At 42.0% G+C, this 72,089-nt stretch overlaps 1 protein-coding gene across 1 annotated transcript; it reads left to right on the top strand.

Moving 5' to 3' along the window:
- Positions 1-16,017: 16,017 nt before the first annotated feature.
- Positions 16,018-46,098, top strand: PDGFB (platelet derived growth factor subunit B). Its single transcript, XM_073592543.1, has 7 exons — positions 16,018-16,333; positions 23,616-23,712; positions 31,921-32,013; positions 32,768-32,961; positions 34,871-35,018; positions 39,561-39,736; positions 45,648-46,098. The coding sequence occupies exons 1-6, from the start codon at positions 16,277-16,279 to the stop codon at positions 39,695-39,697; spliced, it is 726 nt and encodes a 241-aa protein (XP_073448644.1). The 5' UTR covers positions 16,018-16,276; the 3' UTR covers positions 39,698-39,736; positions 45,648-46,098.
- Positions 46,099-72,089: the final 25,991 nt, after the last annotated feature.

The raw sequence follows: 72,089 nt of genomic DNA, 5'->3' as shown, positions 1-72,089 counted from the left end.
GGGGATGGAGGAACACGACTTCACATATTTTGGTCGTGCCCTAAATTGATCCACTTCTGGGAGACAGATAAACCACGCAAAAATTTACGGAATACAAGGTTCCTGGTGATCCAGCTTTTTCCTGCTACATGTCTCCTCCATCTGAGCCAAACTCTATAAAAACTCCATTCCAAATGAGATGGAAGATCTAGTACTCACTGCACAACACCAACAGGAAAAATACTCTAACACTTGGGGACTATGGAACCAGTTTGTCGTTTCCGCAGAGGGTACTGCCCTTCTTGGGACTTAATGTCACAGATAAGTTCTGGAGCCCGTTCACCATAGTTATCCTGAACCAACGCCATTTCACCCCCCCAGCCTTACCTTCCCCCCCTTCTCTCCTCTTACCTTTTCCATCCTTTTTTCCTTACCTTCTTTGATTATTGAAAATGAGAAAATAGTTTTGGGCGACAGCGGGTCTTGCTCCACAGCCCATTTTCCATCTTTAATAAAAACTGATAGACCAGGAGGTAAGCAGCCTTTTGAGCAGTGTGCCGAAAAATGTTTTCAAAGAAATTGAGCATGCCGATTTTATAACAAAAAAGTCAACTTCACAATCTCAATCACGAAAAGGATTTTTTATAAAGTAAATGCTGTAAACTACTTTAGTAGTGAGAAATTAACATCCTGCACTCTCACGCCTCAGATCAACCCCAATTCATACACCTTCACACCTCAGATCACTGTATCACCTGCAAATCTGCCCCACCACTGTACCCCCCTGCTCAACTGCCCCACCACTGTAACCCCCTGCAAATCTGCCCCACCACCGTACCCCATGCTCTTCTGTCTCACTGCTGAACCATCTTCTCATCTGTCCTAACACTGAACTTATCTGCTCATCTGCCCCACCACTGTAACCCCCTTTCTCATCTGTCCCACCTCTCTAACCCCCTTTCTCATCTGCCCCACCACTGTAAACCCCTTTCTCATCTGCCCCACCACTGTACCTCCTGCACATCTGTCCCACCTCTGTTCCCCCTGCTCATCTTCCCCACCTCTGTAACCCCCTTTCTCATCTGCCCCACCACTGTACCTCCCGCACATCTGTCCCACCTCTGTTCCCCCTGCTCATCTTCCCCACCTCTGTAACCCCCTTTCTCATCTGCCCCACCACTGTAACCCCCTTTCTCATCTGCCCCACCTCTGTAACCCCCTTTCTCATCTGCCCCACCACTGAAACCCCCTTTCTCATCTGCCCCACCTCTGTAACCCCCTTTCTCATCTGCCCCACCACTGTAACCCCCTTTCTCTTCTGCCCCATCACTGTACCTCCTGCACATCTGTCTCACCTCTGTTCCTCCTGCTCTTCTGCCCCACCGCTGTAACCCCCTGCTCATCTGTACCACTAATGTACCTCCTTTCTCCTCTGCCCCGTCACTGTACCCCCCTGTACATCTGCCCCACCTCTGTTCTCCCTGCTCTTCTGCCCAACCACTGTAACCCCCTGCTCATCTGTCCACCAATGCACCTCCTTTCACATCTGCCCCACCGCTGTACCCCCCTGCTCTTCTGTCCTACCGCTAAACCCCCTTCTCATCTGCCTCAACACTGAACCCCTCCTGCTCATTTTCCCACCACTGTAACCCCCTTCTCATCTGGCCCAACACTAAACCCCTCCCCCACTCATCTGCCCCATCACTGTACCCCCCTGCTTTTCTGTCCCACTGCTGAACCCCCTTCGCATCCCTCCCACCACTGCACCTTCTGCACATCTGCACCACCACTGTACCCCCTTGCTCTTCTATCCCACCACTGTAACCCCCCTGCTCATCTACCCCATCAATGTACCATTTTTCTCATCTGCCCCACCACTGTACCTCTCTGCACATTTGCTCCACCGCCATATTCCCATGCTCTTCTGTCTACTACTGAATCACCTTCTCATCTGCCCTACCACTGTAACCCACTTTTTCATCTGCCTTACTAATGTACCTCCTGCACATCTGTTTCACCTCTGTACCCCCTGCTCTTCTGCTCCACCTATGTTCCCCCTGTTCTCCTGCCCCACCACTGTAACCTCCTGCTCATCTGTCCCACCAATACACCTCCTTTCACATTTGCCCCACTGTTCTACCCCCCCTGCTTTTCTGTCCCACCACTGAACCTCCTTCTCATCTGCACCAAAACTGAACCCCCCCTGCATATCTGCCCCATGGCTGTACCCTCCTGTTCTTCTGTCCCACATCTAAACCCCTCCTGCTCATTTTTCCCACCACTGTACCCTCTTCTCATCTATGATATGTGTGATATGCAGAGTGGTAAAAGGAAGCAGAGATGAGACACATCTACTTGTCCTGGCACACTCATCCTACTGATTCACCTCTCGCATCCAGCCCACGTTCATGTATGTGATGTATGTGATGTATGGGATGTATGTGATGTCACATACGAGCATCTGTAATGGATGTGCAATGATGAGCTCAGGTCAGGGGTATTTTCTGAAAGCAGTGGGCTTGTGTGCAGGATCATAAGTTGGGCCCCCGCAGCTGAGGAAAAGTTTTTGCGCCGCAGCAAAAGTTGGGTGTGATTTTCATTGCGCTGAATATAAGGGGGGGCCAGCCCGTCCATATGTACCACCTAATATCTCTATTTTGATGTGGAATATCTCTGAAATGATGTGAGATCTAAAGTTAAAACCACTTGATCTTACCGGATCTAACGAATATCTATTAGCCTGAATGATTTTTGGGCCGAAAATTTGATAAGGGGGGGCCAGCCCCCCCCACATTAATCACTTAATCAGTCTCCAATTATGTGAGATCTAACGTTAAAAACACTTGATCATACTGGATCCAACAAATTGCTTCCAAAATAGCTAACTGTTTGGTCAATTTTTTGATAAGGGGGGGCTGATGACGAGTTAGCCCCCCCAGCAAATAACTGTTAATATCGCTTCTTCTGTGTGAGATCTAACGCAAACAACGGTTGATCTAACCTGATCTAACAAAGATCTAACAAACTGCATAAGATTTTTTCAAAACTTTTGATATGGGGGGCTAACCCGGCAGAGGTGCCTTTTTCAGGGTACAATATGAAGTGCAGTGCCAGTACAGTGGGAGGAGCTTTACATTAAGGAAACCCAAGCTGAGTTTAGGTTCTGTATGTAAGCTTTAATAACAAGGTGTAAAGTCAATGTGGTTTGACAACATATAACGCACAATATCTCCGCAACCAAAGCGGCACAAACGTTTATTTTTGCGACACAAACCAGCATAAACCCAGCACAAACAAATGGCGCGTTTGTTTTTAAAATTCAGGAACATGGGGTGCAATGTGGGCGGGGTTGCAGCAACTATAACGCACAATATCTCCGCAACCAAAGCGGCACAAACGTTTATTTTTGCGGCACAAACCAGCACAAACGCGGCACAAACGAATGGCACGTTTGTTTTTAAAATTCAGGGACATGGGGTGCAAAGTGGGTGGGGTTGCAGCAACTATAACGCACAATATCTCCGCAACTAAAGCGGCACAAAGTTTTATTTTTGCGGCACAAACCAGCACAAATGCGGCACAAACGAATGCCACGTTTGTTTTTAAAATTCAGGAACATGGGATGTAAAATGGGCGGGGTTACAGCAACTATAACGCACAATATCTCCGCAACCAAAGCGGCACAAACGTTTATTTTTGCGGCACAAACCAGCACAAACGCGGCACAAACGAATGGCGTGTTTGTTTTTAAAATTCAGGAACATGGGGTGCAAAATGGGCGGGGTTACAGCAACTATAACGCACAATATCTCCGCAACCAAAGCGGCACAAACTTTTATTTTTGCGGCACAAACCAGCACAAACGCGGCACAAACGAATGCCACGTTTGTTTTTAAAATTCAGGAACATGGGGTGCAAAATGGGCGGGGTTACAGCAACTATAACGCACAATATCTCCGCAACCAAAGCGGCACAAACGTTTATTTTTGCGGCACAAACCAGCACAAACGCGGCACAAACGAATGGCGCGTTTGTTTTTAAAATTCAGGGACATGGGGTGCAAAATGGGCGGGGTTACAGCAACTATAACGCACAATATCTCCGCAACCAAAGCGGCACAAACGTTTATTTTTGCGGCACAAACCAGCACAAACGCGGCACAAACGAATGGCACGTTTGTTTTTAAAATTCAGGAACATGGGGTGCAAAATGGGCGGGGTTACAGCAACTATAACGCACAATATCTCCGCAACCAAAGCGGCACAAACTTTTAGTTTTGCGGCACAAACCAGCACAAACGCGGCACAAACGAATGCCACGTTTGTTTTTAAAATTCAGGAACATGGGGTGCAAAATGGGCGGGGTTACAGCAACTATAACGCACAATATCTCCGCAACCAAAGCGGCACAAACGTTTATTTTTGCGGCACAAACCAGCACAAACGCGGCACAAACGAATGGCATGTTTGTTTTTAAAATTCAGGAACATGGGGTGCAAAATGGGTGGGGTTACAGCAACTATAACGCACAATATCTCCGCAACCAAAGCGGCACAAACTTTTATTTTTGCGGCACAAACCAGCACAAACGCGGCACAAACGAATGGCACGTTTGTTTTTAAAATTCAGGAACATGGGGTGCAAAATGGGCGGGGTTACAGCAACTATAACGCACAATATCTCCGCAAACAAAGCGGCACAAACGTTTATTTTTGCGGCACAAACCAGCACAAACGCGGCACAAACGAACGGCGCGTTTGTTTTTAAAATTCAGGAACATGGGGTGCAAAATGGGCGGGGTTACAGCAACTATAACGCACAATATCTCTGCAACCAAAGCGGCACAAACGTTTATTTTTGCGGCACAAACCAGCACAAACGCGGCACAAACGAATGGCGCGTTTGTTTTTAAAATTCAGGAACATGGGGTGCAAAATGGGCGGGGTTACAGCAACTATAACGCACAATATCTCCGCAACCAAAGCGGCACAAACGTTTATTTTTGCAGCACAAACCAGCACAAACGCGGCACAAACGAATGGCGCGTTTGTTTTTAAAATTCAGGGACATGGGGTGCAAAGTGGGCGGGGCTTGCATTATATTGAATGTTTAATATCTCAGAAACCGAACCGGCACAAACGCTCATTTTTGCGGCACAAATCAGCACAAACGCGGCACAAACGAATGGTATATTTTTATTCAGGTTTTACAAACATGGGGTGCCAACTTCACACAGCTCCAAACACTGGGAGGCTTACCGGAGCGTTTGAACCTACAAGAGCATATGCTCTGTGGGTCAAACGGGCTGGTGTTGTTTAACCCTTTCATGACTAAGCCTATTTTTGAAATTTGGTGTTTAAAAGTTAAAATCCGTATTTTTTGCTAGAAAATTACTTAGAACCCCCAAACATTATATATATTTTTTAGCAGAGAATCTAGAGAATAAAATGGAGATTGTTGCAATATTTTATATCACACGGTATTTGTGCAGTGGTGTTTTAAACGCAAATTTTTGGGAAAAGGGACACTTTCATGAATTTTAAAAAATCCAAACAGTAAAGTTACCCCAATTTTTTTATATAATGTGAAAGATGATGTTACGCTGAGTAAATAGATAAAAAACGTGTCACGCTTTATAATTTCACGCACTCGTGGAATGGCGAAAAAATACTGTACCTAAGAATTTCCATAGGCGACGCTTTAAATTTTTTTTACGGTTACCAGGTTAGAGTTACAGAGGAGGTCTAGCGCTAGAATTATTGCTCTCGCTCTGACGATCACGGCGATACCTCACATGTGTGATTTGAACACCGTTTACATATGCGATGGAACGGGAGGCCCGGTAAGAGCGGCAGGAGGCGGCGGCGGAAGGGGGGACGTCCCCTCCCGCTCCGCCGGTATAACAGCCGAGCGGCTTTTAGCCCAATCGGTTGTTATACTCGGATAGCCGATCGCCCGCTGTAAACAACGGTACCAGGATGATGCTTGCAGCTGCAGGCATCATCCCGGTATAACCCCGGAAAGCCGAGTACGCACATCTGCGTATGCTTGGCGGGAAGGGGATAAACTGTGAAGGCTGGATGCCAGAAACCTGGGATGACTCCAACAGGAACATACGGCTCTCCTCAAGATGGTGAAATGGCTTTGTAGATATGTCTCGTAGGGAGTAGTAACCAGATGTACGTGGATACAGTGGATGGATTAAAATGAGGAGAGCAGAAATGGCAACATAGCGTAATTCGGTTTGGATACACAATAAAATTTAATGTATTATGAAAACTTTTAACATTTAGCAGGTTAAAACAGCGCTTTTTCTAAAAACAAATGGCACCAGTGGAGTCCTTCCCTTGAAATACGTTTGCAATTCAAACCATCTATTCTTGATTTTGACTTCAAGATCAGGGAAGTTAATCTTATCAGTACTTGCAACATAAGACAAGGATATGCCTCTATCATTGTTATTCAAGTGTGCAAAAAAAAGATTTCAATGATTCAGCACTGCCATTCCATAGGAGGGGGATGTCGTCGATGTAACGTGCCCACAAGATCAAGGAGGGAGTCTCGTGGGCATAGACGACATCCTCCTCCCATTTGGCCATGAATAAAGTAGCGAGTCTACGGGCGAACTTAGCCCCCATAGTCACTCCGCGTAGTTGGAGATAGTACTGCTGGTTGAACCAGAAGTAGCTATGTTTAGTAGCAAACTCCAACAACTCAATAATGAAAGTACACTGGAAAGGAGCAAGGTATGGTTCTTTATCAAGAAAGTGTTGGTGTGCAGAGGTAGGCAGAGAAGGAATTACAGTTTGGGGTGCACAGGTGAGCAAGGAGGGGAGGTAAGGAAGGTGGGTGCAAAGATGAGCAGAGGAGGCAGGTAGAGTTAAAGCGGAGGGGGATTGAAGTGGAGGGGGGGGCTTAGGGTGTAGAAGTTAGCATGGGTTTTAGGATGCAAAGGTGTACTGACAGGGTGGATAAAGATGTAGATCATGTATCGGGCAGCCCATTCATTTCAATGGGCTGCTCTGTGCGCTACAAATGCGGAAGAAAGTCCCAAACCTTTTTTCAAAGTCACACGGTGCCAAGGCACATGTCAGCAGATGTGGGAGGGTGTCATTAACAATTAATGGCACTGCTGTGTATCTGCTAAAGGGCAGCACGTTTCTGTGGTGTCAGAAAAACGATTTTGCATGCGTTCCCAACACACACAAATGTGAACACAGGCTAAATGTCTCTGTTACATTGGTGGTCAGTGTAAACTTCTCATTACATTGGTGCTTGGTGTAGAATCCTTTCATTTACAGTAGCGGTCAGTGTAAATGTCCCCCTTACATTGGTGGTCAGTGTAAATCCCTCCTGACATTGGTGGTTACTGTGAATGCTTCTACTACATTCGTGGTCAGTGTAAACCCCTATTACATTGGTGGCCAGTGTTGAAACTCCTCTTTATATTGGTAGTCGGTAAAAAAAAATCAGCATTGCCATTATTCACACCCTCCCCCTAGCACTGCCACTAATCCCGGGAGTCCTAGGATCCATAGGAGTTTTCTATCTATTAATGGGTCCCCTCACCTCCCCAGTCCATGGTGTGCAGGCAGTAAGGAGATAATGGGGGTTATTTACTAAAGGAAAATCTACTTTGCACTGCAAGTGCACTTGAAAGTGCACTTAAAGTGCACTTGGAGGTAAAGTCGCTGTAGATCCGAGGGGGAAATGCAAGTAAAGTAAAAAACAGCATTTTAGCTTGCACATGATTGGATGATAAAATCAGCAGAGCCTCCACTCATTTCGGATCTGCCCCTTAGATTTAGAGCGACTGCACTTCCAAGTGCAAAGTGGATTTTGCCTTTCGTAAATAACCCCCAATGTGCTGTAACCTCTAGCAACCAATCAGTAAGCAGTAATTATGTGCAGTAACCTCTAGCAACCAATCAGTGAGCAGCATTGATGTACAGTAATCTCTAGCAACCAATCAACAAGCAGAAATCATGTGCTGTAACCTCTAGTAACCAATCAGTGAGTGGTAACGATACACTTTAACCTCTGGCAACCAATCGCATTTGCTGCCTGATCTGATTCAGTAAATGGATTTTGAGCCTAGCTGCTATTTATTGTAGACTTAGCAAGTGGAGTGCGAAACTGCATGTAGGGGGGGGGGAGTTTTGCCCAGGGTCCAATCAATATTAAAGACGGCCCTGCCTACTAGAATACCCTCTGTGGCTCTATTCTGCAGCTTGGATCGCTTTTCACTTGGAATATAGGCATATGCTTTACATCCAAACACTCTGATGTGCCCTATGCTAGGATTTGAGCATGCCACATTTTGAATGGAGTACTTTTAATGGCTTTTGGGGGTAGTCTGTTCTGTAGGTAGGTTGCAGTTATGACTGCTTCTCCCCAGTACTTGTGAGGTAGGTTGGTATCCAACAAAATGCACCTGGCCATTTTTATAAGAGTGCAATTTTTTCCTTTCTGCTATACTGTTTTGTTCAGGAGTGTATGGTGTGGTCGTCTGGTGTACTATTCCTTGTCTCTTCAGGTATGAGGCCACTTCTTTGCTTATGTATTCTCCCCATTGTCGGTGGTTTTCTTTGGAATTTGTTGCTAGACATGACAAGAAACTCTTGAAGTTTCTCTGATGTTCTTGTGTTTTCTTGTGTTTCTTTAGATAAGTTGTTGTGTTCCTGGAATAATCATCAATGAAGGTCAGTAGATATCTGTTCCCGCCTGATGTGGAAGTTTTCATTGGACCGCATACATCACATTGTATGAGCTGCGGGGGGAGGTAGTTTTTCTTTGAGATGTTTGAGTGGCTTTTGCTTCAATACAGAATTTGCATTTCATGAGCACTTTGCAAGGCGCTATTGTCAAATCTTCTGACAAACCTCTCTTTATAATGTCCTGTATAGCTTCTGGACTTCTGTGCCCCAGCCACCTGTGCCATAAGTGAATACATTTTTTGTGTATATCATTAGATACTATATTGGCTTGCTGGTCTGTGGTAATGAGCCTGCATAGGTGATCATCCAGTTTTCCTTTGCTTATTATTCAAAGATTAAAGATAACCATATTGTTGCCCTGCTCCTCTGTCTCTGGAAGTCTGCAGAGGAGCAGGGCAGCAATATGGTTATCTTTGATGTCCTCTCCAATGGCGCGTAGCTGCTCTATGATCGCTAGCATAGCATTCATGTGGTCACACATATGTTGACCTTCTTCTAGTCTCATCTTATACAATTCTCTTAGCAGAAATAGCTTGCTGTTTAGACTTGAAAGCTCATGCAGTTTCTGTAATGAAGTCCACATACCTGTGGCTGTTTTCTCTGTTTTTACGTGGATAAGCTGGTCATCTTCCAATAGCAAGCTTATAGTTGCTTTTGCCTGTCTATCTTTCCTATCCCATTCCTGTGTCTCTCCATTTGTGGGTCTGTCTGTATTCAGCAATTGCCACAAGTCGTCCTTGCTAAGAAGCATTTGTAGTTTGAACTTTCACAGCTGGTAATTGGCATTGTTTAGCTTTGCAATTGCAAAATTCACATCTGAACCACTTGCCATCTTTCAGCAGCTTGTACACAGTGCTCACTGCTCACTGATTTGCAGTATCCTCTCCAGTGCCTGGATGCCCGGGTGCCTGCGGGGCGCATAACCTGTTGTGCAGAGTATTGAAATCATGCGCTGGAAGCTTCTTGCTTGCACCAATAGCTTTGCTTTTATGGAGGATTAGCACAACATATCTTACAGCATGTCTTTATCATGGAACGGTAAACAGGAACATGTAAAAACACAGTGAGGAAAGCAAACACTTCATCTCATTACATTACCATAGATAACACACTATAACACTGCAGCGCCACCTGCTGCATAGATAGGTATAATGCATACAGTATTGTCAGTTTATAAGCAACTATGCTGTTAGTGCGGCGTATATGGCGGTGGGCAGTATGTGCAGGAGAGGAGTGCAAAGTGTACAGTGGTGGGTAGTTTGTGCAGGAGAGGAGTGCGGAGTGTATGGCAGTGGGTAGTATGTGCAGGGACAGGAGTGTATGGCAGTGGGTAGTATGTGCAGGGACAGGAGTGCGGAGTGTATGGCAGTGGGTAGTATGTGCAGAAGAGGAGTATGGAGTGTATGGCGGCAGATAGTACGTCCAGGAGAGGAGTGTGGAGTGTACGGCAGTGGGTAGTATGTGCAGGATGGTGTCAGTAGGGCAGTGGATGATGTCAGTAGTTCTTTATTTTTATTATTTCTTTTTTTTTTTACAATTTAATTTTTTATTATTTTTTAAAAATGCTTTTTGGGGGCCAGTGGATGGTGTCAGCAGAGCAGTGGACAGTGTCAGTAGAGCAATGCACAGTGGCAGAATTCTTTTATTTTTCTTATAATATTTTTTATTTTTTACAATTGTAATTTTTTTTTAATTATTTTTTTCACAATGCTTTTGGGGGGGGGGGGGCATGGAGTGGACAGTTGGATGGTGTCAGTAGGGCAGTGAATGGTGTTAGTAGTTATTTGTTTTTATGTTTTTTTTTTTGTTTTTTTTTTAATTAATCTTTATTTTATTTAGTTATATATTTTACTTTTTTTTTTACAGTACAGTCAGAATTGTTTTTTCTGCGTGGTGCTTGAGCAACTTGCATAGTGTATACCGACCACAAGGGGTCATTCACTCAGCCCCTCTGCCATTCAAAGAATGTCTTTTATTCTTTTTAATGAATACAAGGTGTTCTATGATCGTACAGAGAGTTGGGGTGAATGATATCACAATCTCCTCCTCGTCTAATTAGTGAACACCTTGTATTCGTTTAAAAAAAAAACACACTACATTCTTTGAATGGTTACAGCTTCCTGTGGGTTTGAGCAAACTGGGTTTGTACCGGGTTCGGATCCAAACCCAACTCATCTCTAGATGTAACCAAGCTGGATCAATGTAAGTTTAAAAAAAAGATAATTCCTGGAGTTCAGCCTTAAGTGGCAGTTCACCCTACGTTTACCTAATGAACATTGTTTGCGCTTTGGTTGTCCAGAAATCAGCATTGGAAAACTGCCGGCTAACCCCAGCATGGTGTCACTCAGCCCCCTCCTGTTACCAGTGGTGGCTGGTGTTTTTTTTTTGAGGGGGCAGCAAACAACCACCCCTCCCCCCCAGTCGACCGGCGGGATCCCGCCCGCTCTAGGTCGGTCGGACGGCACTTACCCCATAGGTTGCGGGCGGGAGGCGGCTCCTGTGTCCTCTTCTCCATCATGGCAGCTTCCGCCGTGCGTCTCCTCCCTCCTCTTAGGCGTCCAATAGGATTGCCTGTCCTTTCAGCCAATCAGGTCTTAAGACCAGCTTCCTGATTGGAGGAGGATCAGTGTGGCAATATCGAATATTCATTCTCTTTTGTCACACAACTGGGTGGGCTTGGAGCCGAGCCTATTAGAGCCTCTGGCTCTAATCATGTGCTTCAAAACCCCCTCCCATTGGAATAGATGGTACGGCGCCCTGTATGTAGATCAGAGGGCTGGACGCATAGATAGGGGCAGCTGCGCCCGTGCACTCCTAATGGACGGGCCGCCGCTGCCTTCTATCTGCATCTTTGCCAGAATCAGGGCACAGAGGATGTCTGTTCTAACAGTTTCCAGTCAGGTATGCAATCACAGGACATTGATAGCATGAGAGGGGCTGAGGAACACTAAGGGGCTGATTTAATAAAGGCAAATAGGCTGTTCACTTTGCAAGAGAATTAGCCCCAGCTATTGATGAATGAGGTAAAGCTCTTCTGACTTCCATCATCCAATCATGTGCAAGCAAAAATACTGTTTTTTTTTTTTTTCCTTGCACGTGACTGGGCAATCTTTGCAAAGTCAAACTTCACCACATTCATTAAAGTGGTTGTAAGGCCTGTTTTTTTTTTTTTTTTTTAAACCTTCTGTGCTGCAGCTGCCCCCCATAGCCCCCTCTTTACTTACCTGAACCCGATCTTTCCAGCAATGAGCACGAGCCCTAGACATGTGCTGTTAGTTTCGTTCCAAATTAAAATTCGGATGAATTTTCGTTATTCAGAAATTTGGATGTATCCGAATTTCCAAACTAGAATAGTACCGAATTTAAATGAATCCGAAATAACGAAAAAAAAATTAGGACGAAATTCGAATTCGAAACGTTTTCAAATAGTTTTCGAATAGTTTTAGAATTTGAATAGCTTTCCAATTTCCAAATAGAATAGAAAATAAAGGAATAGAATAGAAAAAAACATTTTTTTTTCTATTCTGTTCTTTATTTTCTATTCTATTTTATTCTTTATGAAAATTGGAAAACTATTCAAATTCGAAAACTATTCGAAAACTTTCTGAATCAATACGAAAACGAATAAACTAAATGAATTCCAAAAACAAATGAAAGAAACAAATTTAACAAAACAAATTTATGTAAATAACGCATTGAAACAAAACAAATGTTTTCGTTCTGCACATGTCTAACGAGCACAGCAGCTCCAGTCGCGGTCTCGGGTCCTCATTTGATAGATTCATAGCAACAAGAGCCATTGGCTCCCTCTGCTGTCAATCAAATCCAGTGACACGGGAGCTGGGGGCGGGGCCGAGTCCTGCTGTCTGTGTTAATGGTTGCAGCAGCAGGACTCAGGAGCGTGCCCGCACGGGTGACCCCCCAGAGGACCCCAGAGAAGAAGGATCGGGGCCGCTCTGTGCAAAGCACGTTTATTTGATTTTTTTTAAACAAACCTTTACAATCACTTTAAGGTAAAAAAAAATTCCCCACTCACTGTTCTCCCCCCCCCCCATCCCTAAACACTTACCAGTCCATTCATGATCCAGTGCCAGTGCTGATCCTGGCTGCAGCACAGCTCTCCTCTCTTCCTGGTCTCATAAGAGACAATGAGGGCAGTGGGAGCCATAGACTCTTGCTGCTGTCAAACACCTATGAGGATGGAGCGGGGCTTACTGGCACTGTGTGTGTCTATGGATACTTGGGAGTGCACCCGTATGGGTGCCCACATAGCACATGACTTGCTAAGGAGGCACCGGTATAGGGAGAAGCAGACAGTGCTCCTGAAGAGCAGACCTTTTTTATTTTATTTTAAAAAATTTCCTTTAATCCTTTAATACCACTTTCATTAAGCTCTGGTGCAAATTTTCTTGCAAAGTGCAATTTCCCTTTAAAGTGAACAGCTTATTTGCCTTTAGTAAATCAACCCCTATGAGTTATATGTAGGGATAAGCTTGAATTTGTTCAGGAATGTCTTTAAGGCAGGGCAAAAGGGGCAGCTGCCCTGGGCCTCATGGTTGTTGTGGGGCCCAAAGCAGCTGCCTTATACTTGCCAACTATACTAGTTTAAATTCCCTTGTCCCTTAAAGTTTTAGTCCTGTGCTGTTTCCCGATATCTCAGTGTCAAGTTCTGTTACTAATGCTGCCCAGCTCTGCCCTATTGCCATATACAGATGACTCCCCTGCAGACCCTGTGTTTACAAGTAAATAACAGGCATTGATATGTAAATAGCGGAAAAAAAGAAAATCATTTCTGCTGAATGCTGCCCACTGGGGAGGTAAAGGGGCAAGCTTGAAAGTCCTGTCTACATCTGTGCCCATTAAACCTACCATCAGCCTGTTCTGCAAAGGTAAAAAAATTGGAGGTGGAACCCTTTTTCAAAATATCATGGTACCACAGCACTGTGAATTTTGTTGCAGGTGAATATGCGCATCTCAGCCGATGCGTGAGGGTGTTATTATCAATGAATGGCACTGCTGTGTATCTGCTAAAGGGCAGCATGTTACTGTGGTGTCAGGAAAGCGATTTTGAATGCATTCCTGACACACAAAAATGTGAACGCAGGCTAAATGTCTCAGTTATATTGGTGGTCAGAGTAAATCTTCTCATTACATTGGGGCTTGGTGTACTATCCTTTTATTTAGACTAGTGGCCAGTGACAAGGTCCCCCTGACATTAGTGGTCAGTGTAAATCCCTCTTTACAGTAGTGGTCAGTGTAAATCCCTCCTTACATTAGTGGTCAGTGTGAAGGTTCCTGTTACATTAGTGGTTAGTGTAAATCCCCAATACATTAGTGGGCAGTGTAAATCCTCATTACATTAGTGGTCAGTGTAAATCTTCATTACATAAGTGGTCAGTGTAAATCCTCATTACATAAGTGGTCAGTGTAAATCCTCATTACATTGGTGGTCAGTGTAAATCCCCATTACATTAGTGGTCAGTGTAAATCCCCATTACATTAGTGGTCAGTGTAAATCTCCAATACATTAGTGGACAGTGTAAATCCTCATTACATTAGTGGTCAGTGTAAATCCTCATTACATAAGTGGTCAGTGTAAATCCTCATTACATAAGTGGTCAGTGTAAATCCTCATTACATAAGTGGTCAGTGTAAATCCTCATTACATAAGTGGTCAGTGTAAATCCTTATTACATTAGTGGTCAGTGTAAATCCTCATTACATTAGCGGTCAGTGTAAATCCTCATTACATTAGTGGTCAGTGTAAATCCCCATTACAATGGTGGCCAGTGTAGCAACTCCTCTTTATATTAGTAAAAAATCCAAACTTGTCAGTTTCAAATGCTTCCTTACATTGGTGGTCCACGAAGAAGCACCCTATAATTGGCAGTCAGAGTAAATTCCCCCTTACATGGAGGTAATTGTATATTCCCCCTTACGCTGGTGGTTGGTGTAAATACTCCTATTATATTGGTGTCAGTGTAGAAATCCCTCTTTATATTGGTGGGTGGCGTAAAATTCCCCTTTACACAGTGGTCAGTGCAAATCCCCCCTCACATTGGTGGTCAGAATCCTCCACTATATACTTGCCAAAGATTTCCAGCTTTGCTCTACATGATTCAGAATTTGCCACAGTGTACTACCTCCTAACTAATCCCATCTCCCCACCACTGCCACTGATCCCATCAACCCCCAGCATTGACACTGATCCCAGGAGTCCTAGGAGTCTTCCGTCTATTGATGGGTCCCCTCACCTCCCCAGCCCATGGTGTGCAGGCAGTGAGGAGATGATATGCTGTAACCTTTAGCAACCAATTAGTGAGCGGTAATGATGTGCACTAACCTCTAGCAACCAATCAGTGAGCAGTATTGACGTACAGTAATCTCTAGCAACCAATTAACAAGCAGAAGTCATGTATTGTAACCTATAGCAAATAATCAGTAAGCCATAATGTGTGCTGTAACCTCTAGCAGCCAGTCAGTTAGAGGTAATGATACACTGTAACCTCTGGCAACCAATCACAACCGCTGTCTGATCTGATTCAGTAAACTTATTTTGAGTCTAGCTGCAATCTATTGTATGTCTCAGATAACATGGAGAGTGAAATTGTTTACCCGGGGTCCAGTCACTATTAAAGACGGCCCTGCATTTGTTGGAATCCACACTCGGAATACCGCTGTCATTCCTGGTCCAATGAGCTGCAGCCAGGGCCAGGGGATTCCCTGCTCCACAGCTGATATTTACAAGACATCATTGGCCTTATATGGCCACATAACCATTTAAGGTCAATGCCATTGACCTATAATGACCATGTGGCCATATTAGAGCAATGATGTCATAAGGAATCCCCTGCCTGCAGCTAATTGTACCAGCAGTGACGGCTGGATTCTGGGTTTAGACCTTAACTGGTTTCTGAACAGATGCAAGCCCACTCCTAGTGCTAATGCTGATTGCTGTCCAGTGTCTATATAGTCACCTATATAGTCACCCCAGGGTGATCTGTGCGGTCAGTAGGTCCATATGTCCTATGTCCATCCAGGGTTCATAGAGTCACCCCAGGGTGATCTGTGCGATCAGTAGGTCCATATGTCCTATGTCCATCCAGGGTTCATAGAGTCACCCCAGGGTGATCTGTGCAATCAGTAGGTGCTGAGCTCGGTATGAGGTCCTCCAGCGATCATTAGTAGCACACATGATGACACATTGGTAAATGATTCGGATGGTTTGCCCACATGTTGTGCGCGCTGTCAGTGTCCCTCCGCCCATCACCCCGCCCCTACACACCTTAGTATGAGTCTTGGTCCCGCCCCCGTGCGCCCCGCCCCCTCACTCCGACATCTAAAGACTAGAGCTGACTTTCAGTGCCTGCAGTGCCCGGCTGGTTTGTACATGTGGAGCGGACACGGATTATTGATGCCAGCCATCCCTTCCCTCCGCCTGGCACCTTGGCATCTCCTCTCTATGGAATAAGGATCGCTGTTCTCCGGGGAGGGAGGAGGACCCTGCTGTCACATTCCCTGTCTACACCGAGCTGACAGCTGCTATATACATGAACCACACATTCTGCCCCGGACTACAGGATGAATCTGGGGGGTCTGCTAATGTATGTGGGGCTCCTCTATACGGTTCGTGCTGAGGTGAGTCCGATCATCTGGAATAATCACAACCAATCATCAGCCTTACTAGAGACACCTAAATGTACATTACCATAGCAACCAATTAGAGATGAGATTTTATTAATAAGTATATGCTGAACTAATGAAAGGTTATTGCAGATTGGCTGCTCTGAGTTTGTTGTGCACCTTGGCTCTACTGTATGGGTAACTTTGTCATATCCATAGTGTGTGTACAGATCGGATGGACTGTCCATTATACAGAACACATCGGATGGAAGCTGCTCGTTTTTTTTTTGTTTTTCTAAAACATATTGGGGTCTGTTTGTGAATGTTTTCATCCAAGATCAGCAACTTTCACCCAGGATTCACACATTTGCCTGATTGGATCCAGGTAGAAAATTGTGTAAATATTTGGTGAAAGTGTTGAGAATTTTAGGTAAAGGTAATAATAAATAGTCCCCACAGCATTTAACTCACAGAAGCATATCATATGTGTTTATTACTATTATTATTATTATTATTTGTATTAGCATCCTTTTTATTATTGGTATTATTTTATGATTTTTTTTATCATTCTGTTTTTATTATTCCTATTATAATATTATTATCATTAATAATAAATTAAGATTTTGTTATTTATTTTTTTATGATTATTATAATTGTTTCTTAATTTTCTTTTATTATTATTTTTCTTTTTATTATGTGTTATTTGCTAATTTATTCTGCTGAATGTACCATTCTTTCATGGCTCGTTGTGGGAATTTCTATGTAAAAGATTATTGCACAGATGTTTTCCCCTAAATAAATCCTGTCCTTCAGCTGGCAATAATGGTGACTTTCTAGGTGTCCATGGCAGAATCTAGAAAACAAAGTTCCGGGTGAACATAAGATAATGCCTTCTGATATAATGTGCATGCATAGAAGTGACAGTTCCATAGACCTGTTATGTGGTGGTTGCCTATGACAAGAGCACAGGGAATGGTGTGTTTGCACATAGGTGATGTGGGAAGGTGGTTGGCAGTGGGTGCCAGTTGTAGAGGTGACCTGTGCAGTCCCAAGTCATGGCCTACTGCACCTGCCAGGGACTGTGTGTGTGTGTTTGCGGAAGTGTGATCACAGCAATGAATGTGCAGCCTCAGGGACAGAGTTCTGAGATGCCTGAGGAGGGCAGGTTACATTACAACACAAATACTCGCCTGGGAGGCAGGGAGAGGACAGGCATGGAGGAGATAGGAAGACAAACTTGGAGAGAGTTAAAAAAGCTCAGTGATAAGTATCTTTGATGGAATCCTTTAGATCAGCCTTTATCAACATTTTTTATTACACAATAACCCTTAAAATAATGTTCAGGTCTCAGGGAACTGCTTATAATTGTTATATCCACAGTTCACAGGACTATAGCGTGAACAGCGAGTTTTTATATAATAATAGAAGACTAAAGAATGTGGTATACTTACTGTATGTGGTACATGGGGCTTCCCTATAAAACAATTTTTTCCCCAGTAATATTGAAATGAAAATAATAATGATGGTGGCCAGGAAAGAAACATTGGTGGTCAGTAGAAACGTGGTGCCCACATGTATTGGCAATTTACACTGGTGGTCAGTGAAGTGCTCTATTACATTAATGGTCAGCATAGTGCCCCTTAGACTGGTGACCAGTGAAGTTACATTGGTGATCGAATTTTCCCTGGTGGTATTGGTGGTAAGCAAAGTGCTTTGTCAGATTGGTGGTCAGTAAGAAGAAACAACGGCTGGTTTAAAAAAATAAACGTCCGCCATTCGGTCTTTCCGACAGAAGCCAGCCATACACACGGGCCAGTGGCAGAGAGCGCTGATTGGAGTGTTCTTTTGGGGTGGGGGTGGGGGGGGCACCCCCTGTCAGAACACAACAGCTCAGAGTGGGAGTTCACTGAAGTAACCTTGCATGTTAGTACAGTGGCTAAGATGGGTTGAACGAAAAAAAAAAAAAAATGAATAGTGTGTATCTGGTATGAGACTGGTGGTCTGTGAAGAAGAGCCCACTACACTAGTGGCCGGTGTAGTGCTTCTTACATTGGTGGTCAGTGGAGTGCTCTGTTCCATTGGTGGTCAGTGAAGTGCTCTGCTACATTGGTGGTCATTGTGGTACCCCTTACCCTGGTAGTCAGTGAAGTCCCCATTTACATTGGCGGTCAGTAGATTTCCCTAACATTGGTGCTTGATGAAGTGCTTTGTGAGTCATTGAAGAAGAGTGCCCTTAGATTGATGGGCTGTGAAGAAGGGTCCCATTACACTGGTGGTCAGTGCAGTGCCCCTTACATTGGTGGTCAGTGAGAAAATCCCTCCTTACATTGTTGCTCAGTGAAGTGCCCTGTTACTTTGTTGGTCAGTTGAGAAGGGCCCCTTAATTTGGAGGTCAGTGGAGAAGAGCTACTTTAAGATTGGTGGGCAGTGGAGAAGAGCCTAATACACTGATGGTCACTGAGAAAAATGCTCCATACATTACTGGTCAGTAAGTGCTCAGTTACATTACTGGTTAGTAAAGTGCTCTGTTACATTGGCAGTCAGTTGAGAAGGGCCCCTTAGAGTGATGGACTCCCTTTAGATTGGTGGGCAGTGGAGAAGAGCCCCCATTACACTGACAGTCACTGAAAAAATGCTGCTTATATTGCTGGTCAGTGGGAAGAATTCTCCGCTTACAGACAGCCGAAAAGCTCATTGATGTCAGTGGTAGCATATCTTAGCTGCAGATATCGCCATAGCGCGAGGAACCCCTAGCAACATCTAGAGGAATCTTGTGGTTTCAATGGAACTCTGGTTTAGATGAGATGTGTGGACTTGGCATCCAAGTGGCTGTGGAACATCAGAGCAAACATGAACAGGAAAACAACTGTTTGTATATTACTAATTGGGAGCAAGGCACATAAAAAGCAGGTTGAAAATATAACTGGCACATGACTGTTCCATAGAACGTACATGAAAGAAACATGCATAGAACTCAAGTCACAAATTTTAATAATGATATTTATTTTCAGCCATGTGACTAATGAAAAATAGCTGTCACTTTTTTGAAAGTAAGGATCGCTATGCTTGTCTGTTAGCTTTGTTATTTTCTGAAGTTCATACATTGAGGAAAATGGCATCATTGTGCCCATACACGTACGCTGGTTGCTGGCTGTAATTAAGTTAGGACTCATCCTGTGTCAGTTTTAGGTCTAAGCAATGTGAATTAACAAATAGCTTCTCCCCAAGTAACGTCAAAGTTATGCATGTAGATCCCAGCTGTGGTTAACTGAAGTAACAGCACTTGGGTTTGATACATAATTGTACAGGATGGGTTTAGTGGTGTCCCATGTCTAGAACTTCAGTACATCTAAGAGCACGTGTCACAGCAGGGGTAGACAGGAGCTGGCTTTCCAGCTGTTGCCTACCTGCCTGGCAGGACATAACAGGAATGTGAAAACATTTGGGGCGCTTAGACTGGGCAGGGTTTGAAGCACTTCTTGTAATGATACATGTTCCTTGGCTGCCTTCCAGTACAGGTGCAACATGTCAGGATGTCTGGACCTCCTTGCCTCCTTTGTTTCTTTGTTTATAGTATGTGTGTTTTTTTTTTCTTTTTACAAGCCTTCAGTTTATTGCTACTCTTATCTTTGTTTAATAATAGCAATGTTCTCTTAGCATTCCTCTTAGATAAGACATATTAACACATTAGCATTTTTGTATTTTTACTGTATGCATATATCTGCAATTCTTTGCTTTAGGCTAGGTTTACACCTGAACTTGATCTTCTTCAAGTGGGAAGGAGGTTCACTGATTGTCTGAATAACCATTAGCACCACATCCCTTGTTTATACATGGTATCACAAATCAAGAGAAATAGGATTTTTAAGGCGCTGACAACACAACTAAACAAAAAATATATAAAAATATTAAAATTTTATTAAGACAAACATTTTAAAATTCAACATATTAATGTTGAAACCAGGCCATACAGTACATAAACTGGTGCAACTGATTGCATCTCTTCATGTTTCGCCATAACGATGGCTTCTTCAGGAGAACTTTAAATTAGGGATTGTATATATGGTCACTGTAGATTGGTGTAAGGGTACTAAATCTAAAGGCTCCAAGGAACAAGGAAGAGCAAAAAAGGATCAATTGGGGAAACCGCAGAGGAGAGGGAGAGCAAATTTGGGGAGCAATCTTTTGAAGGCTCCCTTCTTTGGGTGGATTTGTTTTTTGGAGCCTGTTTTTGATATATTTGTGGCTTTCCTCTCCACCTTAAGTAAAGGGGGACATCTATACGGATAACCTTCTACTGTAATTATGTAGGACTCACTGCTGTCTGCGGTTTTGCAGATGAACCTATAGGGGGCGACTTTCTGCTTCTTCTGTGGTTTCACCAATTGATCCTTTTTTGCTCTTCCTGTTCCTTGGAGCCCTTAGATTTAGTACCCTTACACCAACCTACAGTAACCATATATAGTGCGTTCCAGTTCCAGAAAAAAAAGTAGAACATGCTGTATTTTTCCTGCACTGGAGTGTACTGGAACACTGTAAAATACATCGAAAATGCACCTAAACACTTCAAAAATGCACTGGAACATACATGTCCTTATTTAAGGTTAAGAAAAAAGAGAGAGAAAAAATGCACTGGACTGCATCAAAAACTCATCAAAAACGCGCACGCAGAAAAGCATCTGCAACGCATCCGGACTGCGTTTCTATGGTATGAACTGACCCTTTCACATGAGCATCATGTCTCCTGAAGCTTGAAAAAGTGCATGAGCTTTTTTTTAGGGCAGAGTTGTGCATTTTTAGTCTGTGTAGTATTCAGTTGAAGCACCTGAAAAATGCATGTGACACTCATATATTGGGAATCTTGATGTTGAGTATTGAAGCACTTTGGGAAATGCACTTCATATTGCTCAAGTGTGAGCGTAGCCTGAGATTTGTCAAGTTCAGAGCAGGATCTCAGTAACTCACACTTTTAGAAGCCACAGCACTTCCTATCGCCAAAAGGCTGTCAAAAATCCTAGGGCTTGTAGTTCCACTGCAGCTGAGACTTATCAAGATGCTTGTGCCTATAGTAGAGAGATGCTTACTATTTCAGCAAGTGGTTCATGATTGCCAACATCCAGTCCTTTCCTCCCTCAGCTCCGCTTTCTCTGTTTAGCCTTCTCACCTTTACATCAGGGCATTCATTTCTCTGAACAATAGCTGGCATCGTTCCTTGTGGTCCTAGTGTTTCTTTCCTAGAAAGGCTGCATGCCAGAATTTTCTTTGTCCCAGCTTGTTTCTCTCTCTGGGCTGGGTTTTTATGTGTGGGAGAACTGTGTGCAGAGCCTAAACACCTTCACAGAATTTAAGAAGGGAATTCAAGCTGTGTATTAGATGTGCTCTGATGTTTCCTGTTGACTTGATATGTTTTATCTGACTCCTCCAACACAGAGATGTCAGCTTAGTTACTGTATTGGAGAGACAACTTCATTAATGGCATGGTGTACATGTTAACACATTTATTTCTTATTTTGTTTAAGTCTTCTGATCATATATCTTGATATGGCGGTAATGGAACAATTAGTGATGGCAATTGTCATCTCTAATGCACTTTGCTTTGAAACTTGAAGTGGTAAGAAGGTTTTTTGCTACTGAACTATTGAGTTTACTCTCAGAGGTTTCATCTCTCTTATTTCATTCATCTCCTTCCATGTAAGAAAAATATGATTGTTTGCTGTGGGTGGCTACACTTTTCACATCACCATTGTTTTCTGCCCTTACCAAGAATAGGCAATCTATCCTCATTTTGTTGCTTGTGTACTGAATTGGTTTGACATAGCTGTGCTTGCTCAACAGCAACATGTCAATTGTTTACGAAACATCCATTCATGTATCTGAAAAGTAAACCATGTCAAATATTCCAAAGTCCCAGATTTGCCAGGACAGTTCTGCTTTTTAATCTGTTGTCCTGCTACGGCTGTGTCCTGGACTGTGCCCAGAGTGGAGTGTGTGTACAACTCCCATACAACCAGAGGGTTTTGTCTGCTGCTTGATTACTTGCATGTTAGACTTCCACATACATGGCTCTGCAACATTGACTGGTCAGTTTACTTAGCTATTGGCAATGTGAGGCTGACATTGTTCATGGTCAGTGTTGTGTCTTGTAGCATATTGCTACACTTCTGCTGGGCCACACTTCCTGTGCAGCCTCATGCTATTCCTCAGGCCTACTAACCTTGGGTATCTGGTTAGTCTTTCGGGTGGGACACCCTAGATAAGAATCCTAATGCAAATTAGGGAACTAGGAATTCCACCTGTGTAGGGAATGGGGGATTGGCTGTGGACCCCGCAGTGATCTGTGAGGGGGGTTGGAGACTGGGGGTGCCACAGTGGTCTGTGGACACCAAAGTGATATTGGTAGGAAGGGGTAGGCTTGGGACCCCACAGGGATCTTTAAGGGGATGGTGGGGTGGTAGGCTGTGGACCCCACTGTAATCTGTGAAGAAAACAGGATGGATTATTGGGGACCCACAGTAATCCTAAAAGAGCTCACGCTGAGTACCCTTCTGTAATCTGTGAAACGGTTAGTGGGTTGGCCAGAGACCCCAAAGTAATCTTTAAAGTGATCTGGTAATGTGGTTTATGTGGCTAGGGACTCTACAGTTACCGGCAAGTGGGGTTGTAGGTTAGGGACCCTTTAATGATTATGGGAAAGGGGGCTACTGGGGCCTATACAGTGATCTGCCAATAAGAAAATATTTCCCTGCAGCAATCTTTAAAGGGGGTGTGCTTGGTTACGGATCCTACAGTCTTCTACAGAAGGGGGTGGGGATCTTACAGAGATCAGAAATTGGGATGGTGGGGATACTGTAGAAGCAAGGGGGTAACATTATACCTAGGCTCTTGTAGAACCACACCCTTTTTAATTAAATACAATGTCCCTAATTAAAGTACAAAGAATGCGAAAAACATATCAAATATTCATGTAGCATTCAGTCATGCCACCCGAAGAGAAAATAATCTTTATTTAGGGACTGAATGCAAATATTACGCCTGTAAACAGTCTGCTGATTTGATATTCAGTGACAGTATATGACTCAGTATTGTGATGAGGTATATTTTAAACTAATTACATGATAAGACAAGTAATTCCAGGGAGATTGTAAAATGTCTGCAGATGATAAGGATGGTCATTGCTCATTTTCTCTAACATGAATATGTAAATCTGTTGTCTTTATATAGATTTATTATTTTCAGTAATTATTAAACATGCTTTTCTGATGATCATATTAAAAGTTTACTGCTACGTCTTTGACAGGGGGACCCTATTCCAGAAGAGATGTACGAGAAAATTGCAGCAGGATCTGTCAAGTCTATAAACGATATACGAAGACTACTGCAAATAGATTCCGTAGGTAAATCTCTACAGAACTGTCTTTTCATACACATTTTTTTTTAAGATAGTTATATACAGGTGAAGTTTTTGACCTGATGCTTATAATCTTTGCATTTGTGTGTAACAAATTGTAAATCGCTTCTGACTGATTATAATGTCTACCTGTCTGCTGGAAATGTTCTACATGATATCATGTGGGTACAAACCTTTTTCATGTCAGTGGCATATAAATATGTGTGTGTGTGTGTGTTTGTATATGTGTGTGTATATATATATATATATAAACATGCGCACACACACTTCACCCCAGTCTAGAGGTTAATTAGTACACAGGTCTGACCCATGTGTGCAGGGAGTCCAGCCAGGAGCACAGTGTTTGCTGTAGCTCAGAGTTTGCTGTGCGGCACTGCGACCTCCCTTTCTGCTATTGTCTCTGTACGCACGTCAGACCCTTGCACTCGGCTATCTGTGTCTGGACACAACTTCCCCTCTTTGTCTGTTGTGCAAGTCTCCATCTCTGGCTTGTGCTTGAAAAGAATTCTTTGCGCCCCCCCCCCCCCCTTTCCACTAACCGCCCTCTCGCTTCCAGACTTCATCCAGCTGTAGCAGCTGTGTCTGCTATTAATACCTATAGGGTACATAAAGCGGTGCTAAACCATGGCCATGCCAATGGGAATCTGGCATGAAAATATTAGGGATGCAGCAGGGGAGGGTTCTGCATTTGATTGCCCTTTACTTGTTTATAAATTATATGCCTGTGTGTGTGTGTGTGTGTATGTGTATATATATATATATATATATATATATATATATATATATATATATATATATATATATATATATATATATATATATATATATATATATATATATATATATATATATATGTATACAGTATCTCACAAAAGTGAGTACACCCCTCTCATTTTTGTAAATATTTTATTATATTTCATGTGACAACACTGAAGAAATGACACTTTGCTACAATTTAAAGTAGTGAGGGTGCAGCTTGTATTACAGTGTAAAGTTGCTGTCCCCTCAAAATAACTCAACACACAGCCATTAATGTCTAAATCGCTGGCAACAAAAGTGAGTACACCCCTAAGGGAAAATGTCCAAATTGGGCCCAATAAGCAATTTTCCCTCCCCGGTGTCATGTGACTCGTTAGTTTTACAAGGTCTCGGGTGTGAATGGTGAGCAGGTGTGTTAAATTTGGTGTTATCGCTCTCACTCTCTCATACTGGTCACTGGAAGTTTAACATGTCACCTCATGGCAAAGAACTCTCTGAGGATCTGAAAAAAAGAATTATTGCTCTACATAAAGATGGCCAAGGCTATAAGAAGATTACCAAGACCCTAAAACTGAGCTGCAGCACGGTGGCCAAGACCATACAGCGGTTTAACAGGACAGGTTCTACTCAGAACAGGCCTCGCCATGGTCGACCAAAGAAGTTGAGTGCATGTGCTCAGCGTCAAATCCAGAGGTTGTCTTTGGGATATAGACTTATGAGTGCTGCCAGCATTGCTGCAAAGGTTGAAGGGATCGGGGGTCAGCCTGTCAGTGCTCAGACCAAACGCTGCACACTGCATCAAATTGATCTGCATGGCTGTTGTCCCAGAAGGAAGCCTCTTTCTTCTAAAGATGATGCACAAGAAAGACTGCAAGCCATTTGCTGAAGACAAGCAGACTAGAACATGGATTACTGGAACCATGTCCTGTGATCCAAACATATCTCAAAGACGACCTCTACCTTGCTAAAGAATCTGAGGGTAAAGGTGATGAACTGGCCAAGCATGTTTCCAGACCTAAACCCTATTGAGCATCTGTGGGGTATCCTCAAACAGAAGGTGGAGGAGTGCAAGGCCTCTAACATCCACCAGCTCCATGATGTTGTCATGGAGGGGTGGAAGAGAACTCCAGTGGCAACCTGTGAAGCTCTGGTGAACTCCGTGCCCAAGAGGGTTAAGGCAGTGCTGGAAAATAATGGTGGCCACACAAAATATTGACACGTTTGGCCCAATTTGGACATTTTCACTTAGGGTTGTACTCACTTATGTTGCCAGCCATTTAGACATTAATGGCTGTGTGTTGAGTTATTTTGAGGGGACAGCTAATTTACACTGTTATACAAGCTGTACAATCACTACTTTACATTGTAGCAAAGTGTCATTCTTCAGTGTTGTCACATGAAAAGATATAATAAAATATTTACAAAAATGTGGGGAGTGTACTCACTTTTGCGAGATACTGTGTGTGTGTAAATATTTATATATGAATCAACGTATTTCCAGGTTTAAAACAGGCAGATGTGCTGTTTGTTTTTAACCCTCCCTGCTAATTATGTTAAAGCAATTGATGATAGGCCTTGTTTATATCACGCTTCCCTGGTATGAAATTATCTTCCTGCAAACCAATGAGCTCCTCTTAATTATCTCCTTCCTCAATCAATAATAAATTATTATGTAAATTTAGATGGGAGTGAACAATGCTGTAAATGTGCATGTTTCAACAGCAACAGATGCGTCGTCCTAGTCTAAGCTAGTTATATTAGGATAGAATAACACTCATCGCCCCCCTACATACACACACACGCATGCCACATTTTCTTCTGTATTATCAACATGGTTATTGTGAAAGTATCTTAGGGTATGACCCCTAAAGTAATCTTGTCATGAGAAAAATAGAGGTTTCCACTGTTGACCTCCTTCTGATAAAGTCAACAGGCTTTCAAAAAAAGGGGTCAGCAATGGAAACCTCAATCAGATTTTGTGTAAAGGGGTTTTTTGTTTCAGATGTATCCAGTTGTCTCCTGAACCTCTTGGTCAGCCTTTTTCAACCTTCATAATATAGGAACCCTTAAAACATTTTTTTGGTCTCAAGAAACCTCAGCTAAAAATTATTATATCTACAGCTTACAGTAAATTAGCATGAGTAGTATGTTGTAGATATGATAATAAATAAAGGGATAAACAATGTGACATACTTAGTGATACCTAGAACAAATCATTTTTTACCATCCCATGCTTTGTACAACTTACATCAGTGGACAGGGGGCCCTTTAAATTATTGATCAGTGGAGAGAAAACCCTTTGCACTGGTGGTCAGCAGAGAAGAAACCCCTTACCTTGGTGGTAACGGAGAACATTTAACATTTGTAGTTGGTGCAAATGGAACCGATGGTGGTCAGTGAAGAAGGAGCCATTTCATTGGTGGTCAGCAGAGAAGGAACCTTTTACATTGGTGGTCAGTGGAGATAGAACCCTCTACATTGGTGGTCAGCAGAGAAGGAACCCTTTACATTTCTGGTCAGAGGAACTATTTACATTGGTGTTATGTGGAATGCCCCTTATGTTGATGGTCAATGAAGTTCCCCCTTACGTTGTTGGTTAGCGAGAAGAATACACCCTACATTGGTGGTCAAAGTTGTGCCCCCTTACTTTGAAGATCAGTGGTAAATATGAACAGACAGTTAAAAAGATCATTGGTGTTGGTGGTTACCTAATGAGAGGATGGTTTGCTGAGTGATGTTGGTCCCAGAAATATGCAGGCAGATGGGAGATCAATCCACTGGTGCTCAAGGAACCCATAGCAACCTTTAAAGGATTTATACCCTAGTTTAAAAAAAAAAAAAAAGTGCTCCATATAATTATAAGAGGAGAGCCCCATATAGTACAGGATACAGCTATTTATCCTATCAGTAAGACCCACCCCCCTGTGTACAGGGCGATCAATAATTTTACTGGTCAGTGTTCATTTCCCAAATGAACATGAAAGTCTAATCATATATAAGGATCTTTTATCAGTTAAAGTAAAGACCCCACAATTGCATATTAAATACTTTATCCTCTTTTATTCAAATAACTATTTTTACAGTTGCTGTATTTTTGAACATTTAGAGTTATATTGTATATTATATGGAATTCCGGAATGTATAAAAAGATTTACAGGGCAAAAAATTGCAGACTCAAGCATGTTATGTTTCTAGCTTTAGTTTTCATCATAGTAAATATGAGAGTAGATTCAAAATTGTAGAGACAAATTGGCTCATCTACAAACTATCCATACCAGTACATTTAAAGAGCTATCATTTCAGCAGTGCATTAAATCAACTAAATATACATATATCTACAATAAGACAGCCATACATGGATCAAAATTTGGCAAAGGAGGTTGCACGGGAGTAGATCTGGTAACAGTCAAATGTTGCTAAGCTAAAAGCCACTTTATCTTTGAATGATTATCTGTTAAAATAGTAGAAAATGACTTTGTTCAAATTATATTTATCAAATTCTTTCTTGCTATTAAGCTAAATTATTTTGGATTTGCATTTGAGAGAAATCTCATGTAAAAACTGACCAAACACTCCCTCATGTCTTAAGGAAATGTGCTTGGGCATGTACTTTAAACTCGTTTATGAGGATTTGGGTGCTTACAATGAACTTTAGAAACTCCAGTGTGCTATTATAATTCCTTCTAGAAGCCTCATTTATTTCTAGAAATGGTCATTTCATGAGTTGTGACATACACAATGAAGTGTCATTAATAAGCCTGGGGACACTCAGACCCCAGCGTCTCCTGGCCTATTCACTGTTTGTCCTTGGTGTGTTCTCATACAGACAGGGTGTGGTGAATGTGCTGTTTTGGAAACACAACTTACTGAGGGTTACCAAAAATCGAAATAATAGCTATTGTCTTCTTTTATTCCTTTCCCAGAATAAAATATATTTTTCGTTTCAAGGCAGTTTAATGAGTTAATAATATTAACACTGAACTATGTAGACTTTGTAATTTCATATACATGTTTTATGCTACTGTCAGTTTTATTATGTGTTTTAGTGACATTTATCACCAAACATGCTAGAGTAGTGCTGGAGGGTAATTAGTAATATAGTATAGTAGTGATGATATACAAACCGCTGTTATCTATTTTAAAATGATTTTTCTTGTAATATGTTTAATAAAAATGATTAAAATGTTGGAAGCTTAAAGTAATGAAGTTATTGCTTAAAAGGTAAGCTGGTCATACAAGGCTCAGATTTAGGGCAATTTCTGCTGAATGTCCCTGTTGGCACCTCCCAGCTTAACAAAAGTCGATTTCAAAATCGAAACAGTCAGGTGAAAAAAATTGTTGGCAGAACAAGGACTGCTTCTATGATGCATTCACTGTTTGGGGACTTAGATAGCAGCAGCACCTGCGACTATATCTGAATACAATAAACAGGAGAGTGGATTCCATCATCCATGCTGTATAGAGGGAATCAATTGATTTTCTCCTTCAGCCTATGGGAATGAATGTGAGAAAAATATCTAAGTATTACCAAGCCTTAGCCTGGCCACACTTGGCTCCTGATGGTTCCTAAAGTATTTTTACTTTTTATGAAATCATCCCTTTTGTGTTTGTGGAGGACCTTGGATCCTAAATCTACCCTAATTATGAGTCTTCAACTTCTCTGCAAGTCACAATTAGGGGAAACCTATACTAGGAGAAGCATGGGGGCTGCCAATGCTCTCTCTCCTTCTTTTTCGAAAATGCTAGATGCCTGGCCTCCATGTTGTTTGCAGCAACTGTTTGTGATATCTTATGTTATGAAGCCTTAAGTGGGCCATACAATGATCGATATTCTAACAGTCCAGATTTCAATTAGTGTGTGGCCTCCCCCGGTCAACTGAAGTCAATTATTTGATCAACTTCCATCAAAGAGATATGTTGAAACATTTTCAACTGATTGATCCATCTATTCTGACAGTGGCGGGTGCCGCTGGGGGTGATTCCTCTATCTGCTTCATTTGAGTAGATGGCAGAATCCGTGTATGGCCAGCCTAAGGTCAACTATAGATATGAGTTGGTGGTCAGAAGATCCATCCCTGTGGAGTCATTCCACAAAGTCATCATGATATAAACTTGATTATGACTGATGATAATTAATGATTTCAGTGGAATGTGCATGTTCATATACTGGGCTCCTTTATGCTATTGTAATTTGAAGAAAAGTGATTGTCCTAGCAGGTCCATTTTATTCTTTCCCTTCTAGATAGGCAGACTAGGAGGTTTCTGCCGAGGAGACAGTTTACCCATGGTATCCATGGCCAAATCAGACAACAACTTAGCTCATATCTGTCAGATCTCTGTATCTTTTATGGGTTCTGTATTGTCTATAAAATACAAATTCTATTTTTGCTTTGCAATGTAAAATGTACATGAATAGAATTTTATTTCAACAGTATCCAGCCCATAACGTGTTTTAAATAAGTGTATCTAAACCCTAGAACAAATTAGTATTTTCCTTTATTTGCACCTGGTGATCCAGCCAGTAACACACTTCCAGTCTTAGGGTCACAACACACACTCACTGTACTGTATCTGTGGAGGAGCATGTCACCTGATGACGGGAGGTATGTTAGAATTACAGAACATCTACCCCTATTCTCATCTCTATAATATAGGGAGCGGTTTTTCTGTGGTCTACAGAGGTGAACTTGGCAGGGCTTATAATACTGAGATAAAACTGCAGAATGTACAAGAACTTACAAATTCATTGAAATTCTGGTATGATCAACAGCACTTATCAATCAGATGTAACAATACCAGGAATGTGTTTTCTCCTTATGTAAATCCAGTTGAGATGAAATGATACAGTACAACCTCCCCAGGCTCGGAATTCTAAGTTCTAAATACCTTACTGTAAATTAGATAACTGCAATTAACTATCCCCCTAAGGCTCTAAGTAAATGAGGCATCCACTGTATGTATATATTGAGATAGGGAATGGTCACATCAGCATTCTGCTTGTTCTATTGAAGCTCTCAGCAAGTTGTGTTTTTACTGGTGCCAGGTCTTTGGGGGAAACGATGATGTCATTCCTCTTAGTGCCCACTCCCGTCCATTATGGTTTGTTGTGTTAATATCGCTAAACACATGGATCTTTGTAGTAGGATCCTGTTTTAAAAAAGGTCAACAAGTGAAAGGTGATTGGTTGCTGTGAGCTGTAGTACTCTACACATTATTCTTAGGGCTAGTGCACATGTATGGTTTTGGTTGCTTCTGTCCTCAGGTAGAAGCATTGTTGGAGACCTTTCATTGAAGTGGTAAAATTCTTAAGGATTTTTTTTTTATAGTAGTGATTATGGTAGTCATCAAACGGGTGGATATTTTCTGGTGCTTATGATTTAAATTACAGTGACTTAATTACCTGCAGTGAACGTTTGGTGGATGCTACATTCACTGCTTTATGAATATGACCCATATTTTTTGTACTTAAAAGTGAAAAGTGTAAAAAATGAATTCACACAGGGCACTGAGAGCATACTGAAAAATAACCAAAAGATCATGCATGCGGCTAACATTATGCAGACGTTGTCCACATTTATGCTAAACCAGAAAGTTGTAAAATAGATGGTTTTCTATTATACCCTTGCTGCTTATGTATTACATACATACCGGTACTTAGTTTTTTTGTGCATTAGCAACAAATCAGATACCAGCTATTACTGGAAATAAAAATGACAATTTGATTGGTCAGAACAAGCAATAGCAGAGCTCAAATGTACATTTTCTGCTTAATGTTTGAATGAACTGCAAATAGAGTCAAAATAGATAGACATAGTGCAGCAAACTTAACACAGATTATTTTTATATTTATTTATGTATTTATTTGCTATTATATATTTTACCAATTTATATTGTATTAACGTATTTTACAGAAACCATTGACCCATTCAAATCAGTCCAAAAGCAATTTAAGTTTCCCACTATGTTAGAGTTATTTTGGGCAGACGCCAAATAACGTCACTGTATCTTTATGGGTTCTGGGAACAAGCCAGAGCAACTAGAAGATACCAATGCAAACACAGACTCCATGCACATAGCTTATTAGCTACAGAGAATGAATGCAGTCTACATACTACTGCGCTGCTCATAGGACTTGTTTCTTTTTTTCTTTTCTATTAATCTTTACCATCTACAGTGTAATATAAACTAAGTTTTAGTATCTTTACTAGCGCACACATTAACTTTTACAGGAAGCAAATCTGTGACAATGTAAGTGTGAAAATTGTAGCTCATACAGCTCTGCATGCTTTAGTGATATAATCTAAGCTTTAACCACAGCTGATGTTTGCTCTGCAGAGCACCCATTTCTTTGTAAACTGACCTTGAAGTACACATTGCTTTTTTTTATAGTAGATGAAAATGTTTAAATTTCTTTTAATCCTGTTTCCCTTGCAAGATGACGAGGAGGATGTGTATGAATTAACCAGAAATGAAACAAGAAGTTTGCCTAGGGGCAGTTCCAGCCACTCCCGGGTCATTCGCAGCTTAGGTAAGAGATATCCCTGGGCTAAACCATTTCTCAATGACAAAGAGGCATAGCTTGCAAATTACATCATGCATACCTACTTTATGGTTAACTGGTCTTATCAAAATTGTACTCACAGTGTGTACTCGTGCATATACAAAGGTTTCACAACTACATATAAGTCAGAAAGCACACAGCTGTTCACAGTATATAACAGACATTTTCATGAAAGAGGTGATATCGGACAAGCACTCTTTGCACAACCTCTACATTTATTAGTAGGAAAGCGTTTACAATGTAACAGATATGACATTTATTGCTTTAAAATCCACTGGCGTTAAATCAGATGATAATTGATGCAGCATTTTAGTAGAGCCACATCATTTACAAGTCAACCTATTTAGGGGTCTACAACCTGGGGATGTCTATGAGTCAGAGCTACAACTGCTATGCTGAAACCCAGAGAGATACCACAGTTGGACAAAGTTGTACAACTGACTGTCACATCACAAGGGAGAATTCACATGCCTGTAGGGGGTCATGCCAATACCGGCAATGCAAATGAGTAAGTAGCTCTGTGCTTACTGTAATCTTTATCAATGTCATTCAAAGAGATTTTACCTTGCCTAGGGCCTATTCTACCCTAATCCACCTCTGCTGTGCTGTGTATCTTTGATGTGAGCATCATGATTCTGTCACATGGACTCACAACACACTATTTAGAACTTTCAGCAGCTTGCTCACTGTATCATTGACTCGAGACATTGATTCTTTGCAGATGCACAGCAGGCCCAGATTGCAGAGTGTAAACCCAGAACAGAAGTGTTTGAAATCACCCGCCAGATGGTGGATCCAACCAACGCCAACTTCATCGTGCAGCCACCGTGTGTGGAGGTTGAGAGGTGCTCAGGGTGTTGTAACTCCAGACACATAAAATGTGTTCCATCCCGCATGCGCATCCGACATGTGCAGGTAATGCATAACGCTGTGGGTTTTTTCCTTTTCAGTTCTGACAATGTTATATGTAAGATATCTCGGTAGTCCCGTTTAGCATGCAACCATGCATTGTTAAGGTTACAAGTGTGCCAAAAAGTCAAAATGTGGTAGCCAATGGGGGTTGATTTGCTAAAACTGGAGAGTACAAAATCTGGTGCCGCTGTGCATGGTAGCCGATTAGCTTCTAACTTCAGCTTGTTCAATTAAAAACCTGGAAGCTGATTCTATGCAGAGCTGCACCAGATTTTGCACTCTCCAGTTTTAGTAAATCAACCCCAATGAGCCATAATAACCTACTGCCCTAAAGGCTTTTCACTTTTAATTGCAGTATCTCATAGCATGGTATAGCAGACCCATTTCAGAAAGATGAAATGTTGAGGTAACATTCTCTTTAAATGAATCGGTATGAATTTTAATCAGCTTGTTTATGGGTTCTAAAGCTGCACATACCATTTTACTGCATAAAAAAAAAATATATATATATATATATATATATATATATATATATATATATATATATATACTGTCTGTTTATATGTGTGTGTGTGTATATATATATATATATGTATATGTATATGTGTGTATATATATATATATATATATATATATATATATATATATATATATATATATATATATGGCACCAAAAACTTTGGGTTGGTGTATGGGGTTAAGTTATAAGGATTTTTCATATAAGACAACAAAAGCCATGCTGAAATTACACCTATGTGTTTTCCCCAATCTTATCATCCATTAAAATAGATAAAACACATCAAAGTGCATAGTGCATGTCAAGGCATGTTGATGCCAGTTATTGTGCATTACTTTGGTTTTCAATGCACGTTCAAATGCACTTTGTATTGAATGCACATTGTGGTGTGTTTATGTGCTGCAAGGCATCAGAATGCATGTTGATTTACATCTGAAGGTATGTGTTGAGATGCATTTTGATGTGTTTCCATTGATTTCAACAGAAAAGGTATTGATCAAAAAAGGCGAAGGTTTGAATCCAGCCTTAATGATTACACTCATCCACACTGGTAGTTTCTGATTACTAATACTATCTTCATGGTTAGTTGCGCAAAAGCTTAGATTAATATCATATAATTTAAGACTTCTAAAACTTGATTAATTGAAAATACACATTCACACTGGAAAATACAAATGAAAATATCCCACCTGGAATGCATAGCCCTCCCCATTTCCACGGGATCAAAGCAATGTTTTACTTGACAGTCTGCCAAATTTCCTGACAGTGTGGCATGTGTCGCCGGAACATTACTGGACTTCTTTAGAAGTGTTTAATATGTAAAAAATGCTGTACAAAAAAAAAGATTTCTGCCATTTTACATCCAGAGTTAAGAAACAAAATCCAGTTTAAAAAAGATACAATAAAATTGGGGTTTATGAGTACATTAGACAGATTTTGTATTGCAAAGAATTTCTCTCATGATGCTTATGTACCCCACTGTTGGGGGTACTTTCCAGGAAATTGTGCTTTGGAAAAGTGTGATGTTTTTTATGGAAAATTCTTAGTTGGACTATTTGTGTTATGGAATCTGTGATTGGGGCAATGGAAATATCTGCTCAATGCACAGTATGATGATTCTACAGGCAGAATGTGAAGAGAAGAACCCAGTTTGTTTTAATGTGAATCTGAAAAGAGAATTTCCACTTATTGGGTAATGGAAAGCTTTTGGGTCTGGCTATTGCATGAAGATATTAGTAATGATTGACCTGATGTCAGCTGTAGCTATCATCAGTAAGCATCAGTGTTACTTTTTACAGTTTACTGACAATTTTACTAGCGATAATAATCAGAACACTGGTAGGGCCAGTCACTCAGCTGCTGGAAGCAGTTCTAATATATGTGCTGTTGATACAGGTGAAGAAAATTGTGATCAGGAAATCCAAGAAGGATGTTCAACTTGTCCCCATTCCTCTGGAGGACCATTTGGAGTGCAGGTGTGAGGCAGTCAGTTCCTTATCTGTCAGGAGTCATCACACTTCCCATGAGCACAGGGGGGCTGCAGGTAATTGTCTTTTTAAATGTTTTGCATTTTTGTACATAATAAGCATTTTCTAAATGTATTTACTATTTTAATGTATGTTATTCGGCTTTAACAAGTAACAAGACCATGAGCTGGGGGTAAGGGGTTCTAAGTCCATGCACCCTTTACTTTGTACATATTCTGAACAAGCAGTAAAACAAGGCTCTGGAGCAACTGCTTTTTCAGAGTGCAACTGCACTTTGCAAAGTGCACCATCTTTTTGCCTTTAGTAAATCAACCCCAGGGAGTTGCTCATTCAGCTCTGGGTTCCTTTTAGAGAATGCTGTAAAGCATTCTCTGATTGGACAAGGTGGAAAGCTGGTGCAGTGATGGGCATGGGACTTGGAAGCTAGCGGTGATTACTTTAGTAGTAGTGTCTACTTTGGTGATTTCCAGCTTCCACAGGGATCAGCCAGGTATGGCACATACATATATACTTACATTGGTCCAAGGGGGACCAATGTAACTATGCAAAAATATTAATGCGTAAGCTTCAGCTTTGATTAGTTCACAGTACAAGCAGCTAGAGCGGTAAGGGATTTCTTCTTGTAACCTATTGCTGCGAGGACATCCATAGACTGGAACATGTGCTACATGGGGCAAGAGTAGCAAAGTTATGATTGCTTAAAATTAGACTTTAAATGGTCTGTACTTTCAAGTGAAGGTTGGGGGTACAAAATGTGTAACAGGAAAACCAATGACAGGAAAAACAGCACATTTATTTCCAGATATAAGATCTTCTTTATTCAGTTAAAAGCAAAGAATCATCACAAACAAACAACACTTATGATTATGAACAAACAAGGCCTTATGATAAAGCTGCATCAGAGAAATGCGTCAAGGCTTTGTCTGTTCATGCTGTTACTACAATTTTAACTGAATGAAAAAGCTATTATGTCTGGAGATCAGTGTTTATATCATATTGGAAAATTTGTAGTAAGGAAGCTAAATCTTAGAACCTTGCACCAACAGGAGGGTGGAGGCAAGCTGGTTTTCCTAGGAGCAACAGATTTTTTGCAGTGCTATATATTAGGAGAAAACGCTTGGGGTTCTTTTTTTCAGAGATAGGATAGGTAACCAAGCAGTCCACCATTTTTTAGAAAAGCCAAAACAACAGTTAGCCCAAGGGACTTTTTGAGTGGTGCTAAAGTTAAATAGTGAAACAAATGTATATATAAAATTTATTTCAAATTACATAAAACCACATATAGATGTTCACATTGTTTGTGTAGAAGTAAAAAACACTGTTTCACCAATGTACATTCCAGATGCCAAATTTATTATTCATTTGCAGGAGCTGTAATCTCTATGCATTTCGCGGGACAAAGCCCACTTCATCAGGAGACAACCACAGTTGGTTAGTATATGCATATAAAAGTTACTTAGGGCACTTTCACACTGCCAGTGCCCAGGTGTCGGTGGTAAAGCGCCGTTATTTTTAGTGGCGCTTTATCATCGTTTTTGCAGCGCTTTTCAGCCGCTAGCAGAGCGCTTTTAACACCCGCTAGAGGCCAAAAAAGGGTTAAAACTGCCCACAAAGCGCCGCTACAGAGGTGCTATGCCAGCAGTTCGGCGGCGCTGCCCATTGATTTCAATGGACAGGGGTGCTTTAGGAGCGGTGTATTCACCACTCCTACGGTGCTGCAAAGAAGCTGCTTGCAGGACTTTTTGTGACGCCCTTCCAGCGCAGCGCCCCAGTGTGAAAGCACTTGGGCTTTCACGCTGGGATTGCAGATGAGGCTTTTTTCAGGTGCTTTACAGGTGCTATTTTTAGCGCTAAAGCGCCTGAAAAATGCCTCCAAAGTGAAAGGGGTCTTATGGTGAAGTCAAATACCACATACAGTAGTGAATATTAAAAAAAAGTCACATCTAGATCTTAAATGCTGCAAAAGCCAGAGCAGAGGTTTCCCCCTGGGAGCTGAGGGTAAATGTGTGACCAGGAGGCGGGGCAAAGAGGCAGGAGGAGATAGAGGAGATAGAGGAGATAGCCCAAGGAGAACAGCAGCATGGAAAGCTGCTGCATGCATCAAAAAGACCACCATCTGATCATTTGGAGGTGTGCAGCAGCTCTCCATGCTGCTGTGCTCTTTGGGCTATCTCACTGCCTTTATTCCAACCAGGGGTCCTGCAGTGGGGGTCCTGCCTCTTTGCCCCGCCTCCTGGTCACCCATTTACCCTCAGCTCCCGGGGGGGAACCTCTGCTGTGGCTCTAGCAGCATCTGAGATCTAGATGTGACTTTTTTTTAAATCTTCACCATGTGGTTTTTGACTTCACCCTAAGTAATTTTCATATGCATATACTAACCAACTGTGGCTGTCTCCTGATGAAGTGGGCGTTGTCCCATGAAATGCATAGAGATTACAGCTCCTGCAAATGAATAATGATTTTGGCATCTGGAATGTACATTGGTGAAACAGTGTGTTTTTTATCTCTACACAAGCAATGTGAACGTCTATATATGTTTTTATGTAATTTGAAATACATTTTGTATTTTTTTATATATACTTTTGTTGCACTATTTTACTTTAGCACCACTCAAAAAGTCCCTTGGGCTAGCTGTCATTTTGGCCGTTCTTGTATATTGGGGACTGAGTGCTGCTTAGGTCTGAGCATGGGGGAGGGCTAAGTCTCTTTAAGTAAAAGTTATTTGATTAATAGACTCTCATACTTGCTGGATCTCACATGACTGCTGAGAAGCGTAGGCGTGTTTTAACCAGCTATTACCAACCAAAACCTTGCCCCTCCCAGAAAAAACACACAGACTTATTTTAGTTGGAATTAGGGCAAGGCCACAGCTTTATAGAACTTCCAACTGTAACAGTGTTCAACATACCAGATAACAATGCCAGTCACAGTTATACCCTGAGCATCCATAACAAACACAGATAGTCTAAGAGGCCTGTTTCCACCATCAGTGCGAGACAGGCATTAAAGTGATCCCAGACTTAAATTTAAGGGAATAGCCCATTAACCCCCCTGGCGGTATTCCCGAGTCTGGCTCGGGTTGGATTTTTCATACCAAAAGCGGTAACCCCGAGCCAGACTCGGGCTTGCATCGCAGGATCCAGGAAGAGCATACTTACCTTGTCCCCTGGTTCCTGCGATGTCTCCCCGCTGTGATCGGCGAGCCGCTGTGTCTCGCTCGATTCACAGTGCCGAGCTCCGTTCCCTGCGAGCGTTGCGACGCACGGGGACGGAGTTCGGCGGTAAATTCAAAAGTGAAACACACAGTATAGATACAGCATACTGTAATCTTACAGATTACAGTACTGTATCAAATAACTACACATCCCCTTTGTCCCTAGTGGTCTGCCCAGTGTCCTGCATGCAGTTTTATATATATAAAACTGTTCTTTCTGCCAGGAAACTGGAGATTGTCCATAGCAACCAAAACTGTCTCTTTACATCAAAAGTGGTTTTAGACCAGCTAGAAAAAAGCGATAATAAATTAGAATCACTCGCAGAATTGAGCGATAGTGATTTGTGAGGAGATCCGTCATCAAACACTAAAAGTAACAAAAGCTAAAATTCTGCAACTGAGCAAATTTCAGTGTTTTTGATTTGATTACATTATTGAATAATTTTTATTATTATTATATTATTATTTGTTATAATTATTTATAGTTATTTATTATATTATAATTTTTTATTTCGTTTTTCAAACTTTATCATACCCGGGATGTCTACTAGACTCTTGTTTGGACAGATTCAAGTGAACTATTCCTAAGAATTACAGGCCTACAATATAAAACGCCAAATTTCTGTGCAAAATAATTGTACCGCTTTCAGCACCTAAAATCAGAAATAATCATACCGCCAGGGAGGTTAAGCAATATCCATCACTGGCCACCTAAAACCCCCAATAAAGCTGTGACGAAAATCACAATAGGTGGGCGGGCAACTCTTGTGACATCAGAGTGGTGGGACGCGCCCTTGCGTAGCCTTTTCCTAGAGTTCCGGCTCCACCCAGTCATCTCGTGCTTTAGTGGCTAGTCCCTTCAGAGCCACTAAAACTCCATGCCCACGTAGCTGCCAATCTTCCAGCAGTCAAGGCTCCCTTTCCCTAGGAGACAAGTGGGTCAACGTGCCTTCATTATAAATTCAGCTCCTTGTCCTTGTTGGTTTTTCTATATTTCTTCTTGATTTCCCTATTAATGCAGTTGGTACATTTTAGTACATACGTACTGCTTCTGCATTTACTATAGCACAGTAGTCAATGCATAGGTATCCTTAGTTTAAATGTCTAGGCTGTTCCTCTGCATGTTTACGAATGTGAACAATTACTTGCACTCATGAGCGTTTGTATGTTAATGTCTCTTCCAACTTGCTACTAAGTGCTGATTTATGATAGAAATCAGTTTTCCAGTGTTCATTTCTTTCATGAAGTAGAGAAGAAAGTCATTGTTCCTGCATAGTTTGCATGTACAGTATATTTTTTAAAATACATAAAAGTAACCTTTGCCTGGAATTACTCTAATGACAGCTTTGAACTTGAAAGGCTTTTGTATTTATGAATTTCACAGGTGTATCTGTAGCTACAGCGCCTCCCCCCACTACCATTCGAAAGGAAGAGCCCCCACTTCGACCGTCAAAGAAGAAAAATAAAAAATTCAAATATCTTCCAAGCAAGAAGGAGCAGAGAGACCTCCTAGTCACGTAGTGACCGTGAAAATGATTCTTAGTGTCTGTCACTGAACAGGTGAGCAATCGTAATCCTCAATTTCTAACACATTCAGTTAATCCTAGGACTGCCAGAGGCTTTTGCCACAAGTTCTAGTGGGATTAAGTGGTATTGGAAGGGAAAAGCAAATCTTTAAACACTAAATCAGCAGCTTCAATTTACAAACAGTTACAAGATTAAGTCTGCAAGTATAATGAATTCCTCTGCATTTGACCTAGGAACAATTATTTAACCACTTCAGTTCTCACACCTGTACACCCCAATGGAACAGAGCAATTTTTACATTTCTACTATTTATGCAATAACTTTGACATTACTTAAGATAAAGTAATATATATTTTTTTGTATAATTGGTGATATAGGGGGTTATTTACTAAAGGAAAATCCACTTTGCACTGCAAGTGCACTTGGAAGTAAAGTTGCTGTAGATCCAAGGGGGACATGCAAGGAGAATAAAAAACAGCATTTTAGCTTGCACATCTTCTGGTGAGGCAAGAGATAATAGCACTGAGGAGCTGTCACAGGCACTCATCAAGAGAGCTGACCTATGCCCATCCTTTGCACCCAACTTTTCCATTCATAGAAGCCGTGCTACAGCTTCTATGAATTAAACAGGATCTATGAAAGGAGGATGGGTTGATGATTGATAGGTCCACCCCCTCCATTCATAGATTGTGTTATATTCATAGAAGTTGTAGTAGGGCTTAGAAGTTGTAGTAGGGCTTCTATGAATGGAGGACCTGGGCAGAAAGGGTGAGCATAATTAGGCACTCTTGATGTGTGCCAGTGACAGCTCCCTTATTTCTATTAACCCTGTGGACGACCCTGTGCAGTGGAAGATTATAACAGTGGAGGGTGAAGGGGAGAGCCTTGAAGGAGGAGGATTTATGTTTAACTAGAAGACAGAAGCACAAAAAGACACAACGCTCTGAAGGTAAGTAATGCCCCTTGTGCTTATTTTGCATTTTTTAGGTTAACTTAGGCTTTAAAATTAATAATTTAATAAAATAATGTCACAGCGTAACAATCCTAAACAACAAAAAAGCAAACCGACATGTTCTGTGAATCACATACAGTAATGGATCAGAAACAAATATATAAATATGTACAGCGCATCCGGAAAATATTCACATCGCTTCACTTTTTCCACATTTTGTTATGTTAGAGGCTTATTCCAAAATGCATTAAATTCATTATTTTCCTCAAAATTCTTCAAACAATACCCCATAATGAAGTTTGTTTGAAATTTTTGCTAATTTATTTTAACCACTTCAATACAGGGCACTTATACACCTTCCTGCCCAGACCAGTTTTCAGCTTTCAGTGCTGTTGCAGTTTGAATGACAATTGCGCGGACAACCATCACTGTACCCAAACTAAATTTTTATCATTTTGTTCTCACAAATAGAGCTTTCTTTTGGTGGTATTTGATCACCTCTGCGGTTTTTATTTTTTGCTAAACAAATAAAAAAAGACCGTAAATTTTGAAAAAAATTAAAGTTTTGCTTTTGTTTCTGTAAAAAAAATGTTGTAAATAAGTAAGTTTTCTCTTTCACTGATGGGCACTGATAAGGTGGCACTGACAGGCACTGATAAGGCGGCACTGATGAGGTGGCACCAATGAGCGGGCACTGACGGGCACTGATGATAGGCACTGATATGCGGCACTGATGGGCACTAGTAGGCGGCACTGATGGATGGCACTGATATGCAGCACTGATGGACATTGATAGGCAGCACTGATGGGCACTCATGGGTGACACTGGTGGGCACTGATAGGCGACACTGATGGGCACTGAAAGGCTGCAAAGATGGGTTCTTATGGGTGGCACTGATGGGCACTGATACGTGGCAATGATGGGCACTTATATGCGGCAGTAATACGCGGCACTGATAGGCATCCCTGGTTGCACTGGCAGTGGTAGGCATTGTTAGTGGGCACTGATTGGCAACTGCCTGGGCATTGATTGGTAGCTGCCTGGGCACAGATTAGTATTTCCCTGGGGGTCTAGGGGGCATACCTGGTGGTCCAGTGTGGATGACTTCCCTGGTGGTCCTGGGCAGCTTCCCTGGTGGTCCTGGGCAGCTTCGCTGGTGGTCTAGTGTGGGATACGAGGGGGGGGCTGTGCTGATAAACAATCAGCACAGCCCCCCCTGTCAGGTGAGCAGCCGATCGGCTCTCCTCTACTTGCGTCTGTCAGATGAGAGTGAAGAAAAGCCGATAACCGGCTCTTCCTATTTATATTGTGATCAGTCGTGATTGGACACGGCTGATCACGTGGTAAAGAGTCTCCGTCAGAGACTCTTTACCTGGATCGGTGTTGCGGGGTGTCAGACTGGTACCCCGCAACAACGATCGCCGTGATGCGCTCCCCCGGGGGCGCGCAGCGGCTCAATTTCCTGCGGATGTCATATGACGCCCAGTCAGGATATTGAAACCACTTTGCCGCTGTCATTCTGCTATATGGCGGGCGGCACTTGGTTAAATAAAAAATCTGAAAAAATCACATGGTATTGGCCAGGTGATGAACGATGCCTGATTTCCTCCAGACATGACGCTTGCTATTCAGGCCAAAAGAGTTCAATCTTTGTTTCCTCAGACCAGAGAATTTTGTTTCTCATGGTTCAAGTCCTTCAGGTGCCTTTTGACAAACTCCAGGCAGGATGTCATGTGCCTTTTACTGAGGAGTGGCTTCTGTTTGGCCATACAGGCCTGATGGTGGAGTGCTGCAGAGATGGTTGTTCTTCTGGAAGGTTCTCTTCTCTCCACAGAAAAAATGCTGCAGCTCTGTCAGAGTGACCATCGGTTCTTGGTCACCTCCCTGACAAAGGCCCTTCTCCCCCAATCGCTCTAGGAAGAGTCCTGGTGGTTCCAAACTTTCTTGCATTTACGGATGATAGAGGCGAGGCCACTGTGCTCATTAGGACCTTCAGTGCTGCAAACATTTTTCTGTACCCTTACCCAGATCTGTGCCTCGATATTATCCTGTCTCCGGGGTCTACAGACAATTCCTTGGACTTCAGTTTGTGCTCTGACATGCACTTGTAACTGTGGAACCTTATATAGACAGGTGTATGCCTTTCGAAACCATGTCCAATCAAATGAATTTACCACAGGTGTACTCCGATCAAGTTGTAGAAACATCTTAAGGGTGATCAGTGGAAACAGGATGCGCCTGAGCTCAATTTTGAGTGTCATGGCAAAGGCTGTGAATACTTATATACATGTGGCTTTTTTTGTTTTTCGTTTTTAATAAATTTGCAAAGATTTCAAACAAACGTCGTTCACGTTGTCATTATGGGGTATTTTTTGTAGAATTTTGAAGAAAATTTTGAATTTAATACATTTTGGAATAAGACTGTAACATAACAAAATGTGGAAAAAGTGAAGCGCTGTGAATACTTTCCAGATGCACAGTATATTTACTGTATGTGATTCAGTGTACACCTTTTCCAATAAACACCACCAAACCAACTGTACATGTAAAACTGCTCACATTTGTATTGACCTGAGGTCTAATCAGGCAAAAAAGTAAATCTGATGGGATAATGGTAAATGCCTCCAACCCCACAGGAGATTACACCACCACTCCACTACCATCCAGGGGTTATGGTACACATCAAATAACCCTCAAAATATCTTGTTTTATTGCTATGTGCTAAGCTGCAATTCTGAAATATAGTACGTAAAGTACAATTGGAATTATTCTATTTTAAGATGTTAATCTCTTTTTATTGCTTCTTCGTCAAGGCAATTATTATTTTGGCAAGATGGATTATTTACATGATCTAATATGCTTGTCTCCGTGACAAATTTTCCTCAACTGTGCCCAAAAACTGCCAATGTGCCATGTTTTACAAATGCACAGATGCTTTCTTTCTCTAATTAACCAATCCACTAGTAATCCCATGTGTTCAGATATTGTAACAAATAGAATATTAAGTGGTATAAGGTAAAATAAATGTTTTTTTTGTTGTTTTTTTTAAGACAAATCATACTAAGAAAAATATGGGGTTGCCATCGCTACCCACCTTCTAAGAATACTAGCTGCCTGGCTGCCTGCAGCTTCAATATTTTGACCCAGAACAAGCACCAAAATTAGAAAGTCAGGATGAAATAAGAGCTCCTGATTTGTGTATCTGCTTTAGGTCAGTGTCTCAGAAAGCATTGAAGCTATCGGATCAGTAAGACAGTCAGGCAACTAGAATCTAAGGCTCAGTTCACACTGCTGCAACCCCAAAGTTGTGCCACTTCCAGTGTGACTTTACATTGCGACTTCATGCAACTTCAATGTGACTTGCATGCAACTTTGATGTTTTACTACTTTGTATTTGGCAAATCACAACAATACAGAGTGTGACACACATTATTGAACCTACAAAACCCTCTGAAGTCACAGCAAAAGTTGGAAAGATAAGACAAAGTAAGAAGCAAAAAAGTAATACAGTAACTATTTTTTTTTGTCTCTGCGACTTGAGTCAATTAAGATGGTACCCATTGAAATGAATGTGTTTTGACTTGTCATGCGCATGCAGTGTAAACCAGGGCTTAGAGAAGTCAGCAAAGGCAACCTTCATCTTCTCTTAGTACAAGATTCCTTTAAAAGATGAATGCAATATAAATCTGTTTGGATGACAGAATGTTACTCCTGCAAAATGCGACTCAACAAAAGTGTATGTGCTCCTAACAGCCAGACTAGAAGCCTAATGTTTACTTTAATTTCCTAATGTGTTCATTGCACACCACCACTGAGGAAGATGTGGCATTACCAGTACAAGTATTCATTAATGTGCCCTATTGTGATCCAAATGATATCCTTATTTATTCCTCTTAAAAGTGTACAAATTTGAAAACATAAAGTATATTGAAGCATGCCTGTCCTTAGATTAGGTGGCTGTATTATTATTTTAGGCATTTTTTTCTTGGTGATCGTTCCAGTAACACAATTATAATCTTAGGATGATAGTCCTCACCCACAGTACAATAAATATGGAGAAGCAGCATTGCAACCCTAGGTTGCTCCTTTGATTTGGAGTACAAACACATCCCCCTCTTTTCATCCCCATTATTAAGGGGTATGTGCAGTAGCAGCCACTCCATTAGGGGCGTCGACCCCCCCTAATCCATGCGCCTGGCCCCTAATCTACATGTAGGGTGCCAGACGCATGGATTTCAATGGGTTTTCTTTTTTTTTCTTTTTTTTAAGAGCATGATTAGAGCCTGAGGCTCTAATTGGCTTCAAAAAGGGTGTGTGACAATAGTAAATTAATATTCGCTATTGTCTTTCTGCTTCTCCTTCCGGCCAATCAGGAAGTGGGTCTTAAGACCTGATTGGCCGAGAGGAGAAGCATTCGTATTGGCTGGCCGGGAGAAGAAGCAGAGGGGAAGCCGCCCAGGGGGAAGCCACCGACGCTGCCCGTGACCTGAGTGGGATAAATGCGAGGGGGGGTTTGTTCACCGAGCGACGGGGGGTTTTACCGACCGCACGGGGGGGGTTTGGGTGATTTGTTTGCCGAACCCCCCCCCCCCTTCCAAAATGGAGCACCAGCTCCTACTGGGTATGTGTATTGTTATTTACAGAAGATAGTTGGAAATGCTGTTGTTTGAGATTTCAGTTCAGTACACGGGAGGCTATTATGATACAAGGTTTCTGAAAGAATCAACAGGTACTTTTTGTACTTGCAGAAAATGTATGTAGCCTAAAAAAGAAAACAAATGCAGCCACCACATCTAAGGATCTGCAATATATTACATTTTTGGGTTTAGCTATACTTTAATATTTAATGTTTTCTTGAGTTTCACTCGTTCACATAAATTTTAGCCAAATGTTCTCCAAGTGGTAGCATATCAACGTGAAGAAAACGGTTTATATTGGCAAGTCTGCTGTATAACTTCATAGTCACTGACATTTCCTTCCTTATTTTACAGGATAACTAAAGAATACATTTGGCCCCCATGGGGTCCTCCGGTTCACTTATGACTTCATATTTTTTAAATGCCGGACTTGACACTGGTGCTTTGTAAAAGACAATTTTCAAATAAGAAGAGACTATATTTTATCTCTACCTGCTACCCCAGACTGGATATTTCTCCTAACAAGAGATTCACTGAAGTACATTTCATTATTTGCAGCAAGATTAAAACCACTAACTGCCAGTTTCCCCCGCCAATTTAAGTGGCTGAATGTTTTTTGGGGTGGTGGGAGGGATAGGGAAGCTCAAAATTCTTTTGAAACCACCGAATGTATATAGACACCTTATTTAATGTACTTTATTTTGTATTTTTTTATATAAATATATGCATATTTTTATAAAATTGTGTTTTCTTTGCTCAGATTGCACGAGGCAGGACAGAGACTGGAAAATGGGATTGGGACTGACTTCCTTGTAACCTCCCCCCCCCCCCCCCCCCCCCCCCCCCCCCCCCCCCGCCTTGTATTTTTACCAGGTCATATACACTGAAAGGTCATAAGCTGTACGTGCTATGCGTGTTACTGTTCTAAGCTAATGGGCCGTATCAGGGAAAACAAACAGTGGATAACAATTGCCGTGACTGTAACTTCAGGCCTACTAGTAGTTGTAGTTCAACCAAACAGCAGATACAACTGTGCAATGTTGATGCTGTTATATAATACAAGAAGTGGTTATAGAATGTATCCCTACAAACTGACTTAATGCTTTTTTTTTTTTTTTTTTTTTCTTACTGTTATCAAATCTTTCCCAGTGATCTGTGCCACTTGTACGATTTCTTGACACACTTGGGTGGTTCATTGATGCATTTAAGTTTACTCCAGCCATGTAAACCTGTCCTGCTTTCTACTCTTTTCAGGCTAAGAAGATTCAGTTTTTTGCACCCCAGAAAACTATGCACAGGGCCTAGTATGATGATGCATGACAAACCTCAAAATTTCCACTCGCCTGCTTGCATTAGGTGAGTGGAAATGAGCTGAGGGCAAGTGTGGAGCCGCATCGGAGGAAAGGGGGGGTGCCACCGGGCAGGTGGGATTGAACGGTAGCCGATTCTCCTCCCCGCCTCCACCCCCTGTCATTCTCTTAGCAGAGCCTGGCATACAGGGAGAGTCGGCAAAGAACTAGATGAGGTGGGGGCGGGGCAGGGAGGGGGGTTTGGGCAGGTGCTGCCAAAGTTTACTTTTCCTATTAACAAGCTGGTGATTGGTTGCTCAGACCTTCTAGCAACCAATCACCAGCTTGTTAATAGGAAAAGTTAACTTTGGCAGCTCCCACTCCCCTGTCCAGTGCTATGCTCCACTGTAAGTCTCTCTGTATCCTAAATCAGTGAAAGTGTCATTCGTTGGTTTTAATTTTTTTAATGCTATATTTAATATAGCATCAAAATATTTACTTAACAAGGCAGTAATGATGTGTACAGTGCCTATAGAAGCCAATCATATTTTATCCTTATTTTATTTATCACAGTGAGATCAATGAAATATGCTTTATGTTACTATTGTTAAAGATGTTGGTGTTAATATTTATTTTTGTAACTTAATTCTGCATAAAACATTTAACAGTGTAAATTCATGAGATAATTTACAAGGGCATGTTGTGTAGCAGGGGCATGTCAGGACAAGTCAGATCATTGGAGGAGAGCTCACTGAGTTCCCAGCAAAGCTAGGAAACTGACCACAGTGTGCTTTCCTGCTTAGTGTCGTCAGTTTTTCATAGGAAAGCAAGGGGACTTGCAGGAATGCCAGGGATTTCACATAAAGGAAGCAATACAAAGAGAACTGGAGACTTTCTCATACAAGTATAAGGCACATATCAGGAATATGAAGTGTTGTGTTACAAATGCTTTAAGGCCTGGCTAGTAGCTCAGGACTTGAAATTTTGAGCCCAGATGTATGACATAATTTGGACTTACTCCACTCCACTTCACATGGATTTAGCAGCCAGTAGGGGATCACAAGACGTCTTGACACATATGACATTATCTATCACTAGCAGTTGCTGAGATTTTCTAAATATCAGCTGGTAGTATGTAAACTTTTAGAAGAACCATGCCTTCATCATACTAGTACAGTTGGGAAGTGGAGGTGTTTCAAAACTCACTATGGCACCAGAATACATGGGTCCCATCTTTAGAGCATGTGTCTGTCTATCAAGTCTGGGCTTGTCAGGTTTGCACATCTGGAGTACAACTTAAACCCCTTTGTGAAAAACCACCTCTCAATCTTCAATTCCTTTCTATTTGCACACAGCTCTGCCTGTCATTAAAAAAAAACTAAAATATTGTTCTATTATGTAAAGTAATTTATATGCAATATTTAAATTGTATGAAGAAGAACCCAACAAAAATTCTCAATTTGTATTAAAATGCAATCAAATCTACTGCTATGTATTATGTTTTAACTGGAAAGCTGTCATTTGTGGTCTTTGGTCTTAATACCGCTTTAAACTATTGTCCTATTCTTTGAATTTTGGAAGAAAACTGGAGTTTTTTTGAGTTCAAGCTCAATATGGATAACAATCTGTTTCGAGATTACCTAAGAGCCTTTCTTGATGGTTTTAGAAGGACACATGCAGATATCAATATTAAGACACTTCTGAGATCATTTGGTATTCATTGCAGGTGTAGTTGACCTGCTTTAGCATTCTCATAGGCTCATATGAGGAACAGGCCCTTAACCTAGTCAGATAATTGAAGTGTTGCACATTATAAATACATTTGCAGTAATTGCGTAACAATCTTAAAATACAGGGGGTTTGCAACAGAGCACAGAATTTAACTTGTGTTACAAAATATCTTGGGACTCGTAAGTAATTTAGGTAGCAGGGCAGCAATTGGTGGTGTAGTTAATGCTGTTGGGCGGTGGTCAGCAGTTGGCACGGTTTTAGCAACATACTTACCGTTGTTTTCCTCCCCTGATAGCACAGTGGCTTTGTAAAGCAGGCAACAGCAGTGTTGGACAGAGTAACAGGGGGTAGCCACAGTGCTGTTTCAAGCAAAGAGTCATTGTGGCTTCCAGTGAGTGAAAAAAGTTAAATAGGAATGGTTTAACTGCAATAACTGGTTTTAGCACAGGAGAGGAGAAACACTTTGAGCAAAATGTTTTGATTCCAAAAATTTCTTTCAGTTTTTCAGTATCAGAAAAGCTGCCCCAACCTGCAATCCACTGTTAGTGTTCACATATTACAAGCATATATATATATTTAAAGAGGACAACAGGTCCACAAAGAAATCTTCAGAGAGGATCAGCCGGTCAATTATAAACAGCTTTATTGAAAATACAAAATAGTTTGATAAAAAGTGGGTATACCTCCGACATAACACAAATTAAAATGACAATGATGTCATACTGAATAAATTGCAGCTACAGACACACTCAAGGCATACAACACACGTTCATCCAACCCAGAAAGCAGTTCCAACAGCACTAGTGCAGAAGACTGCAGATTGATTACGGTGCAAGGCTGGCTAAGATAATTGATTTCTGTGATTGGTCAGTCTATAGTTCCATGCATGATGTATAGCCAGACACAGTAATTAAAAGCTGGATATGTATGGATGGCAAGACCCACTGGATCAGAGTCCGTCAGTGGTGCATATGTATGAGTAAGTAAGCAAGTCCTAGTAAGCAAGGCAGAATGATATCTGTGCACCGATAAACTAAGGGCAGCTCTACAGCTGGTCTTGCGTATGGAGCTGATCTAGAGGGGGGTGCTGGAAGAGGAGGTACAGTGGGGAAAAAAATTAATAGACCTTAATCCTATAGAAAACTTATAGAAGGAGCTGAAACTTCGAGTTGCCAAGAGACAGCCAAGAAACCTTAAGGATTTAGAGAAGATCTGTAAAGAAGAGTGGACCAAAATCTCTCCTGAGATGTGTGCAGTGAAGTACTAGGAGGCCAGCAGTATATGGGTGAATGGGTGTCCTATGGACAGTATAACACAGTGAAAATCAGTGAGATCTCACCACTCCCCGACCACGCTAGGATACTTCTGTGCCTCATCTTCCAAGCACACTTTGTTCGTGCCTCCCCGCATGTGCAGTGTTTGCCCGCTGTGAAGTAGCATATATAGAGATATCTGCAGAGTCCTGTCTACAGATGGACCACACAGGTGTGATGACGCCGCGCTATGTGATGTTCTCTCTAATATCTCCAGCTGAGATGATGCTACAGTGACCTTTTGTTTTATATGTCACATATTACAAGCAACTGCTCTTATGTTACTGTCATAGACTGCACAGATTAACAAAAGATTGTCAGAGACTGCTCAGATGTAACAAAAGATTTTATAGACTGATCACATTAAAAAAAAAAAAAAAAAAAAATTATTCTAAAAATGCAGGTTGGTACCTTAAATACAAGTAAAACTGTAACCCCACATAAATAGCAATGGTAACCTGTATAAAACTGCAGAAACTGCAAATAAAAGACACTGAATAATACATTAGAGCAAGAAATATATTCAAGAAGATCACCCAAGTGCCATTTATGTAGCCAGAGGTTGTTTTGACTTCTTCTATCCTGTGGGTTCTAACGTTGTGAAATATTTTCCGTTATGGCTTTATCAGCTGGTCAGAGAACTTCCCCTGGTAAGTGGTTGGCATATTCTGTGGCATCCAATAGTGGGTATTGTAATACCACAAATGCTTTTTTTTTTTTTTAAGTACCGGTACTTTAATTGGAGGGAATGGCAGCTCCAGCAAATGTCTTTTTAACATGATTCAGTAGATTGGATTGATTATCCAGGTCACTGATTCTGCATAGTTTAAGACTTGAGCTGATGAGTCTTATGTGAACAGTGGTGCGAGCTCAGAGGGATTTAGATGCCTCACTGAACCACCAATTTGAGAAATACTTACCCCTCTTCTTCCCACTGAAGTGTGCCTGGGAAAGCAATATCCACTTATATCTTAGACCCCTTTCACACTAGGGCGCTTTGCAGGCGCTACAGCGCTAAAAATAGTGCCTGCAAAGCGCCCTGAAAGAGCCGCTGCTGTCTTTCACACTGGAGCGGTGCGCTGGCAGGACTCTAGAAAAAAGGCCAGCTAGCAGCATCGTTGGAGCGGTGAAGGAGCGGTGTATACACCGCTCCTTCACCGCTCCTGCCATTGAAATCAATGGGGCAGCACGGCTATACTGCCGGCATAGTGCTGCTGCAGCAGCGCTTTGCTATAGTTTTAACCCTTTCGTGGCTGGTTTTTAACCCTTTCTCGGCCGCTAGCGGGGGTAAAAGTGCCCCGCTAGAGGCCAAATAGCGCTGTGAAATTGATGGTAAAGCGCCGCTACAAATAGCGCCGCTTTACCGCCGACGCACCCACCGCCCCAGTGTGAAAGGGGCCTTATTGTGATTTCAGCACTGCATGCACGGATTAAGACTGTGGTATAAGGCTCCATTCGCACTAATGCGTTTTTTTATGCATTTTGCAGAAATGCAGGGAAATTTTTTAACATGGGTTCCTATGGAACATGTTCACATCAATGCATTTTTGTGCCTCTGCTTTTTTGGAAAGGGTCAGGGTGTTTTGCATGTAATAGACTTTAATAGACCCACATCCTAAACGCAAGTACCACGATTTTGACGCAATGTGCGTTTTGTGTTTTTTTTATGTTATTTTTTTAGCTGTACATTCACTGTATATAACCGGTTGCTAAGGAGGGGGCTGGGAAGCAGGCCGCCGCGTTCTTAACAACCGATGAGTCATCAGCTGTCAGCGGGCTTCCCTGCTGAATGTAAAAAAAATGATTACCGGCAAAAAAAAAATCGTGAAAAACAACAACATGGGGTCCCCCCCCCAGGTCCATACCAGGCCCTCACTCCAAAATGTAAAAAAAAATGGCGTGGGTCCCCCCCAAAATCCATACCAGACCCTTACCTGAGCATGCAGCCTGGCAGGTCAGGAAAGGGAGGGGGTGAGGCCACATGTTGGTGGGTGCTCTGTGTCTCCCACCCCCAAAGCAGCTTGCCTCCATGTTGATGGAGACAAGGGCCTTTTCCTGACAACCCTTTCCCAGTGGTTATCAGGGTCTTCGGCGGGGATCTTAAAGGAATCTGAAACCTCCTTTAACAAGGGGGCCGCCAGATCCCAGCCTCCCCCCATGTGAATGAGTATGGGGTACATTGTACCCCTACCCATTCACCACAAAAAAAGTAGTGTAGTGTGAAAAAAATACAGTAGACTGTTTTTGACAAGTCTTTTATTAAAAATATCTTCTTCCTCCGGTCTTCATCCATCTTCTCCCGCATCTTCCTCCTCCGGGCTTCCCCTTCACTCGCTTCTTCTGCTCTTCTTCTTTCTCCTGTCTTCTTTGTCCGGTGTTCTTTTTCCTCTGCTGCCACTCCCACTGACGACCCACCTCCAATGCTGCATCCTGCTGATCTGTCCATGCTGATGCAGAATGATGGCCGGGCGGTGGTTCGGTTATCCTGACTGGGCGTCATATGATGCCCTGTAGGATAACAGCCGCCGCGCGTGGCATCACGGCGATCGGTGGTGAGGTGTGTTAGTCTGACACACCGCTACACCGATCTCGGTAAAGAGCCTCTGGCGGAGGCTCTTTACCACGTGATCAACCATGTCCAATCACGGCTGATCACGATGTAAAAAGGAAGAGCCGGTGATCGGCTTTTCCTCACTCGCGTCTGACAGACACGAGTGGAGGAAAGCCGATCGGCAGCTCTCCTAACAGGGGGGGTCTGTGCTGATTGGTTATCAGTGCATCCCCCCTTCGGATGCCCACACTAGACCACCAGGGAAGCCGCTAGGACCACCAGGGAAGCCCCCAGCATGTGGATTGCCAGGTACATCCCCCATGGCCATCCACATGTGAAAATCAATGCCCAACATATGCCAATCAGTGCCCACAAATGGGCACTGACTGGCACCTCTATGGCACAATAAAAATTAGTGATGCCCAGCAATGCCACCCATCAGTGCCGTCCATCAGTGCCACCTATCAGTGCCCATCCGTGCCACCCATCAGTGCCACCCATAAGTACCCATCAGTGCTGCCTATGAGTGCCCATCAGTGCCGCATACCAGTGCCACCTATCAGTGCCCATCAGTGGCACCTATCAGTGCCGCCTATCAGTGCCCATCAACAGTGCCACCTCATCAGTGCCACTTCATTGGTGCCCATCAGTGCTGCCTTATCAGTGTCCATCAATGCAGCCATATCAGTGCCCGTCATTGAAGAAGAAAACTTACTTATTTATAAACAATTTTAACAGAAACAAAGAAAAACGTTTTTTTTTTAGATCTTTTTTTATTTGTTGCGCAAAAAATAAAAATCGCAGAGGTGATCAAATACCACCAAAAGAAAGCTCTGTTTGTGGGAACAAAATGATAAAAAATTTGTTTGGGTACAGTGTAGCATGACCGCGCAATTATCATTCAATTTGCGACAGCGCTGAAAGCTGAAAATTGGCTCGGGCAGGAAGGTGTATAAGTGCCTGGTATTGAAGTGGTTAAGATGGAAAAAGTTTCAGTGCTGAAAGGTGAATGGACAAAAAGACATTCTGTGACCTAGGTGTCACATTAGTGCCCTCTGACCTTTGGAACTTAACACATCCCTAATATCCCAGATTTTAGGATGGGATAGTTCACAAACTGGTGACTGAACATATTGCTTGGGGTGGAGCCCTTGTTGAGAAACTTCATATATTGATGAAAACAAAAAACAGTAGCTTGTATTGGCAAATAGATCAAAACATTTTGAAGGTTTGTGTACTGAATGCAAGGCGTTTATTTTATTTTTATTTTTTTTACTGGAATATCTAGTCTGGAGCTGAGAAAATGTTACCAAGATCTCCATGTATGATGTATGTATTTGGGTTTGCAGCTTATGTAAATAATTGTACCTTTTTTTCAGTGATTGATAATTGTAACAATTCTGTTTGGAGAAAAGACAACCCTAGACATAAATTTTATTAGATGATAACTTCTGTAGAGCTCTGAATTTGCTGGCTGATCTCTGGAGGAACCATTTGGTTAAAACAAACCTGCTACAGTTGCTGTTGTTCCCCCATAAAATAGCGGCATTTGCCCAACAGGGTGTTTCTGTTACATTAACCCGCCAACTGATCCTTTGGGTGGCTGGAAGGTACAAGCACATCTGACCACCCTTGCAGACCTATAGGTAGCCTAAGGCAATCAATGCTCTACCATTTTATTATCTCTTATTGTGATCAGTTTAAGCATGATGCAACAAAGGATTTCTGAGCTACTTTGAAATTCTGCTACCATCTGAATTCTTGAATGTGTACGGAGGGGTGCCTGGTACAAAAGTTCATCTTACTTAACTTTTTGAAACATTTAATGGTTATCACTTGCCATCTGGGCCAATTCTGCCATTTTGTCTCACATATGTAAAAATCTGTGTTTTTTTGCTAGAAAATTACTTATACACACGACCGGACTTTACGGCATACTTGGTCCGGCGAACCGGAGTCCGTCGAACAATTCAATCATGTGTGGGCTCCAGAGGACTTTTTTTCCCCAAAAGTTTGACGGACCTAGAAATGAAACATGTTTCAAATCTTTTTGACGGACTCGAGTCCGGTCGAAAAGTCCGCTCGTTTGTAAGCTAGTCCGATGGACAAAAACCGACGCTAGGGCAGCTATTGGCTACTGGCTATGAACTTCCTTGTTTTAGTCCGGTCATACATCATCACGTACGAATTCGTCGGACTTTGGTTGATCGTGTGTAGGCAAGTCCGTTCATTTGGAAAGTCCGTCGTAAAGTCCGTCGTAAAGTCTGTCAAAGTCCGCAGGACAAAGTATGCCATAAAGTCTGGTCGTGTGTACGCGGCATTAGAACCCCCAAACATTATACATTTTTTAGCAGAGACCCAAAGGAATAAAATTGTGGTCATTGTAATTTTTTATGTCACACAATATTTGCACAGCATTTTGTCAACTCAATCTTTTTTGGAAGAAAAAACACTTTCATGAATTAAAAAAAAACAAAACAAAAAAAGTACTCAAGTTAGCCCAATTTTTTGTATAATGTGAAAGATGATGTTATGCCGAGTGAATAGATACCTAACATGTTACACTTAAAAATTGCGCATACTCGTGGAATGGTGCCAAACTTCAGTACTTAAAAATCTCCAGAGGCTACGATTTAAAATTTGTTACAGGTTACCAGTTTAGAGTTACAGAGGAGGTCTTCTGCTAGAATTCTTGCTCTCGCTCCAACGTTTGGAGTGATACCTCACATGTGGTCTGACCGCCTTTTACATATGTGGGCGTGGACTACTTATGCATTCGCGTTGCGTTGTGAGCACTGGGGGATGGGGGCGCTTTAAGTTTTTTTTATTATTTTTTTTTATTTTATTTTTTTTTTACACTTTTCCTTTCATTTTTTATCATATTTATTTCTATTACAAGGAATGTACACATACCTTGTAATAGGAATAGCACATAACAGGTCCTTGTTACAGAGAGATCTGGGGTCTATAAGTCTCCAGATCTCTCCTCGATGCTGGAAAGCCTGAGATAAAAAAACAAAACAAAAAAAACTAACTCAAGCTCTCCAGCAAAAAAAAAGGCAGGGTTTACATTATGGCATCACTTCTGGCCTCCGAGGGTCATAGAGCTGGCCAGGACCATATGGTCCCTGGCCAGCTCTGTGGTAAACAGTCCCCACCGACAGTTCAATTCCCCGGCTCGCCAATCGCACGGGTGAGCCGGGAGAAGCACCAGAGGGCGGCGGGGCAGGCATCATTCAGATATCTCCACTTAAAGTCTAGGACATCATATGATGGCCTTCTGGTGGGAAGTGGTTAAGAGCATCAAATACAGTCAATGTGTTTTGGGGTGAAAAGCCGCCCCCTTCTTTAGGGCTTGAGCAGTCGGTAATAAAAGCATTACATAATGCACTAAGGGACCTGTGTTAAGGTTTGATAAAGGTTAATGTTTCCTGATAGCACTAAAGCAGCTGGTTAAGTAGTGCAACCGATTGAAGGCACACAGCTAAATATTAACATGGGCAAATCTTTTTTTTTTACAAGAAAACATGGGCAAATCTTTAATCTTTTATCAGTAAGGATCAGAGATCTGCACATTTATGATGGCAATAAGAAAAATATTGAAGTAACTTGTTTAAAAAAACAAACAAGGAATGATCCATTGAATGGTTATTGTAAATAGCATGTTTGGTATCCCGCTGACAGGTGGAATACATAAAATGTGAATGCATGTAAACAGAAAATGACCACAACTATTCCTTTATGTCGGTGTCCCACTAGATGCTCTATTATATTTGTCCTTTATTGCATGATTTTATGATGTATCTAAAACTCATGTGTGTGGATAACTTAATACACCCCAATATACTGACAAATATTTTCCTCTCCACTTCTGTAAAAAAGAATTACTCTACTTTTCCTAAGAAGGAGCTTGCCTCTCCCCTGACTTATGATGGAAGACAGCAGCTGCACAGATAACCCCACGCTGGAGGAAGGATCAGGTAGCTGCCATATCCCTTGGAAAGTGAGAAGGGATTTTATAGATGGCAAAGAACTTGGGAAAGGCTGGGAGCAGCTGCTTCTGAAACTTAGGAGCCCTGCCAAGAAATAGGGTGGGATAGCTTCACCTGCCCCTCCTACGGAGACTGTAAGGTCAGGCTTGAGGTGAGCAGACAGCAATATATGTGCTTCCAGGGTCTACGATTAACCCTTTCACTGACCAGTGCTAATCCTGCATTTTACTCAGTTTAACGTTGGTCATACACATACAGATTTCCTTCGCTCAACCTGCATGCTGAATGAAAGAAATCTTAACAGATTCCTCCATCCGTGTTAACAGCGCAAATGGACGAGTTTCCTGCTGCAGCTAGTGCATTCTGACAGCCTTCCCTATAAAGTGTATTTACACCCGTGCAAATAATTCAAAAAAAAAAAAAATTCAATTCAATGTCCCAATAAATTAGAAACAAATAAAGAAGAGCTGCTTGTCCTAAAACTCTGAAGAGAACAATCACTGACAGAATGTCCACCTACTGACACACTTCCTATCTCTCGCTGTGTGGATTACCTGCCATGCTATTAAGCTTCTTAAAGAGGAGTTCTGCCCCCCCCCCCAAAAAAAAAATAAAAGCCAGCAGCTACAAATACTGTAGCTTCTGACCTTTACTATTAGGGTACTTACCTGTGCAGGGATCCAGCAGTGTCCTCACCTGAGCCGATTCTTGAATCAGCTCTCGGGTGCTGCCGCCGCTATCTTAGCTAAGAGAAAACAACAGTGAAGCCTTGCGGCTTCACAGGCGGTTTCCTACTGCGCATGCGTGCAAATCATGCTGCCCTTTCTCAATGGACCGGCTGCGGGGAGGAAGGCGGAGGGGCTGAACTTTCATCTCACTTCGCCATGGCGAACGGAGCCAGAAGTGGAAGCGAGTACCTTTCAAAACCAAGTACCTGCTCCACCCCCCCACTCCCCCACGAAAAGGTGCCAAATGTGGCAGTGGAGGGGGGGAGGCAGACAAGCGGAGCTTCCCCTTTTGGGCACAGAGCTGCTTAAGGGTGCAGTTGATCGCATTTTATCCATGTGTACAAGGGTGACCAGGAGATGCATTATATGTTCACAGATGCTTACCAGTCACAAAAGGAATTTTGCCAGTTTATGAAATAAGCGTATTTTACCTTCTCTTTAATAATAGGGGTCAACAACTTCTGGTGACTGGAGTGTACTAACAGTGGGAGCAGGGGAAGAGCAATAATTTGGCAGTAGGTGCAGTGATCATATTTGAACAGACTTTTGGATAGGCTTAGAAGTTTGGGCCCATGGGGAAATTGGGGTTCGATTAACGAATAGATCAGAATTTCGTTCCATTTGTTAATTCGAGTGCACATGACGCCAGTCGATATTGTCCATTCAGCTCATGCCATTTCTCTTGGTGGGTTGGACTAGTGTCCAAAAAGGTCAAATCTTTCCGTTTTGAATCTGTCCGATCCACAGGCGTTGGTCTCAGCGGGGGGCATCGATAGTTTCAAAAAACTATTAGATAAGCACCTGAACAACCGCAACATACAATGTAATACTGACATATAATCACACACATAGGTTGGACTTGATGAACTTGTGTCTCTTTTCAGCCTCACCTACTATGTAACTATGTAATAATGTATAAAATATATAGCAATCTTCTGTAAACACCTGCTTTTTTTTAATTCCATCGAGGCCAACGAATATAAAAAGTGAATGCCGAAGATAAAAAATGAATTCTGAAAAGAATCAGGTCAACATAATGAATATGACGAAAGACAATTCTACAATGAACATATGCATTTGAAATGAAATTAATTTCCAGGCATGCACATGTCCAATATTCATAAACAGCAAAAAGCTAACATAATATACTAACATTTTTAATTCTAAAAACTTTTTATTTGCGTTTTACAAAGTTACAATACAGTAACACAGTCAGAATGCAGTTTGATCATAAACATGTTAATAAAACTTGACGAAGTTGACGGACATCCCCATGTTACCCAGGGGAACACATGGGAAAGAGAAAACCCTCAAGTAAGGAAAAACATACAGGTAATATCATCCAGCTTTAGAGAATTAGGTAGTTAACTCCCATCAACCAACCTGCAAACTCGTTTAGGCAAAGTTTCTCACAACTGCGATTCATAATCATAATCCAAGGGAGGGTGAAGGGACTAACCAACCAAAGCGGTAACAGTGGGCACACATAGGTGCGGATAGCCAATGTCTAACCCATAAATCATATAATCTGATGTCACAGTGTGGAGATCAGGAATGTGGTGCAGCGATTTCGGATGGAATGGCATAGGAGTAGTGTTAGGGGCTCGGCCAGTAGCATGAGAATTGTAATACTAACATTTTTAATCAAATGATGATCAGCTTTGCTAAGGCCTCATTTACACGGGCACTGTGGCTCATATACCATGAATCAGCTGTTCGTTTATATATATATATATATATATATATATATATATATATATATATATATATATATATGTATACACAGTGCCTTGCAAAAGTATTCACCCCCCTTGGCATTACAGCCTTAAGTTCAATGGTTTTTTAATCTGAATTATATGTGATGGATCAGAACACAATAGTCTAAGTTGGTGAAGTAAAATTAGAAAAATATATACATAAAACTATTTTTCAGAATTAAAAAACTGATAATTGGCATGTGCGTATGTATTCACTCCTTTGTTATGAAGCCCATAAAAAGCTCTGGTGCAACCAATTACCTTCAGAAGCCACATAATTAGTGAAATGATGTCCACCTGTGTGCAATCCAAGTGTCACATGATCTGTCATTACATATACACACCTTTTTTGAAAGGCCCCAGAGGCTGCAACACCTAAGCAAGAGGCACCACTAACCAAACACTGCCGTGAAGACCAAGGAACTCTCCAAACAAGTAAGGGACAATGTTGTTGAGAAGCACAAGTCAGGGTTAGGTTATAAAAAAAATATCCAAATCTTTGATGATCCCTAGGAGCACCATCAAATCTATCATAACCAAATGGAAAGAAGATGGCACAACAGCAAACCTGCCAAGAGACGGCTGCACACCAAAACTCACGGACCGGGCAAGGAGGGCATTAATCAGAGAGGCAGCACAGAGACCGAAGGTAACCCTGGAGGAGCTGCAGAGTTCCACAGCAGAGACTGGAGTATCTGCCCATTGACAATAAGCCTTACGCTCAATAGAGTTGGGGATACAGGGATATTCTTGAGCAAAACCTGTACCACTCTGTGTGTGATTTGAGGCTAGAATGGAGGTTCACCTTCCAGCAGGACAATGACCCCAAACCCACTGCTAAAGCAACACTTGAGTGGTTTAAGGGGAAACATGTAAATGTGTTGGACAGGCCTAGTCAAAGCCCAGACCTCAATCCAATAGAAAATCTGAGGTCAGACTTAAAGATTGCTGTTCACAAACGCAAACCATCCAACTTGAAGGAGCTGGAGCAGTTTTGCTAGGAGGAATGGGCAAAAATCCCAGTGGTAAGATGTGGCAAGCTCATAGAGACTTATGCAAAGCGACTTGGAGCTGTGATAGCCGCAAAAGGTGGCTCTACAAAGTATTGCATTTAGGGGGGTGTGCATATTGACCTTTTATGTTATTTTGTCCTATTTGTTGTTTGCTTCACAATAAAAAAAAACACCTTCAAAGTTGTGGGCATGTTCTGTAAATTAAATCATGCAAATCCTCAAACAATCCATGTTAATTCCAGGTTGTGAGGCAACAAAACATGAAAAATGCCAAGGGGGTGAGTACTTCTGCAAGGCACTGTATACTTTAAGGAGGTAGACTTTGTATCTACTTTAACAAAGGTTGGTGCACAAAGTGTTTCCTGGTTGGTAGCTGCTCTGAGACAGTAGAATAACTAACAGTAAAATGTTGGCTGCGTTATTTTTTATGGGAGCTTACAGTAGTGCTCATTATTGCTGTCTATGTTCCTCTGAGTGCTAAGGTTAATGATGCATTGAAGAAGCTTCATGATAACATTTGCTTACTTTAAAAATAGACACCCAGAGGCTCTCTGTGTGATTGCTGGTGGTTTTAATCATGTTATCTTGACAGACTTTTTGCCAAAATTTCATCAGCCCATCACTATTGCCACCCAAGGAGCGAACACACTTGATCAAGTATATACAAACAGATGGAGGGCATATAGAGCTATTCCTCATCCTTACCTCAGCCGTCCAACCACATTTCTATCATACTGGTACATTCCTATCAGCTCTTGCTGAATGTCGGTAAACACACAACAAAGACAATCATGGCGTGGCCCAGTAATGCAGCTTCAATGCCACAGCACTGATTTCATGTACTAACTGGCAGATCTTTAAAGAGAAAGTGACAAATGTCAGAGGTGTGGACAAGCAGGAATGTGCATAATCTGGTATGGACTATCAGCAAATGTGTTAAAGACGTTATAGCTGGAACAATTACTGTCTACTGCAACCAGAAACATTGGTTAAACTCACAGGTTTGCTCTGCTTACAGCCCACAATTCCGTGTTAAGGTCTGGTGACACATTGAATTCAGGTCAACAAGTTAATTGTGAGTAGGGACTGTGCATACTAGCTTCCAGAGAGGTTGGCAGACATCTTTTATAACGTCCTTTCTCAGGCGCCTGCAACTGTCTCCACATACCTGAGGACTACTACAATTGTTCCTGTCCCAAAGAACTCAACAATGTTATGTCTGAATGACCGTCGCCCTTTAGCACAAATCCCAAAAATAAAGACCATCAACTTCAAAGTGGGTCCCCAATCACACAAAGAAACTATCCAATAATTCATCTAGTTCTTATTCAGAAAATCAGGATTCTTTTGCTAGATTGTCTCTTTGCGAATTTGTACAAATGGGTATTAAATAACAAAACTTTTTAACAAATGGGTACCAGCCTATTAAAAGTCACACTATTTCATTCTCTTACATCTATCTCAATATTGGTTTCTCCCAAGGATGCATCTTGAGCCCTTTACTGTACACATTGCTGGTCTAGGAGTGCTGGGCGAAGCATCTGAGCAGATTGAAGCATGGTGGCCCTGGTACATCAGTTCTCATCTTGTTTTATAGATGTGTGGTGGAGATCATACTTACTTCTTGCATTACCATTAGGTATGGTAATTGTTCTGTTGTGGATAAACAGCAGCAGGAGGTAAAGTCTGCCCAGGAATTATTGGCAGCAATCTGCCCACCATCAGTAATATTTACAATAGTAGGTGTAGGAAGATGGCCTTAAATATTATCATCCTGCTTATGAACTGTTTGTCCCCCTCCCATAAGGTCAGAGGTTATGCAGTAATGGGTAAAACCACCAGGATGAATAACAGCTTTTTCCCTGATACTGTGAGATTGACACGTTTTGCACTCCCCTGTATGCCAGTGCCCCTTTGTTGAATCAATATAGTCCTAGTAACTTCCTCTGGGTTGAGGCACCAGTGGAGCCAAAAACAATAGACCCAGGAAAGAGCTTCAGCATTTTGATGCAATTTACTACATCTGTTCTCCACAACAAGCCTGAATTATCGGGGCACCATAAACCATTGGGTTATCCTGGCATTTGTTCCTATTTTTTGTTGTTGTCAGAGTCACAGTCAGAGATCAGCCTGAACTTCCTCACTAAGAGGTAATACTTGTTCTGTCCACCAGATGTTTTATATTGGTAATTTGTACCTGTGTTAAATTTACATGCAAAATGTGTAATTTACTTAAGGCAATCATATGTGGTGTGCAGGCTCCTTCTAGCGTTCCTTTTTGTATTGCTGCACTTCTGTTTAATTGTTTACTGTATGTGTAGTTGAGGAAGCTGTCAGCACGCAGGGAATTATGGGTAGAATCCAACAGGAAGTGAGCCAGTCACCATTCTTTTCAACACATTGCAGGAAGCAAGTCATGTCTTTCTCAATCTATCGCCATCACTCCTTAGAGAACTTAAAAAGTAAGTTTGTACTATCACATCTTGTATTGTACATTGTTGTTTCTGCAATGTATGCTGTATTGTATGCAATATTGTACTTATTGAAGTCTATTTCTGTTATTTGTAGTTTCACCTGGCTTGTTCTAATAAAACTGAGATCAAAGAAATATGGTATCTACAGTTATTTCGATAAGAAGGTTTAGCTAGCTGCCTCAGAGACAGAAGAGTGAAATTTTTAAGCTGACCTCTGAAGGGAAGATAAACCAACTTCGGAAGTCTGTACAGCCCAGGGCTACGCAGTACCCATACAGTCAGAAGCCCTAAAGATATAGGCCTGCAAGCAGCCATGCTACACAGAGACGCGCTCTGTCAAGCAGCATCAACACTAGAACGGTCTCTATACAGCAATACAGCTTCTTCCCCGCAGCCATGTCTCACAGTGGGACATCTTCTTTCAAACCATGTTCACGAGCAAGCTCATCTAAGTCATCTGTCGAAAATGCAGCAGCTATCGCCCGTTCAAAAGCTGAAGCAGCAAAAGCCAGGGCCGCATTCGCAGACCAAGAGTTGCAGATGAAAAAAGAAAAGGCCCGCCTTGATGCAGAAAAGATGAGACGGGAGCAAGAGAGAGAGAAGGAAAGAGTACGCTTGGAGCAAGAAAGAGTACGCTTGGAGCAAGAAAGAGTACGCATGGAACAAGAGAGAGAGATGGAAAGAATACGCCTGGAAGAAGAGCTAGCCCAGCAGGAAGCATCTCTGAAATTGCAGCAAGCTATCTTAGAAGCTAACATGGAGAAGCTGGCAGTAGAAAGAGACGCTGCTGCCACCGCCATTGCAGAAACAGAAGCAGCCGTCTACGATGAGCCAGGAGTAGGCAGCAGCATACCGGGTCTAGAAGAGGACCAACAAGATTCTTCGCAAGCACGTCAGATTATGTCTACCAGCACTGTGACCCAAGCAGCATCCCACAACAAGAAATTAAACATGACGTCAGTGAGTCACATCAAATAAAGCAGCAACAAGACGACCTGGGACCCCAGCACTATAAGCAAGAAAAATCTGACAGAGTTCCAGACTTTCCAGTTCCAACCAAACCTTCTACTCCACAAGGTAATCAGCCTTCATACAAACACCAAACACCAGTCTTCACTCCAAAGGTGTATGCAACGAGCCGGTACAAACTGCCTACTTTATGCAAGTTTGAGACCAGCGCGCCTAGAGAAGAGACTTCTACCAGGTATGCCTTTACACTGCACCACAATACACCAGCAGCCTACCCCAATGCCAATCAGGCTACTGTAGACTTTGCCAAGTTCCTGGCCAAAAGAGAGTTAGTTACCCAAGGACTTGTCAAATTCAGTGATCGCTCCCAACACTACAGAGCGTGGCAATCCTCTTTCCAGAGTGCCATTCAAGGTCTAGATCTACCCTGCAGGGACCAGATAGACTTCCTCGTAAAGTGGCCCAAGCTTCATTTTTCCAGTGTCTTATACCACTTCTTCTGCCCCTAAACAACTCAGAGCTCCAGTAGCAGTGCACAAAACTAACATTTCTTCCCACAGATTTGCAGAGTCTCAGCCAGAGGATCGAGATAGCGACCCTACTAAGTTCTGCCCTCTACATAAGATGCCACATCCTCTGCTGAAATGCAGAGCCTTCAGGACAAAGACCATGCAGGATCGTAAAGCTTTCCTCAAAGAGAACAACATCTGTTTCAAGTGCTGCTCTTCATCCACACATTTCGCCAAGGATTGTAAGGTCAGTGTCAAATGTACAGAATGTGACAGAACAGAGCACAATACAGCTCTACACCCAAGGCCTACTCCAAGAACTTTCCCACCTGTTCATAGGGACAAGGAGCAAGGCAGGGAGACGAAAGACTCTAGTACAGACGCAATAGCAATCACTTCACAGTGCACTGAAGTCTGCAGAGGAAGTACAGGTGGCAGGTCCTGCTCTAAAATCTGTCTCATGAGAGTTTATCCAAAAGGACGCAGGGACAAAGCAGTCAAGCTCTATGTCATCTTGGATGAACAGAGTAACAAGTCACTAGCTAGATCTGTGTTTTTTGACATTCTAAACCTTAAAGGCCCCAGCAGCCCTTACTCCCTTAAGACATGTGCAGGTACAGTGGAAATGGCGGGGAGAAGAGCTGACGGCCTACAAATTGAATCTATGGATGGTAAGACATGCCTACCCTTACCGACCATAATAGTGTGCAATCAGACAACAGATCAGATATTCCCACGCCAGACGCAGCAGCTCACTTGAATCACATAGCACATCTCATACCAGAACTAGATGATCAGGCTCAGATAATCTTACTCCTAGGGAGGGATATCTTGCAAGTCCACAAAGTAAGAAAACTGATCAATGGTCCTAAAAATGCCCCATATGCCCAAAAGCTAGATTTCGGGTGGGTCATTATAGGTGATGTTTGCCTGGGAGGTTCACACAAACCTGCATCTGTTAATAACCTGCACACTAGTACCCTCGAGAATGGTCGTCCTTCTCTTTTCCAACCCTGTCAAAATTACTTCCTCATAAAGGAGCTACCACACAACACGCTGGTACGTACCATGCAGATTAGAGTGGTGTTCGATCCCAGCGCCAAGCATGAGGGTGTCTCTCTAAATGATGTCCTCCTCTCTGGCCCTGACCTTAACAACAGACTATTAGGAGTACTTCTTCACTTTCGCAAGGATTCAGTCGCATTCATGGCAGAAATACAGCAAGTTCAACATGTTCTTTTGCTTTCTTGTTAAAGAACACCAAAACTTTCTGAGGTTTCTCTGGTTCAGGGACAACAACCCATCTGGAGACATCACATAATACCGCATGAGGGTGCACATATTTGGCAACAGTCCTTCCCATTCAGTTGCTATATATGGCCTCAGACATTCTGCTAGAGTGGGAGAGTCAGAGTATGGGTCAGATGTCAGACAGTTTGTGGACAAAGATTTCTATGTAGACGATTGCTTGAAATCACTACCCACAAATGAAGCCGCAATCAATCTCCTCAAAAGAACTCAGGCAATGCTTGCGTGTTCCAACTTAAGGCTCCACAAGATTGCTTCCAACAGTAGAGAAGTTTTAGAAGCCTTTCCTGTCTAAGATCATTCTTACGAGTTAAAGGACTTAGATCTAGGCACAGACTCACTTCCCATGCAACGTAGTCTTGGTTTGCTTTGGGACTTAACATCTGCAGATGTTCAGATGCAAAGACTTTGTGTGTTTTCTGAAGCTTCTGTTAAAGCAATTGCTGCTGTAGCTTACCTGAAAACCATAGACACTAAAGGACAATGCCACATAGGGTCCGTAATGGGGAAAGAAAAACTTGCACCACTTCCCGAACACACCATACCTAGGCTGGAACTTTGTGCTGCAGTATTAGCTACAGAGCTAGTGGAACTAATTGCAATCAGAGGCCCAGTAAAACTCATTCGCTCTGACAGAGGGTTTAACTTTGTGGCAGCAGTAAAAGAACTTCAAATTCCTTCTAACTTGGATGTTCTCAGAGTTGAAAGATACTTGAGTGAACAAGACTGAACGTGGATCTTCAACCCACTTCACTCTTCTCACATGGGAGGTGTTTGGGAGAGGATGATAGGCATAGCCCGCAGAATTCTTGACTCTATCTTTCTACAAGTAGGAACTGCAAGGCTTACTCACAAATGTTTTGTGAAATTTATGGCAGAGGTTACAGCTATCATTAACACCAGACCTTTGACATCCATTTCAAGTGACTCTGAACATCCAGTGGTCCTCACACCTACCATGTTACTCACGCAAAAGACTAGTCTTGCCGGTGCTCCAGCTGGAGAGTTTTGTGAGAAGGACCTTTACAAACGTCAATGGAGACAAGTACAAACCCTTGCCAATACCTTCTGGAACCGGTGGAGGGAACAATATATATCTACTCTACAAGTAAGGAGAAAGTGGCACACTGAAAAGCTTAATCTTAAACCTGGTGATGTTGCGCTCATGAAAGATTGCCAGACACTAAGGAATATGTGACCTTTAGGTTTGATCACCAAAGTACTGCCAAGCAAGGATAATCGTGTCCGTAAGGTCGAGGTCAAGATCTTTCAACAGAATGAGGTTAAGAGTATTCTTGAGACCAGTGACCGAACCTATTCTGTTGCTCTCTATGGAGTGGCATCACTTGATGTCAGGCGGGGAGTGTTCTGTCCACCAGATGTTTTATATTGGTTATTTGTACCTGTGTTGTTAAATTTACATGCAAAATGTGTAATTTACTTAAGACAATCATATGTGGTGTGCAGGCTCTATCTAGCGTTCCTTTTTGGTATTGCTGCAGTTCTGTTTAATTGTTTACTGTATGTGTAGTTGAGGAAGCTGTCAGCAAGCAGGGAATTCTGGGTAGAATCTTAACAGGAAGTGAACCATTCACCATTCTTTTCAACACATTGCAGGAAGCAAGTCATGTCTTTCTCAATCTATCGCCATCACTCCTTAGAGAACTTAAAAAGTAAGTTTTTACTATCACATCTTGTATTGTACATCATTGTTTCTGCAATGTATGCTGTATTGTATGCAATATTGTACTTATTGAAGTCTATTTCTGTTATTTGTAGTTTCACCTGGCTTGTTCTAATAAAACTGAGATCAAAGAAATATGGTATCTACAGTTATTGGGATAAGAAGGTTTAGCTAGCTGTCCCAGAGACAGAACAATACTGGAGCCCACTTAATGGCCAAGCGTTGTTGTTCTACTATAACATAGATTATCTTGGCTAGCTCAGCTCTTAGACCCACACCGGAGGCAAATTTTTTGAGAAGTCAGGCGCTACCAGGACAGGATGTTGGCACAGTGCCAACTTGAGCTCCAAGAAGGCCTTTTCAGCATCTATGTTTCACTCAACTATGAATTTTCAACCCTTAGTCAACAGAGCCAACAGAGTTGCAAAATTGGGCACAAACCCAAAGCTCAAGTTTCTCACCAGGACAGTCACTGGTTCCCTGTCTCTCCAAATCTAAAAATTGACTTGATAGAGCATGTTCCTCTTTCCTGGTTGGGGCACTCTGTAATTTACACCCCCCACTTGAGCCATCTAAAATGGGCCTTGCCCACTGGCCAGAAACGTATGTTCCACTGTAAAGAATTAGCACTGCCCTTTCGATCCCCTATCTGGAAGTGACTCACTTTAGCTGACCTATTATCAACCTGATGTTGTGCATCTTAGCCACTCTGCAAATGTCCCTTGACCAGAGACATCAAATTGCCAATCTTTTTTTGCATTTGAGAGAAAAACTCTAGAACACTTTTGGGAGGGGTGGACTCACTCTCTCATTCTTCTTTCACTTGGTCAATCAATACCTAGGATCTCCTTCCATATACCAGTTCAACTTTTGAGAGACTAGTGGAAGCTTGAGGCACCTCATGTATGGTAAACAACAGTGCAAGCAAATGGTAGTGTACAGGACATCAGTGATGGGTTATGGTCCCTTTAAGGGACACTAGTAGGTAACTTACCTGCAGGAGGGGTTTAGATTCAGGAAACTCCTGGGAGAAGGTGTGGACTGGTAGGAGTTGTGAGAGTAAGACAAGTGTCTAAAGAAACTGTTTGCACTTCTGGATTGCTGATCACTGCTAAGAACTGTCTAGGCTGGGACAATACTCCAAATGTTCTTTGGACTGTGTTATCCCTTCTGTATAAGGCCTGAGTCAGTGAGATATTATCTTGTTTATTTTGTGTTGAAGACAAACTGACTTTATGTTGCTGTAGTGCTGAAAAGCCATATTTTAGCTTGCTGCTGGAAGCATTATTTTGTTAGCTTTTTGAAAAATAAAACTTGTTCCTTTTATATGACTGCACAGGTGATCCCTGATCCACCCAAAGTTTACAATAGTCAAAATTATTCCCATCCTTTTGTATCAACCACCCAAACATGGCTTTAAGAGTCTTATTGAAACATTTTACCATCTGTCTGTGGATAGTAGACGGATTTTGCATCTGCTGAACATAGCTCACCATAACCCTCAGCATGAATACAGTACCCTGGTGGGTAAGAATTTCCCTGGGGAAACCAATACTAGTGAACATTTTGAATAGTTCACATGGACAAAATATTTCTCAGAGGTATAGCTTTGGGGTATCAGGTGACATAGTTGAGGATCACCAATATGTACTGGGGACCGCGGGTAGATTTTCATAGTGGGGCTACAAAATGTATAGATATACGTTCAAATAAAACTTCCTTTACAGGCAAGAGCATCAAGGGTCTGAAGAAGTTCAACACCACAGTGGTCAATTGGCAGGTGGGACAATATGTACAGTATGTCTTATTTGAGCTTTCAACCCTGGCCATGAAAGCTCATTTTTGAAACACACCTCCATTTTCCCAGACCCCAGGTTTCCCCTAAAATATTCTAATGTGCCAGATTAAGGACCACCCAACTGTATGGGTGGGGCACCAACAGTTGTTCAACAGTTTCTTCATGAACCTTGGTCCCCAGTTTTACCTTGCACAGAGCAGCCCCTATCATCCTCTACTCTTGTCCCCTGCCAGTGCTCCTGGCTCCTCCCCTCTGCCGAGTGCCCCTATAGCAAGCTGCTTGCTCTGGGGGTACTTGTGTGTGCACGCTCCCAAGCTGGCTCCGTGTGGCCATTGACACATAGAGTGCAGCTTGACCCTATTCCCTTTACTGGCTGTGAATGATTGCAGCATGAGCCAATGGCTTCCACTTCTGCCTCTCTGTCCAATGAGGAGAGAGAGGGCCGAGAGAGCTGCTGCACATTCCTGGATTGAGATCAGGCTTAGGTATGTATTTAAAGGGGCACTGCTTGTAGAAGGTTTTTCACACTAAAATTGTTCCAAAGTCAGAAGCTTTTTTTACCTTAACCACTTGACGTCTGCGCTATAGCCGAATGACGGCCACAGCTGAATTTCTGGGAGGCCGTCATATGACGGCCTCCCCTGTGCACGCTCCCCGCGTGCGCCCTGCAGGGCGTGTGCGGAGCACGCTGTTTTCACGAGTCACTGAGACTCGGGTGTTTACCGATCCGAGTAAGGGGCTGGTCCCAGCCCCTTACCATGTGATCAGCTGTCAGCCAATGACAGCTGATTACATTATGTAAACAAAAGCTCGGTAATCGTTTTTTTTTTCTCCTCACGCTGACAGCGTGAGGAGAAAAAAAAGCCGATCACTGGCTCATCTGCAAGGGACATCAGTCCCAAAGAGGAAGAGGCAATTATGCCTCATCTGTGCCACCTGCCATTGCTACCTGACAGTGCTCACAGTGCCCACCAGTGCCACCTATCAATGCCCATGAGTGCCACCTATCAATGCCCACAAGTGCCACCTATCAATGCCCACCAGTGGTGCCAATCAGTGCCACCTAGCAGTGCTGCCTATCAGTGTAACTGATCAATGCCCATTATTGCCACCCATTAGTGCCCATCACTGCCACCTATCGGTGCCCATCAGTGCCGCCTCAACAGCGTACATCAATGAAGGAGAAAAATGACCTGTTTTAAAAATTTTTATAACACAATATAAAAAATAAATAAATACATTTTTTTTAAATTTGGTTTTTTACATTTTTTTAACAAAAAATAAAAACCGCAGAGGTGATCAAATACCACCAAAAGAAAGCTCTATTTGTGGAAAAAAATGATAAAAATTCCATTTGGGTACAGTGTTGTATGACTACGCAATTGTAATTCAAAGTGCATCAGTGCTGAAAGCTGGTCTGGACAGGAGGGGGGTTTAAGTGCCCAGTAAGCAAGTGGTTAATACATTCTATGACAGGAGCCAATTAACCTACCAGCATGTCCTTGGAATATGAGAGGAAACCTAAGCACAGGTAGAGCATGCAAACTCTATGCAGGTAGTGCCATGTTTGGGATTCGAACTGACAACCCTAGTACTGCTAAGTGGAAGTACTAATTCCTTAGCCACGGTGCTCCCCATCTGCCAAATCTTTCTTGAAGTTTATAATCTTTGCAGTGAACCTCAATGAAGGCTATGGGTGAAGGAGGGGGGTGCCATTGGAGAGTTGATAAGCTAGTTACTTTCAAACAAAAGCTAGGCACTGCCATGGAGGGCATGTACCAATGTCAAAATGAAAAGCACAGTATGTATTAGTTGTATCTCTCCCTATAGACAACTGCTGCATTGGACCGATGCTTCAGCAACATGTGTTTTTTTTTTACTTTCCACACTTTTTCTTTAAAAAAAAAATACAGTCATCAGCTTAATGTTTAAAAGTTGTGCAACCTAAAGAATTGCAAGTGAAGCAGATTTAGTTGAATCTGCTATTTTGTTTTAAAAAAAGTATGATAAAAAGTAAACACTTACTATTTTCAATGTTCGTATATTACCATTAAGGAAGTTTACAAAACTAAAAATCAATATGAACAGCAACTCAATAAAGGCATAATAATTGAAGACTGTTTAAGGATAAGGATTGTCATTCCAAATAGCAGCATAGCTGCTTTGGCTAAAGCCGGCCATGCACTGTGCAAATTTTTGCCAGTGTCTCGTAAATTTGCTCTGTGGTGGGCCCTGCTGGTCCCATTCCATTCAACAAAAGTCAATCCTTCGATGGAATTTTGTCAAAGATGCTTGCTGGAAAATTTCAGCTGAGCAGCAGCTGCATCCAATCGCTTGCAGCAGCTGCCTGGGAATTTTGACAGCTGCCAGGGCTGGGTGTGAAAATACAATAGCTGCAGTGGGAGATTCTTCCACCTGTACTATGCTGTGAGGATGGAGGAAACCGTTAGCTTTTCTTTGTTCAGCCTGCTGGCCACGTGTACTTCAGTTCACTCCTATTTCACACTCTCATCCACGACATACTCTTCTTCACATTGATCAGGTGTTATTGTGTACAAGAATTAATTGATCCTATATATTTTTGTGAAAAAACAAACTGTACAAGTTAACTTCCACAATTAAATTTATATTTATAATTCTTAATAAACTGTTTAAAGTCTTTAGTAAAACATTCTGAAATGGTGTACCTTTGCTTTGTAAAAAAAATTCTGTCAGCAAATGTGAACATTTATTTTTTGGGATTTTTATTACCACCCCATGCAATCCCAGTATTTTGTTACTTGTGTGAAAAATGTTATGACCTTTCCTGTGTGACAGAAGCATCTGAAAAAGTTTTTTCTTTATTGTGATATCTTGTCAGCTATTAAATTTAGCCAGCATATGTTAGCCAACGTTTAAAATTCTAGGGACTCTTTGCTGGGGTTGTACCTAAGCTAACTGCTAGTTAACTAATGACAACTCATGTTACTTGTGCTACTCTTATTTTTTAAATTGACCACATAAACATTTTTCTGAAAATGAAATAAGCTCTCTACAAAAAAACTGATTTTGCTTTAGTGTAAAGTGGTTTACAAAAACCAGGACAACTGAAGGTTCACAAATGTAGGGATGTTCGGCACAGTCATCTCAGTTTTGTTTTTGCTACATGGGCTACATGGACATTTCTTTGATTGTGACGTTATTCTCAAGTTCATGACAGGCGGTTGAGCAACACACTAATTGTCTTGACTAGTCGGCGCTTCCATGAAACTGCACAACAGACATGGGAAATAGTAGTAATGCAAGCTTTTCTATTATTACTGCCAAAACATTAACAGAGTTGAGGAGGATTTTACTACATTTTTAAAATATGGATGACCATGTATCCAGAAATGTAAGACATTTGTAGGACACATTCCTAGCAAACGACAGATACCCAATGTGTCATCAATGTGAAGGTACTTGATACCACAATAGCACTGGCCTGGTGACAAGTTCATCCCTCTCATGTAGTAGATGGACGTGTTGCATCTAAAGAAGGAAAATGGCTGTGTGAAGCTTGACTGGTCTGACACACTCCAGCTTGATAGAACCAACCTTCCTTCCCCCGGTCTGCCTCAGTGTAAGACCTTGCAAACCCTACTGGCTCTTGCAGGGTTCATTTACTTCTTCAGTGCATGTGCAACCACTGCCCAGTAGCT

Source organism: Aquarana catesbeiana, linkage group LG07, assembly GCF_042186555.1.
Source record: "Aquarana catesbeiana isolate 2022-GZ linkage group LG07, ASM4218655v1, whole genome shotgun sequence".
Taxonomy (NCBI): Eukaryota; Metazoa; Chordata; class Amphibia; order Anura; family Ranidae; genus Aquarana; species Aquarana catesbeiana.
The sequence above is the reverse complement of the archived record's forward strand: the minus strand, read 5'-3'. Positions and strand labels throughout refer to the sequence as shown.

Excerpts from the sequence above, each read along its gene's own strand:
- PDGFB (XM_073592543.1), top strand. The coding sequence starts at position 16,277 with ATGAATCTGGGGGGTCTGCTAATGTATGTGGGGCTCCTCTATACGGTT. Across the intron at positions 32,014-32,767 it reads CCGGGTCATTCGCAGCTTAG|ATGCACAGCAGGCCCAGATT; the intron begins GTAAGAGATATC and ends GATTCTTTGCAG. Across the intron at positions 32,962-34,870 it reads TGCGCATCCGACATGTGCAG|GTGAAGAAAATTGTGATCAG; the intron begins GTAATGCATAAC and ends CTGTTGATACAG.